Source organism: Nelumbo nucifera, chromosome 2 (assembly GCF_055504915.1).
Source record: "Nelumbo nucifera cultivar China Antique chromosome 2, China Antique-T2T, whole genome shotgun sequence".
Lineage (NCBI taxonomy): Eukaryota > Viridiplantae > Streptophyta > Magnoliopsida > Proteales > Nelumbonaceae > Nelumbo > Nelumbo nucifera.
Window position 1 is genome coordinate 60,077,367 of NC_142650.1, and position 72,089 is coordinate 60,149,455.

The following is a 72,089-nucleotide window of genomic DNA, read 5'->3' on the forward strand; positions in this document are numbered from 1 at the left end:
GTAGGAGAACATGGCGATTGGGTTCTCATGCAGTTTGTTTCTGTCACAGCTGCATGGAATTTCTTATGAGTTATCATTTTGCCTGGTTTTAGGGCAGTTATTAATGTAGTATGTAAAATAGATGGATTTGAATCTTTGCTGCGTGTATGTGCATTGCCAGGATGTATTTTGATTTGTTCCATCCATGACGCACCCTGCATCAAGGTTGTTTTAAGTGCTAATTCAGTTTGGTTCGCTTTCAAGAAGGAAGAGGAAAATCTCTTGAATTTCAAGTTTAGGGTTGTCAATTGGTCAAGTAGATCCAACGGACTAACATTTTTTTTTTCTGTTGATAATTACAGCAGACTAATTGATCCAACCCTATATAACACAGGTTCTGGGTCTGCATTTCGAGTCTCAATTTTAGTATGGAATGTAACTGATTTTACCTGTTCTTATCTGGTATCAATCATGTACATGCTACATACGTACTTGTACAGTTGTACACATCTATTTGTGTTTCTCATGGTGTACCTATGACAATTTCATCAAAATTTGTAATTTTATTGGGGATATATTAGAAGAAAAAGAGAATCAACAGTTAAAGGCTTGCCACTTTGCCTAAAAGAAATGAATTCTATAGTGTAAGATATTTATGCCAGAATCTCTCTCTCTCTCTCTCTAAGCTGGAGTTATTGCAAATAGCCAAATAGAAATGAACAAGGGTAGTGAGTACTACCACGTTTCTTTCTTAATTTCTATCTTTGTTTATTCTATTGGTGGGTGTTGAAGACCTGTTGTTGTTTGGCGTTTAAAATTTGTAAAATATACTTTATTTTGGAAGAAAATGAAGGACAAAAGAGTTACAAGGTATATTCAAGTCTTTTGTATATATTTAAGTGAATTTATAAAAACCCAGGGTACGTTCAAGTCCTTTTCATCTCACAAATTTGCATTTACCAACCTCAAATGCTGCATATGCAAAAATCAACCTAAATGCATAAATCAGTTCTCTCAGATGTGATCATGTTCAAAGTATCATTACTTCAGATATGCAAAAATCTTGTATCCAGAGTTTTTAACATGAGCACGGAAGTACTAATTTTATATTTTTGTTTCATAAATTGGCAATAGATGTTATTGTTACTTTAAACCCATTTAAAAGTTGTAACTCTCATTGCTTAGCATTTGCTCTTTGTTTTTTGCTCCATGGGGTTACACAACAAAGAGTAGCCCATCCCTTAACAGTCTTGTAGGCAGGATTTGATCCCAATCTCTGCTAAAAAAACTGAATCAACCACTGTATATCATTCAAATTGGAAAACCTGCATTTCCACATGTTTGGCCCTTGACCCCATCAACAACCGCAACATGAAGAGTATGGGTGCTATTCAAATTGGAAAACCTGAATCAACCCCATTTCCACATGTTGTTTCTCCAATTCAAGAATGTTTTATTAGTATTCATGCAGCGGTTTTTCAAAGGTGTTGGGATATAGAAGGAAGTGATATTGTGAAGTTGGTCCAGTATTGTTTCTCCAATTCAGAGGTGATTTCTTATATAAATTGAACACTCATATGCCTGATTCCTAAATCTGACCATGTAGAGTTTCCCTCAGATTTTCGCCCCAGTGGGCTAAGTAATTTGTCGTACAAACTTATTGCCAAAATCACGGTAAATAGACTGAAACCTCTTTTACAGAAAAATATTGGCCCATACCAAAATGCAAAGGCAAATTACTGATAATATTGTAATTACAAAAGAAGCGGTTCATACAATGAGGAAGCAAAGAGGTAAGACTTCTTACTTTATTAACCTTTCCAAGGCCTATGATCGTGTTCGAGTGGTCGTTTTTATTGAAAATACTCTCTTCTTTAGGATTTCCTAATAAGTTTTGCGACATTATATTCCAATGCATTTCATTAACGGAATTGGCGGTTTTGGTAAATGGTGTTGCTGGCACTTATTTTCAACAATCTAGAGGGATTCGTCAAGGATGTTCATTATCTCCGCACCTCTATATTTTATGCACTGAAGTCCTATCTCATATGCTTACCGTGAAGATGCAAGAAGGAGATTTATGAGGAATTAATTCATTTTGGGAGAACAAAGCCACAAGGGTACGATTAAATCATTTATTTTTTGCGGATGATATGCTACTGTTCAAGGAAATTGATTGTCTCAAACAGCAATTAGACATTTTCATAAATCAGCAATCTACTTCATCAGTTCTAATAATGAACGTCGAATTAGAAGTCTTATTTAAAACGCTTTGAATATAGGACAAACATAAATAATAATAATGATGATGATGATGATGTACCTAGGGTGCCCCTTCTAAAAAAAGGGAAGAATATTGGTGGATATGGTGTTATGTTTTAGAACGGATGAAAGGTAGATTGGCAGGATGGAAGATCCCTTTATTATCTCAGGTGGGAATGACTGTTTTAATCAAATCCACTTTAGAGGCTATCCCATTATACCAGATGCAATCTCAGCCCATACCTAAAGAAATTTGTGTAGAAATGGACTCTTCGTCAAGCTAATGGAATTCCGCCTACATGTTTTTTTCAAAGAAGAAAAAAAAAAAACAAGAGCTGAGAGGACGAAAGCAGCAGCCAACATCCTAAGAAGTAGTAAACCACATATCGTATTGATACATATTTGGGTATTGATACATATTTGGATGCACCAATACAAATACGATACACCCAATACTAGATGTGAAGGAATATATATCGTATTGATATTCTGCTCCTTTCCCATAACTATTAGATGTGAAGGGGCTAATCCATGGTTTACCCTAACTCCAATCATCTTTGTTTATGCATAGACTGATATAGATCTAGCCCAATCATGGCCTGGTTGCAACCACACCTTGGGCTATCAATGGATTGAGTCTGGGCTGGGATCAACTAGAACGGGAACCGACCTGACATTAAATATTGAAGACCCGAAATCGAATCAGACCCAATAGGGTCTGTAATTTTATACAATCGAATTGATTGGTTCTTATGACAATCAGGTCTAACCCGATTTCAAACTGATTCAGTCTAAATCGATTCAGGACTGGATGGAACTGATTCCAAACTGATAATTATCGGGACACTATATCAAAACTCAAAACCAACTCATCGGTTCCAATTTTTAGACCAGAACCGGCCCAATCAATTCGGGTCTATCAAGTCCATCGGATTGGACCCGACCCATTGACAGTCGTACCCACACCACTACCCCTTGATGAATAAAGCAAAATTTAATTGTCACAACTTCATCTGTAATGCGTCGTTCCCAAAAGACAAGGTCCAGACTCCAGACCCGAGGCCAATTTAGCAACTGCAGATCCATTTCTCTAGATATATGTTAAACCTGGTTTTGAATTTTGAGAATTTGGAAATCCTGCATATTTCCAAAAGTCTTTGAAATTTAAATATCAGATGTAAGCCAATGACCAGGCTATGTGAAGGGAATTTTTTTTTAAGTATGTGTGCAGACTACAAAAGAGGGTCGGGTCTGGATCTTGTCTTTGGATTATAGGAATTACTTTTAAACCTGTTTTTCGGTGCTATCATGGAATTAGCTTTTATAAATTTTATGATTTTAAGAAACACTTCTAAATATGAACTTATGAAACTTATTGGAATTATTTCTTTTTCTTTTCATGTTTAAGACTCATCCTTAGAATTTAAAAAAAAAATCAAGAAATTAAAATGATCCTTTTGCTCAGAATTCATCCTTGAAATAATGATTCTTTATAGTAAAATTGAAACCAAACATAACTTTAATGTCAGGCAAACCAGTTGATTTGGTCATTTCCATACTTTCTTATTATTAAGGTTGTGTCCTCTCTCTCTCTCTCTTGCACGTATTTGTTGTTAATCCTTAAAAATATTAAAAATTAGATGGATGAAAGAAAGGGAAAAACATGAACGATACGAAATGCACATCGGCTTGTATATGTGCTCTTCGCGAATTTTGTTCTTCAGTTGTTTGTGTATTTTTTTTTAAACAGTTGCCATGGTCGCGGGGATAGCTCAGTTGGGAGAGCGTTAGACTAAAGATCTGAAGGTCGCGTGTTTGATCCACGCTCACCGCAATGTTTAAATATCGTCTCAAGCGTTGAAGTTTTTAATCCACCACTAGTATTACAAATGTGGTAACCAATTTGGTGTTATTTATCATGGATTTTGATTGGTCAAAACTCTTCCGATACCATATCTTACTTGCATCATAGATTTTTCATTAAATTTTATATACTACTTTTTATAATTTTTTTACAATAATTAATTTTAACTAAGGTTGTTCATCAAACTAATGAAACCAACCAACTCAACCAACTAAAAAACCAAGTTGGTTGGTTTTCTAGTATTTCCAGTCAACTTTGGTTCAACAATTTCCCAACCTGACCAAGTTGGACCAATTTCGCTTTAGCCACTTGTAAATCGACCAAAATCGAACAATCCGACCATAGATTTATATTAATATTTTATATTTTTAATATTACTTTTTAATAATACCGTTGTAATTTTTAAAATTTAAATTTAATTTTTTAAGTTTAAATTTGTTGAACCAACTGACAAAACTAAAAATTGACCAAAACTGATACAACACTAGTTAGTCGATTTCAGGTGACCAACCCCCCAACCTAACCAAGTCGATTTGATTGGCCAAACAACCTACAGCCAAATCCGAACTAACCCGTAAACACTTCTAATTTTAGCTAAATTAATAATCTAATCTCTAATAAATAACAGTAGTTTAATCCCCAACGATTATTGAAATTTTATAGCAAAAATACACAATTATTTAAAATATAATAAATAGTGTAATCTCTAATAAATATTAATTAATAAATTATAACAAAAATACAAGATATACAATAAATTACTTAAAAGTTCAAATAATAGTAGTTTAATCTCCAATAATTATTGAAATTTTTATATTAAATAACAAAAACAAAAATAGATTTGTACATAATTATTGAAAATATATTTATCACAAAAAAATAAATAATTATTCAAAATACAATAAATATTAATTTAGTATATATAAATATATAATAAATATAGATTAAGATTTTAAAATTTTTATTAATAATTAATAAATATTAACTTTTTTAAAAGTTATTTTCTAGAATTGTTAATTGATATAAATAAAATTAGTTATTTACAATATTATTTAGTTATTTCAATAATATTATTATTTAAAATTTTTAATATTAATTATTTATTGAATTTAATAATCCATAAAATTATAATTTATACTATTATTAGATAATTTCATTACTAGTTTTTAAAATATTAAATTTTATTAATTTGAATATTATGTTATAATTATTTGTCTAGTTTTAATAAAATTTTCAAATTTATTACATAATTAATTTCATTATTTTAACTATTTAAAATCTAGTTCCGTTAAATTTTTCATTAGTTAAAATATTTAGTTATTTAAAGATTTAAATAATATATAAAATATTTAAAATTTTTCATTGTTTGAATTTTATTTATTTTAAAGTTATTACATAATATTAACTATTTTTTTATATAATTGTTTAGCTATTTTTAATATTTTGTAATTTAAGATATTTAGTTATTTTGCAATGTTAAACTTTTATTATCTTAATAACATTTAAATTGAATAATCCAGAAAACCATAATTTATATTGTTAGTAAATAATGTCATGATGAATTTTTGCAAAAATATAAAATTATTAATAATATGAATAATATTAAATCTATTATAATTATTTGTTGTGTTTTTAATAAATATTTTTAAAGTTATTATATAATTTTTTTGGAATATTTAAATAATTTTTAAAATTTTAATTCAAACTTTCATTAGATAGATATAGATAAAAAGCGGGGGAGAGGATAAATGGGAATTAGAGATAATTTAGGAGAGAAACTCTCTACTAAATTAGAGATAATTTAAGAGATAAATAGGAATTAGAGATAATTTAGGAGAAAGCGAGTGGTAGTAGGGAAGGTAGTTTAGGAGAAATTTTTGGAAAGGATATTATTTAGGTTATTGGAAATGTTTGTGTGTGTGTGCGTGTGTGTGGGGAGAGAGAAAGAGAGAGAGAGAGAGAGATTTTTGGTAATTTTGTATAGGGAAGGAGAGCATCTCAATGGTTGTTTAAAAAGTGACATGGAATAAAAAAATAAAAAATCAATAAAAAGAGAAAATTTCTAGATTGTTAGTGAATTGGTGCTAATTTTTTCCTAAAAAAAACTCAATGCTAACTTCAAGATTTTTTGTGGACTGGCTCATGCATAAGGGCAATGTTATAGTCTGTAAAACAAGCAATAGATGAGAAAGGAGAGGGAGACAGGAAGTCGAATGAGTTGAGGAGGTTAGAAGAACTGAGCTGCTTCTGAAGGCATTGACAAGAAAAGTAAAGAGTCCTAGGGTGTGTTCTCAGGAGAGAACTATCTGATGCTTAAGTCAGTAAGTGAGCAAGAAGTCCTCAAACCAAGCAAGGGAGGCTAGGTCAATGAGGGAAGCAAAAGGACAAGGTGATAACTACACTATGCATACCTTTTCACGGGGGTATCTTACTTAGGTTGCGTTTGTTTGTGGTGTAAAACATCATCGATGTAAATGTCCATTGATGACGTTTCACATCGACCATTTGAAATATGTGAACCGTTGAGCATTAAAAAAGCATGCTTATCAATGTAGTATATTAGTATTACATCAATTTTATCAATGTAGTTTTTACATCAATAATCGATGTAAAACCCATCATAACTCATAAGTGACATTTTACATTGATTTACAATATAAAACTCCACTCCATCCAAACGCCGACAAATTTGAGCGGAAGTGGAGTTTTACATCGATCTTGATTTACACTGCAAACAAACAATGACAAAACTAAACCAGTGGTGATGTTTTACATCGATGAGGTTTTACACTGCAAATAAATGCAACCTTATAGAGGAGGTGTCATGCTCATCGATGAGTTCAAGTCCTACTAAGAAATAGCTATCAAGCCCAACTCGAGCTTCTCGATGATTGTCCTTATCGAGGTCTAGGCGTGTTAGAGGCATCTAGGTGAGACTGGTTCGTTGAGTCGGTTGACCGGGATGGTCTAGGTCATGGGCAAATTACTTGAGTGTTTCATTTAGTGGCACATTAAGGCTTTAGATTGGGGCATGCAGATGGGTCTCATCACTTTCCCTCCATTTTCAAGACCGAAGTTATAATCTCACTACTTATATAGTGAGAGGTTGACTTAGTCGAATAAGGTAATCCAGCTATTTGTTGAAGTGGGGGTAAAGTCCAAGCCATGTTATAGTTGATTCAAGGAGATGCAGAGATCTTTTCTGTTGATGTCATGTGAGTTGTACATGTTCTCCAAGGGGTTGCATCGCTTATGCTTGTGTGACCAGCATAAATGTGTCATTGATGTATTGTTTCATCTTCCAAGGCATCAGTTAGAGTGGCCCCTTAGCTTTGAGATGAGTCATAGGTGTTAAACTGGGGTGAGATTTGGGTCATTGATGTACAACCAATGTGAACTGTTAAAGCTTATATATATAAGAGGGGGGAGCCCCAAGCAATTTAGACTTCTCCATTTGCTTCTAGGATCTTTAGGAAGAGTAGAGTGGAACTAGGTTGTTCTTAAGTTTGGCTCAATGCTTAATGCCTTCCTCAATTTAGGTAGATAGTTAGTAAATCGTCTTTGATTTTTTCTTTTCATTATGTCATCTTCTTCTAGTTTTAATTACTCTAGTTTGCAATCCAAACACTCTAGATCAACATCGGAGTTGACAAGTGCCTACTTTTGGGTCAATCTAAAAGGCTATTGAGGTTAAAGCTAAGGAGACTGACACTCGTGGTTCTTGTGTTGGGGACAAACCTATTCCTTAGGTTGAAGTCAAGGAGGTCAAGGTCCTGAATCGGCTGGTAGTTAAGAATCCTTAGGCTAAGGTGGAGGAATCCATGTAAACACTGTCGATGTAGAGAATGAAGAGAGGGCATTCCTCAGGTTGAGACCTCAGGGGCTTTTGTTCGGGTTAGTCAAGGGAGTCACCAACTAAGGACTTGCCCAAGGAGGGTGCCAAACTCACCGAGAGTGTATTGAGATAAGAGGACATTGTGAGGATCCAACGTCTGTACCAGATACCCAAGGAGTTTGAGATAAGGGTGTCATTTGAGGAGTGAGCTTGCCAAGCTCCCATAGGATGGTTGTGCATGGATGAGGTTCCCAGTAAATGAGTAGGAGGCTTAAATTTTGATGCTTCACTAAGTGACCATCTCTTAGCTTGTACCAAACTTAGTGAGTTTCTTGATCATGGCTATATGCACGGCTTGGATCCATCATCTTGGGTTGAACGCATGAGCATTTCGGGCTTTATTCATTCTAAAGAACCATCTCTTAGTCGAAGGGGTGGTACAACTTCTCAACCTAGAATAAGGGCACCAAGTTTGTTAGGACTCCCCCCTTCATTCATGGTTAGAAGGACAAGTTCTTCTATGTGTGAACACATGAGCATTCTGGGCTTTATTCATTCTAAAGAACCATCTCTTAGTCGAAGGGGTGGTTCAACTTCTCAACCTAGAATAAGGGCACCAAGTTTGTTAGGACTCCCCCCTTCATTCATGGTTAGAAGGACAAGTTATTCTATATGTGCAACTAGGAAGCATGGCATAAGGAAGAAGAAGAAGACCACGTCGGATTCCAATAGATCCTCAGTGACCTATGATCTTGTCATAGTTTCGTTGAGGCAAGAGGGGACCCGTGACCACATTGAAATCTAGATGACGATCAGCCCAAGGTAAATGTAGGCAGGGAGAGCCCACAGGTATAGGACAGGCAGGTCTTCATTCCAAAGTGGTCAGTCATAGTCAGCGACTTTGTGCAAAACAGGTGGGTAGCTGATGCACTATCATGAGGAGTGTATCTACCACCAAATTGAGAGGAGCCCTCACTCATGATACCAAGGCTCTTTAGTGCCACACCTACTTCAAGGCCATGGAGGTCGGTATCCTTTTCCATTATGTTTGGTTTGTTTGGCTTATTCTTCTTTTTCTAGTACTAATAGCTTGTCTCCACACAGGGTGTCTTTGTTGTGAACACCATTTGCAACTATTTGAGTTAAGCGTTGTTGCAATACACAACAATGGTGATCAGGAAAGAGGGGGCCTACAAGGTAGATATTGCTCAAATGAAATGTGAGTTGGCCAAGGTCAAGAGATTGAAGCATGAGGTAGCTTCTATTGAGGAAAGGGCCAAGGAAGCCAAGGAGAGACTATAGAGTTGGAGGCACGGATCGGTGAGGAAGAGGTCTGCACCATGGCAAATTTCAAGGCATCAAGGAACTGCCAAGACACCCTAAATGAGTATGGGGTCATCACCTTCTTGAATGGATTTACATTGTGCCAAGCCAAGGTTGTCAGAGTCTATGTTGACCTAGACTTGAGCTTCTTGGATCTAAAGTCTACTTTGGAAGAGTTTATTGTAACCACAATCGAGGTGACAGAGGTGTACGAGCTAAGAGATAGGGATGTACCCCCTAGTTCGATAACTTCTTTCTAGTATTCCTTTTTAACCATATATACATGCTTTGGGCTGGCATGCCCTTAGACTTTGTTTTTTTTTTTTTTGAATGGTAGATGTGTTTCTCAGGCTATCAATGCCCCATTGTTAATAGAATTGAAATGTTATCTTTAGCTTTGAGCAATTGTGACTTGTTCTTTTGTTGTAGCAAAACTCTCTAGTTATGGTAGATCGGTAGTCGATGTGGCTTGACCAAGGCCTTTACACATGTTAGGGTAGGTCAATAGTTGTGGTGGCCTAACCAAGGAAATTATGTGAGGTTCAACCGTTTAATTCCTCAAATAATTTGTCTAACATGTTTTGTAGGCAAGCCATGTTTCTAGTAGTAGCTAAGTAATGTTAGTGCAACAACTTGGTCAGCATGGCTAGGGGCAATGGCCTTACAATTCTGCTAAATTGGCCTATGTGAGGCTATGATTAGTAAATCAACAAAGTCAAATTCAGTTTCCTCAATGATCAATCGATGTTCCCTATCAAACCTAACTTGGTTAGGTCTTTAGGAACTCAAAGGCCTCATGGTCTTACCTAGAAAGGAAGATCATTATGGAAACCAAATTTCATTATACTATAAAATTCAATGTACAATGTAACTCTTGAATTGAAAGTTTCAAGGGTGCGACTCGGCTTTCCCTTCCAGTGCTCCCAAGTGGCATGTGCCCATTCCAACTTCCTTTGCTTTGAGATGCTCATTGCAAGGTCAATGAGCCAATTTCCATGTTGGATTGCCCCGCATCAAGTGAAGAGTCATTTCTCAACATGTAGTGTTTGCGCATGCATTTTTTAAGTTGTGACTTTTGAGGCCAACCCCCAAGACGATGACTATGGTTTCGGTTATTGGTTGGTTGTTTGGCTCGAGTTATTACTCTTTACCCCTATATTCCTTGGGTTGCTCATGGGAGATGTAACCATCAATGTAGCCTCTCTAGACTAGGTGTTCAATCTTGTTCTTGATCTCACAATAATCCTCGATGTCGTGTCTGCAACCTCGATGAAACTTACAGTATTTGTCCTAACCTCCCCTATTTGATTTGAGATTAAGGGACCATCTAAGAAAAGGTTTATTGTGGACTTTGAATAGAATCTATGTCTGTAAGGCATTAAGGGGTGTAGTGGTCATAACTAGGAGCCTTTGGAACTTTGCTAAGGTTATTAGATTGGGATAATCTTCTTCTATGTTTACCCCTTTGTTTATATATGCAATCATCTTTGTCTTTATTTCTTTTCCTTAGATTTGATATCTCATCCCCCATTACCCAATGGTGTGCTTGCATCTGATCAATGTTAGTGTACTTCTCAAATCGAATGAGGAGGTCAGTCATTTCCTTTGGTGGTTTCTTTGCTAAGGAGAAACTAAATTCTTTATTTCGAATGCCAGTATTGAGTGCAACAACTGCAAGGGAAGGGTCAAGGTCCCTCACCTCTAGGGCCTCAACACTGAACCTTTTGATATATACACAACATAGCTTATCTCACTTTTTTTGAACCACCATCAACAATTCTAACATCCTCCTATACTTCCTACTATTAATGAAATGGTTCATGAATAGATTGGTGAATTGGTCCCATGATCTGATCAACTCAAGTGATAATTCGGGAAAACACTATTGAGTTGTGTTCGTGAACATCACTTAGAATGCCCTATAAGTGATTAGCTCATTATAACCATAGAGGAGCATAATAGCCTTGAAGTTTTCCAAATGGTCTATGGGGTCTCTCTTGCCATCATAGGCCTTTATGGTCAATAAAAGTTCGCAAAGAGCGTCTCTTCTCGGATGTAAGCAATGAATGGAGAATGGAGGGTTCTTAAACAATTATTTTTAAGCCATGTCTTTCTTCCTTCCTTGATCATTGAGAGCTGAACTCACTTATCTTTAAGCTCTTTATTAAGATTTAGCTTCTTACCTAGTTTTAAGGATTAGTTGTGCCCATCCACAATCGATTTGGTTATGGTTCTAGGGATTGTCAAAGGGGGGTTTCATGTTGGATGGTCCCCCCTTTTTGGTGGATCTCAAGCAACGCTCTGTTGTTGTTATGGCCACGAGAGTGCTGCTTGTTCTAGTCTTTTAGGCGATAGACTCAGTTATCCTTTTACTAAGGATGATCATTCTAGGGCTACCAAGGAAATTAAGCTAGTTGGTCGAAGGTTATGGGTCCCAACTTTGTTGCTAAGCACTCCATGTAGGGGTGAGCATTATTCAGTTAAAAATGTAAAGCCAGACCAAAAATTTTGGTTTTACTTTGTTTGGTTTGTTATTTTAATTTTTGCATTTGGGTTTTATTAATTTGATTTATAAAATTTAAATTTAAATTTCAATTTTCAAGATTAGAAATCCAGTTGATTGTAAAAACCAAATTAACCAAAATTCATTATATAATATGTGCGTATGTGTGTGTAATACAATATATTATTTTACCATATATATAATATTAATATATATATATATACATTAATATATACATATATCATAATATACATATATTTATATTAATATATTATAATATATAATAAAATTTGGTTTTAACTGAAAACCAAATAAAAAAAATTGTTTTAGTTTATTCGGTTCAATCTTTATCCAAATAAATCAAATGTTCACCCCTAGTTCCATGGTCATGGGTCAACAAGATGAGGAGGTCTTTGACACGACATTGGATGTTATAGAATTGTTCTTGTATGATGGGCTCGTTCTCCTATGCTAGTTGTGGAGGGTTTGCTGGTGGTTAGCTCTTAGTAGTTGTGAAGACTTAATGAAAGTGAGGGTTCGTGAATCCCTATTGGTGTTGGTGCGACTCTTTGAAGGCATGGTCATCAGGCTTTTTTGTTTGTTCCCATAGACAACACCAATATGTTAAAGTCCAAAACTAGCAACAAATGAGAGAACAAAGGGAGTTCATGAGTCAAATGAATTGAGGAGGTTGGTCGAACTAAGTTGCTTCTAGAGGTACCTACAAGAAAGGTAGAGAGTTTTGAGATGTGGCCTCAAGGGAGAAATCTCCAATGCTTAAATCAATAAGTGGGAAAGAAGTCATCAAATCAAACAGGGAAAGCTAAGTTAGTAAGGAAAGCAAGAGGATGAAGTGAGGGCTAAACTATGCATACATTTTCCTGGAGTGTCTTACATATAGAGGAGGTGTCATGCTCGCTAAGAAGTTCTAATCTTGCTAAAGAGATGGATACTAGGCCTGACCTAAGCTTCTTAATGATTTCCTTTTCGGGATCCAAGTGTGTTAGGGGCATTTAGGTAAGGCCAGTTGGTTTGTTTGGCTAGATAGGTCAGTCTAGGTCATGGGTGAGTTACTTGAATGTTCCATTCATGGACACATGATGGCTCGAGATTGGGCTACACAAATGGATCTCATCAAACAAGGTTATGGTTCTTTATGATACCATGCTTAAAATTCATAGATGCTTGGTTTCATAAGTACAATCAACTTAAGTCATATTCATACATGTCAGATTTGGGTTGAATCAGATTCCCAAGACCTCAACTCTAAGCCAATCAACTTAAGTCGTATTCATACTTTTGAATTTTGACCCAATTTGACTTAGAAGGGTAAAATGTCTCCTTTATTTTGACCCTAATAGCAAATGCCTCCCTTCTGTTGGTTTTTCGATAACAAAGATGTTGGAATTATCAAAATACCCTTATTATTGTTCAAACATTATCGTATACAAATTTAAATTCCAACTTTTTACTCTTTACTAACTTTTTAAAAAAATCTTAGCCCAATCATATACAAACTAATCCTTGCTTTGGGAATAAATATTAGGGTAAATTACAAAGACCCCCTGTACTACAAGGTCTGTGACAAAGACCCCCCTGTACTTTGTTTTGCGACAAAGACCCCCTATACTATGACCATGAGACAAATACCCCCCTTGACCGTTAATTCAGATAACAGAATGCGTTAAATTACCAAAATACCCCATTAAACTTTTTCTATTTTCTTTTTTTGCCCTTTTCTCGTAAAACCTATTTAACCTATGGTTTTTCCTTTCTTATATTCTTTTCCCCTCCCTCACAGTCCTCTCTCATTCTTTCTCTCTCCCAACTCTCCGAAATGAAAGGACAGAGGAATTGATCTCTACTATCTTGCTTGATCTCCACTTTCTTCAACTCTCATTCATAAACAGTTTTGCTTCGCCAATTAGAGAATTGATCTCCACTATCTTCAACTCTGCTCTTTTGCGTTCAAAACGTAACGAGCCAGACAATATCCAATAAAACATTCATTGTTATTTCTCTCTGCATTTTCAGGGTTAGGAAACCAACTATGAACTTGTGTTAATATGGCATCCGCTCTTTCTACCCAGGTTTGCATTACCAGCCGGTTGGCTTCCTCTCCTCTTGTTTGAGCTGCACTCAATAGTTGTTGTGTATGATCTCTCCTCGAAATTAAGATTTTTGTGAGTTCATTAAGGTTGTTGATGTTCCTTCTGTAATGAAAAATATAACCAATATGCTTCACGACAGACTTTTTTTTTGAATCATACCGAAAACCCATTATAAATAGATCAAAGATAACAGGGTAATTCACGATATAAACAAATTCAGAAGTATAGTGTAGAAGAAAGAGAGGTATTGGAATTCTGTAATATGTAGTGCAATTTGTGTCCTTTTTGCAATCATGAAGAGGGAGCACAAGGCAACCTTTTAGCAATTTCCTCAAATAGCTGATTAATATTATCTTCTATCTTTGTAGATGTCTCAATAAAGAACATCCCATTCTTCTCCCGCATGGTTCATACCATCTTCAATGGATAGTTCTCGTTTTTTCTTGGAGATTAGCTTTGTTCCCTACCAAAGCCAAGACAATATTGGGGCTCCCATGTTTTTGTAGCTCCTTAACCCAATACTAAGCTTTGTTGAATGACTGTGGATTTGTTATGTCATACACAACTACTGCAACTGCAGCTCCTTGGTAGTAAAGGGGGGGTCAATGCTGCATATCTCTCTTGCCTTGTAGTGTCCCATATTTCAAACTTGACTATTGTAGAATCTTGCAATGCTATTGTCTGTGATAAAAATGAAGCTCTAACAATCACTTTGGATGACGGATCAAACTGTCCATGAACAAAACGAAGAACAATACAGCTTTTGCGAACACCATAGTCCCCTAAAAGCACCAGCTTCACTTGTAAATTTTTTGAGTTAGTTGCTTCAACATTCTTAGAACTGAAACCATCCAACCATCCAAAAGACATGCTTTCTGGAAGGGAGGAGGAGCAACCCATGGCGCAGTGAGACCTGCCTGGTTCTTCTAGGGCTCCCGACAGACATTAGTACACACTTTACCACTTCCGTAAAGGGAGTTACCAAGATTTCCAACAAACTCATTTTGGGTTTTGGATTTGGAATAGCAGAAACAATATAATTTCAAAAAAAAAGCAAGAATACAAAGAGTTGATTTTTTTTTGCCTTTTCATGAACCAAATAACAACAAAATTTTATCTCAAACTAAAGCACCAGAGCATGTCTACGTATTGGAAATGATGGTGATAGGGTACTTATCTTAATGAATTCACTCTCTAGTTGCAGAACGATGCATTTATCGTTAGGAAGTAATGCTCTACCACCTGCAGATCCTCTGATCCGACCAAACTGTTGATGTTCTGCGCTACTGCTCGTTTGCCATCTTAAATTCAACAATGGGTGTGATGAAGCTTTGAAGTTTGAAGGATGGATGTGTTAACCCATTAACGGCCACCAACTCTGATACAGTTGTACCATACGTTGCTCCGATGCTACTTAAGCTCTCCCCTACGTGCACTAAATACGACAAATAAACTATCGTAATGCCATTACTAGTGTTATTGAAGCATGTGCACGGCAATAGAATTACAAGGCTTTGACCACTCCATAGTCGTCCTTGGCCATCAACCCCATTAACGCTCTTGATCTACTCTGCACTGGCCAGTCCATGATAACCAATCGTTTTAGACTCGATTGTGTCTGCAGCTCGAACCGTATAAGATCGGGGGAGAGAGAGGAGAGAGAGGGAGAGAGAGAAATGTGAAGGAACGGAAGGATAGTATCGAAAGGTCAGAGAAGATGAATAGTGTTTTTCTTGTCTAGTTGTTACAAGGGTAGTATGGGGATTAAAAAATATTGTAACGGCTTTTTTGGAAAAAAGGCTAACGGAAGGGGGTCTTTGTCTCACGGTCATAGTACAGGGGGATCTTTGTCGCAAAACAAAGTACAAGGGGGTTTTTGTCATAGACCCCATAGTATAGAGGGGGTCTTTGTAATTTACCCTAAATATTAATCAAGAACAATGATGATCAACCAAAAGAGGGGAAACTTATCTAACATTGATCTATTTGGTTTGTTTCAATTCACTAAAGCTATATTTGGTTTGAAGGAAAAAGTAGGGAAAGGAAGGGAAAAGCAAGAAAACCTTTTACAAACTTTGTATAAGTTTCCCTACCTTTTCCTTCATGATGTTTTAAAAGTAAAATAATAAAGTAATGAGGATGATAATTGATCTCATTAACAACAAGAATCAAAATTTTGCAACATATTGGTCCATATGGGTTAATACATATTGTTTTGATTGAGTACCAATATGTCGGTTTTAGTTTTTTTTTTAATATTAATACAATATTAAAGCCTTCCTTTGATTTTTGAAGAAAAAACTTAAAATATAAAGTGGAAGGTTCATGGTGTCAATATACCCCTTCTGTCATATTAGGATATATCGAACTTTGAACCTTGATTAATAGTGGGTTGTGGGGAAGGATTGGATGTGTAATTGGACCAATTGGACTAGGAAGCTAAATTTAAAATGGGATAAGTCTAACATCACCCAATTTTTTGCAATTGCTACAAGCCTGGATCTCCTGTAAACAAAAACTTTGCACACATGATATCCAATTACACATTCGGGATATTTCTTATACATAAGTGTTAAATTCAATGGGAGAATTTTCCAAAGTGTGGCTTATACATAATTTTTGTTTGCGAGCACGAATAAATATGCGTATCGGAAAAAAAAAAAAGGAATCGAGTAGCATCTATGCTATATATATATATATATATATATTAAGTAAAGTAATCCTTGTTAGTTGTTAGCATATTTCTCCTTTTTCCTTTCCTCCTTAAAACTCTCTTATTTCTTCATTCCCCCATCCTTTCCTTCATAAAAAGTCAACATTGTAAGTTTTTTTTTATTAAGTTTTATGCCTTTTCAATGATTTGAAGACTATACATAAGCCACATTCCAAAGCAAGGCCATATCCAAAACTTCCACGTTTTACCCCACTTCCTAATCACTTAAAAACTTTCCTAAAATCTCCCTCTCCTCTTAAAAAACCCTTATGTTTTATCATTCTCCATCTACCTTCCCATACGAAAAAAAAAACCCTCTAATTCATACAATCTCTCTTCTCTAAGTTTCTAAAATCTTTAATCCCTACGATCTCCAACTTCTAATTCCTACAATCTCTCTTCTCTATGTTTTTAATCGCAATTAGTCAACAATACAATTGCATTTTACTAAAAGTGACAAAGAAAACACAAGTATGGGACATTTTTAAAGACATTCTGAATTGTTTCTTTTCCTCTACCATTAAAATGGAGCATCTGAGGGACGAAGAACCCTCTCTACCTCCTAATGAACTACAAAGCTCCATGAACAACATGTCACAAGAAATCTCATGAATGATAAGCAATTTGCTTTTTGTGTACTCATGCTTTATTTGGAATCTAATCATTTATTGGTTTAATGGTTTTTGCAGGCTCTTCTTCTCTTTCTAATGGTGATAGTGGCATTTGGATGCATGGGCCATTTCACTTCTTTTAGGAAAAATAGAATAGAGCCTTTTTCTTTCTCTTGATTTTCTTCATTTCTATGGTTTTGACATTTTAGAGATGTCTCGACGTTTATACATTTGCTTTCTCTTGATTACTTATTTGTTTTTATGCATGTCACTCCTCTTTAAGATGGATAGCTGTCTCTTAAACTTCTAAAGGAGTGTAAATCATGGTTACAAGCAAATTTTTACTTGGTTCAATTTTGTATTTGCACATGGTTCAAATTTGCACTAAAAACAAACAAAATTTAGTTAGGATGTGTTTGGTTGTAGTGCAAATCTGAAGCAAATACAAAATTTGCACCCAAATCAGTATTATATTATAACTCCTACCTGTTACAAAACTTGTATTTTTTTGTCTCATTTGCACTTACTATCAATGTAAATTTTGTATCCCAAAAACCGATGCAAAATTTTTGCCACCTTCCTCTTACTTCAATCTTTTGTCATATAAAGTTGAGACTAGGGGTGCAACTTGGGTGGACCCAACTCGAGACTAGACTTACCATGCAATTTTACATGGGTTGGACTTGTATTTTCAATCCTTGAGCTAAGCCTAGTTTCAAAATTTTGAGATTTTTAAATTTTCAGGTTGGACTTGGGCCTAGCCCTTAGGTAGCCTGAACCTGGCCTGACCTTATCCCAACCTGAGACTACCTGATTGCAGACATGTGTATATGCACATATAGATAGACATATATTCACATGCATACATGCATATAAGTATAATTTTTTTTTATTAAATCATACATGCATACATACACACATATATGTATATCAAGCCCAACTCAAACCTGAGTCCAACCCACGTGCATCAAATTTTAGTACGAGATGGTCTTAAGCTGGATAATCCATGCTTGACCTCATACTTGGGATTTAACCCAAATTCTTAGGGTAGGTCCTAGGTTGAGCTAAAACCTGGCCCACCCCACCTCACTACACCCCTAGTTGGAACCAAACCTTTTTACTTCCTACAACACTCCCAAACAGACATGTTCATGGTCCAGATTGGGCTAGGCTTTACTCCTATATTAACGGAGCACATTCAAGCTTGAGCTTGAGCTTAGCTTGACCATCAACCCTAGATATTGAGCTTGATCCAGACCCCCAGATAAAGCCCAAAAGTAATGAAAGATCTCACTATGGATTGAGAAAAGAGAAAAGGAACAAAGAAAAGAAACAATATTTTATATATATATATATATATATATATATATATTATGTGAAATATTATCATGCTAGGCTCAAGCTTGGGTCAGACTTTTTTGAGAAAGCTTGAGCCCGACCTGAAAAAAAAAAAAAAAAAAACGGTAGGCCTAGTGTTTTGGGCCCAAGACTAAGCTTGAAAGCCTAAATTCATATCCAAGCTTGACTAAAGAATAGGTTAAGTGGGTAGGGCTATCAAGCTACCCAGCCCATGAATAGGTATACTCCTAAACATATAACCCTCCTCCTACCTCCATTCTCTTGCATGTAAGGTAAAACCACATAATTTTGCTTCCTATTTTATTTTTCACGAACAAACAAGACAAGGTTAAATCTGAAGAAAATGTAAACTTGAAATTATACTCAACCTATTTGCACTCCCACTCCATTTACATCAGTCCCTAGATTTTTTTCTTCTCCCTTGTTCTTGTTTTAATGGTTTAGATAAAGTTTTTTTTTCCATAAATGGCAATGCACCTTTTCATGTTCACAAAATGCAAAAGGGATTATTTTATTTATGGTTGATTTTTCGAACCATGGTGTGTGAACATTAATTATGTGAGTTATGAGTAGGTGTACTTTCACTACTTATTTTTTAATCGCATGTACCATTATGGACTGAACCACACCATATAATTATTATATCATGCTTACATCAATGAATCGTATTTCTTAGATGAGAAAGTTATAAAAAAGTTGTGTTCAAAAAAGTCTGGTTTATATGGGCAATAGTTGGCTCTTACTCAATCCAAGGACATTCATCCCACCACATGCATTTTCAGTGTTAACTTTAGGGTTTAGGGTTTAAAATATAGATAGGTGCAAGTAGAGTAGGCTGGGTTGGGTTTATACTCAACCCAAGCCCAACTTTAAGATTTAGGCCTAAGGCTTGAGCCTAAAGTCAGGCCTGATCTTTCCATCTTGAGCCCAATCTACACTGAAATTTGATGTAATCAGGTTGGGCTTGGGCTTGGGCTTGGGCTTGTCAATTAATCACTCTAAAATTGACATACATGTGTACACATATATATGTATTTATGCAAATATATATGTCTGTATGTATGCATGTATGCATGCATTCATGTATGTATGTATGTGTATAGTCGGGCTGAGCTTAGGCCTAGGCATAGCTTGAGGATCGAAAATCCAAGCCCAACAACCGATGTAAAATTGCAAGCTAATTGGTTTGGGTTTGGGTTGGGCTGTCCATGTTGCACCTCTAAATATAGAGTTTAAATATGCAAATCAATAGGTGATTAGATGAAAGTTTGACCATGATTGGAGCCAAGTAAAGCCTGGTTTGCACACAAAAGTATTGTACTAGCTACATAACCAATTATGGGTGAATACACCAATGTTTTGTATATATGGGACCCACACCCACATGTGTACGGAACACTTTAGTGTTGTTCACTTGTAATTAGTTACATAGCCTACTTCACACACAATGTTTACAGTGGATCCCGTGTCTTGTTGGGAGTTTTATTGGGACTTCGAATCTGCTACCCACACTACCTACAAGACACTACATTAGTACATTGGGAACATTTCTTCATGAATGACAATATACAAGTACAAGAGATGTTCTTGATGTGTGGTTATAATGTCTTGTAGGTATGAGTAGCATTTTTCTAGGTCGTAGATCCTAGTGTGCTTATTGGCTTGTCGGGAGAAGATGGAAGAGTTGGAGCCCAGATCTCTTGCAAGCCCAGATGTGTGCATAGTTTTTGCTTGTAGGGAATCCAATTGCCAAATTGAACTCCTTATGTTGGATGTTGTGTTGTTAGCGACTATGTTCTTTTCAAGAAGCATTTATGGGCAGACTCAAACTAGAGTTCATACAACTAATTTGATAAAATATAGGAAAAATATCTTAAACTACCCCTAAGTTTTCAGAAATGGACTAATTCTATCCCTATTGTTTACAAAATTCCTTGAAATATCCCCAATTTTTTTGACAATTGACTAAATCCTCCCCTACCATTAACATTTTGTCATAATATGTTCACATGTGACACCACATGACTTGCTTTTTTTTAAATACCATTATTACCTTTTTGTAGTAAAAGATGCTCTTTTGGCTTGGCCTCTTGGAAATGTAGGTAGTAAAAACCAAAAAAAAAGAAAACGTAGAGGCAAAACCAAGTTGATGTTGGTTAGTGGCTCGGCTTGGCTTCCTGGAGAACAACAATAGCTTCTTTGACAATCTCACCAGCATTAATCCCGCTAGTTTATTCAACTTCAGTGTGTTAATCACAATCTTAATGGTTTCATCCCTGATACCCTAGTGAAATTCCCACTAAAGTCATTCTTCGTCAATCTAAATCTATGTGGTGGACCGTTGAGCCCTTACAACACATTATTCATCTATTAGGCTCCATTGCCAACAACAAACACCCCTATAGTAGGAACTGGTCTAAGAAGCACATACAGGGGCGATTATTGAGATTTCTATTATTGGGGTAGACATAATTCTCCTCCTTTTCCTTCTGTTTCTTTTACTCTATTTGCAAAAATGGCAATGAAAAGAAAACATTGTGAAGCCTCTTAAGATGACACCTTGATCAATGAAGTCATGAGCATTTCTATTCATGTGTTTGGGAACGATGTGAAAATACCCTTAATATGGAAGTAAATTTGAAATCTTGTTAGAATTTACTTCCATCTTCGGGTGAAAAACTACTTCGATTTTAACGAAGTAAATATTCACACCCATTTCCATCGATGGAAATAGGTGAAGACTTTACCTTCATCTTCAACCTACGGTGACAGCAAAGGAGGCAACGAACTCCCTCCCTCCAACTCCAAGCTATTCTCTCCCGCCACCGACCTCTTTCCCTCTGGTAATCTCTTCTCTCTCATCCTCTCACTCTCATATCGTCTTCTCCTCCTTCCTGCTCTCGTATCTACCAGTCACCGCCGCTGCAACTCTTGGCAGCGATGCTTCGGTGATCTTTCTCTCTCTCTTCTCATCCTTTCTCTCCATCAATCACTCAATTCACCGCTCATCGTCCCTCACATTCTCAAACTAACCTCGACGGCGGCATCAGGTAAAGCCAATCTACTAACATTTATTTCATCCCCATCATCTTCCTCTATATGATAGTGATTCTCCTTAGGTTTCCTCTTCATTTTCTCCAGCATATACGACACTGTTGGTCAGTTTCTTCATCCCATGTTTTCCACTCAAGCTACAACAGTGGTGATTTCCAGTGAGGTATCACCATTTTCTCAAATCCCATTTATACTCCGACATCTACCTCCAAGAACAAATGTTCCGAATGTAGGAATACTTCCCTATTGCAACATCCCACATCAGGCTGATATATAATTCAGAGACAACGGTGGGGTTTTGTAGGGCCATTCTCTGTGGAATTTTTGGCTAACGACAAATGTGGTAACAGGTTCATCGTACCTCTTTCTTTTGTCTTTTATATATTGTCATCCGTTTTGTTTAACATTGTTTGCTTCCCAAATCTTCATGTCTAAGTATCTTTGTGTGCTTGTCGTGAGCGGTTTGAATATCAAAGATAGGCTCTGTTTTGCTAATTTCTGGTTTGATTAAACACGTGGTTTTACTTTCTGGTTCAGTTGCATCGAATAGGATGATTTGGGATTGAGGGAGTTGTATAGTTTAGTCATTCGGGGCTGAGATAAGAGGTTTCAAATCTGTTGTGTTATTTGATGCAACTGGGATGGGAGAAGACAGTCGAATGCTTGTTTACATCGTTATAAGTTTCCGAATGCTGGCAAAAGTGCATGATTTACATAGTTGCTGCCAAACAAGATGGAAGGAAATCAAACATACAAAAGTAAGATTTGTATTTTTTGAAACCGGTAGAATGTTAATTTACCCCTACAAATTTGCAGTTACATCATTTTCAAACACAACTATGTTAGCAAATGATGCAAGTAAGTGTCAATACAAATATGTTTCATCTAAATTGTAAAGTTGGATTAGTTTTGTACTGACAAATTTACCTTCTAACAAAACAAATTTTTAGTTGCAATGGATGCAAACACGAATTCCAATAAAATATGTCTTTTTTTTTTATCAAAAGCCCACTTGAATGAAAATTCACTTCTTTTTTATTGATATACTTTTATATCTCATTATCGATGTAAATATGCAATGGAAAACATGTTTTCTGTTGTTGTCAAACACAATCAAAACTGGACCAGAGTGCAAATTTACCCTGAATCAGGATTTACACTCCATATGCATCTTTTCCAAACACAGTTTCAACTTGTAGGTGTGTAACCAATAATTTGCATCTATGATTCCATGCCATATGGAAGCTTATTTGTACTTCTACACGAGATAGGATTCAGCAAGCTGTGTAACCAATAATAATACTCCACACCAGCCATAAAATACATGGGCCCAAAATCATTCAACCTCTCCGTGTGGGCCCCATGTATTTTGTCTTGGCGTGGGGCATTTCATTAGGTCCACAACTTGCTTTATAGATAAGGCTTTCAGCTAATTTGAAATCTTTTCTACATGGTATAATTTCAACTATGATTTTCTCCTTTCTTGCACTCAATAGTAGAAGCCTTGATTTGTTACAATCATGGGAATTAATTTTTTCTTAACTTTTTAAAATTTGACTGTGTGGCCCTGTTCACTTTTTGGTAAGTTACTTAGCCGAGTAAATGCAATTACCTGGATAAATTTTTCCTGAGAAACACTTATTTGAGTAAGTGCGTTTACCCGTGTCCTTTTATTTCCCAGGTAAATAAGGCAATGATCATTTTAACCGTAAAAATCTATTATTAAAATGAGCATTTTTGTCCCATTAAAGTGTTGGCAACTTTCCCCCTATGTAGGAAAGTATTTATCCACCTACGAGATGGGTATCACTTTCCTAGATAAGTTATACCTAAGAAAACTTTCCCTAATCCCCACATAAAGCTGAAAAAGAACATGGAATCTTTGGTCAATGGGAACTAAAATCCCATTGACTAACTTTCCCCCCTATCAAAATCCAAAAAGAATGCCCCCAATATATCAACAAAATGCAGAAGATTGGGAATGATGGTAATTAGTATTCTAGGAGAGGAATTTCTATGTTCTGCATAACTACATTTAGATTTTAGAAAAAAATTTATAACTTGTGCAGGGTGGGTAGATATGAGATGTATAGAACGGTTCGTTTGTTCTTGTCCACTGAGTCACCGACTAACGTCCTCTTAGTTATGCCTCTATGTTTTCTTATTTTTTTTGTTCTTTATCACATACATTTCCTATTTTTATTTATTGTTTATTTAAGGAAAAATTTGACATTTCATTATTTCCTTCGAAATTGAACAATGATATCAATTGTATCATTTGTTTGGAAACTTGGGTACTGTAACAAATTTTGTAAATAATAGGGGTAGAGTTAATCCATTTCTTAAAACTTGGGGATAGTTTAAGATATTTTCCCTAGAATATATAGTTAGATGATCCATTTTACTTTTTATAGGCCCTTTTTAGTGATTCTAAAAAAATTCTTCTTTCACTCTTTGATCCCCGATCTAGTAGGGGTGCAACTTGGGTAGATCCAATCCGAGTCTAAGTTGACTCAATCCAAAATTTACGTGGATTTTTGGTCTCAGATTGGGTTCAGGCCTAAGACTTCAGGTTTTTTTATTTTTTTTATTAGGCTCGGGACTAGCCTTTAAGTAGCTTAAACCTGACCTGGGCCCAATCTACAATCTAACCTTATCTTAAGCCGGGTTCAGCCTAATTATACACATAGTACATACATACAATTTTGTATGTATTCAGTATATCTATAATTTTAGAATTGGTTTATTGAACAAACCAAAAATAGCTCGGGCCTGAGCTAATCCAAATGCATTAAATTATAATACGGTCTGGACTCGAATTAAAAAAATTGACCATAAAGCCCGCCCAACCCGCTGCACCCCTACGGCGGTCCCCAGTGGTAATCCGTTTCTAATTACCAGTTTACCACAACGAACCTTCTCTCTTTTGATCTCTTCCCTCATTCTCTGTGACTCTGTCTGTCGAAAAACAAAAAGTAAAACGAGAAAATATAAAAAAAAGAGACTGAAGGGGAGAGAAACCGGGTCGCATGTTTCACCGCCACTCGATTCACTCGCTTGACCTTCGATTCGGAAGATGCCCGTAGACCCAACCAGCTTCATCTACTTTCACCGTCGTTCTCTCTGTCTCTGTCTCTCTTAGTCCCTCTACTCCCTTCGAACCAAATGCTCCTTCACTCCTCAATTTACGAAATTCGACTACTCTTCGTCGGCCCCAACACTCCTTCTGAATCAATTACCATCTCCCCTGTATGATTCCATGTAAAGCTGTTTGGCTTAGGGTTTTCAGGGACTCTCTCCCAACCGTCTTTTTCAGTTTCTGCTCTTAATTTTATTTTATTTTATTTTTTTTATTCTTCCATGTCTCTGTAACATAAAGAAGATAAGGGTTAGGGTTTTGGGTTTCTATTTTTGTTTTTTTTTTTTCTTCTTTAAAATATTGGGTTTGTATAAGAGATGTAAATGGAGAGTTCGCGTAGATCCATTGATAGGTCGAGAGAACCAGGGCTGAAGAAACCTAGGTTGGCTGAAGAGGCCGAGCGGGATCGGAGTTCAAACAGTGTCGTCGTCGATCGTGAGCGACCCTTTCCACAAAGAGGAGCCTCTGCCGTTTCCGGCGCCGGAGCAAGGCCGTTGCTCTCGAGGTTTAGAACGAATGATAGAGAGAGAGATGACTCTGTTCGAGGAACTTATCAGCATCAGCAACAGCAACATCAAGAACTTGTTACTCAGTATAAGACCGCTCTTGCAGAGCTGACCTTCAATTCGAAACCAATCATTACTAATCTAACTATCATTGCCGGGGAGAACCTTCATGCTGCAAAGGGCATCGCTGCCACTGTCTATGCAAATATTCTTGAGGTGAACCGGTTTATGCCGTTCTTCCTTACTGTATCGACTGTAACTCTTTGTGTGATGAATTCAGAATTATCTTCTCATTTTGGTGCTGGCGTTGTTTGCGTTGTAATAGCTCATTGAGGAAAAGGGAAAAAATAGACCTACTTTTTAATTTTTTTTCGCAACTTTTCGCAAAGCAGAATGCATGCCTTCATTATTGATCTAGAATAGTGGAATACCAAATCTTAGACTGTAACTGAACTACTGAAGTTCGAAATAATGGATTTTAATTCGTCATATGCTTGGAATCAAGAATCTATTGATCATGGCACTGGAAGGTTTATTACCAGATTGGTCTTTATGTATTTTTATGTAGATATCATGGCAAATACATGATACGAATTCTCAGCAGAATTCTTTACTTGCTTGGTCCCCGTCTCTGGTAACATTTCAAATTGTCTACGATGCAAGGTCAGTAAACAAAGATTGCAGGTTGAATGTGTAAGCAAGAAACAGTATAGTCTGCATGTGGGTTTTCCGTGGTCAAATATCATTTTCCTTTGGTTATCTTCCTAACTTCTGAATGTGTGATTTGGCCTTAAGCTTCAAGATGATTCTCATATTTCTTCACCACTTACCATATTATGCTCTTCCTTGTTGTAAATAAGGTTGCCAATATCATAAATTATCATTGATATGGGCCTGGGAGAAGCTCCTTTGTCCAGTTGACGTGTTGAATCAATTAAGAGGCTGTGGAATACCTACAATTTCTTACTATGGCATGCTACAGGAGATCAGCTGGATGTTAACTTGCATACATAAGCATATCCCTATGAGTAAGTTTGAAGATCACTGCCTTGCAGTGAGCAGACTGCTTTACTGGAGTATATCTCATGTTGGTGTGGAGAACTGTGGATGTGTTCAGAATGATCTCTTACATCCCTTGTAGCTTTACTGGTGTATAGGACATTACTAGATTATCATTTCATTTGGGGGGATAGGTCCTGTATCAGCTTTCTAGCCAAATTTGCCTTCACAATGGCAAGTTCTGTTCTTGAACAGAAGTTTTTGTTTCAAGTTCTTTGCCATCATGCATGTGGATGTCCTTTTAACATTCAGCATCCTGGTGGTCAAATTCGTAAAACTCTATCAAAGATCCAGCAACTGCCGAGATTGCCTTATTTCCATGGGCCTGAATAAATGTGTACATGGTACAGACTGTAACATCAAGGGTTTGTAGGTGGTGTGGTAACATTTCATTCCAGCTCCCGTTGATCTTCTTCTCTTTCTGTTGCTCAGAGACCCTCATTTTATTGGAAGGTTAGATTCTTGAAAACTACTTGTCTCCTTCTTGAGGGGTCATGGTTGTCAGAGTTCCTTTTCATGTTGATATTTATTCCGTGAATCCTAAGAGATTTACTCAAAATTGGCTTGAATTAGCTGCATTTCAGTTGGAGGCATCTGATTCAGAAAACCAGTTCATGTGCACAAAAGTCAAAACAGACATTTATTTCTTCTTGTTTGTCAGATGATTTGTGCTGAAATGTTTTCTCGTTTCCATGTTGATTACATGGAAAGTACTCCTTGATTGCCCTTCTTCCTCATTTCATTTTCATTTTGGTTGGCATCTTTCTGTTCTCATTATTTGGAGGCTAAATAGTGATAAAAAACCTAAGGAATGGAATTCCTACTTGTCATTACATGGATCTTGTTCTTACTGAAAGCCCAAATCTGTAGATGTGGTTAAATGGTCAATGGCCCTCTCCAGGTTTCCTACCATCAGATGATTTATCAGATTTATTCTGTTGTCATTTAGAGGTTGATAGTTGACCTGTATCATGATCCTTTGTTATGTTATTTTTTTTCCTATTTACTATTGAACCATGCTATAGTGTTTTAGGTTGCTGATTTCTATATATCTATTCAATGAACCTTATTCTTCATAAATGTTAATTATCATATTAGTTTTTGAGGAAGCTCGGTTATGTTTTTTTCTTCTGATGTTTGGGAACATAATTTGCAGGTACCTAGTGAGCAGAAGCTGCCATCTCTCTACCTTTTAGATAGTATTGTAAAGAATATTGCGAGGGATTATATTAAACACTTTGCTGCCAGACTACCTGAGGTTAGTTCTTCCATCAACCTGTTTCATCTGCAATGACGTGGAGTAATTCCTAGAAATTGTATTCCGTTCATATTTTTTTCTTTATATATTGGAGAAATTCACTTACTCTTGAGGCTGATCCTATTAACCATAATTTTTATTGGTTCTTTAGATGCGTTCTTTGTATCTGATAGATCTGCAAAACAAATTAGGTTTAAACACTTTATATTTCTGAAGCTATTTAGTTCCTTGGAAGTTTTAATTGGTTGCAGTGTATACTCTTTGCTTGTTTATGTGTTTCTTTAACTTCACTCTATGTCGGTGCTTCTTGACTTTTCTGAGTTAGCTGGTATGCTTCATGTCATTTATTGTTTCTGCTATTTGTCAATATTTTATTATTTTTTCTAGGTATTCTGCAAGGCCTATCGACAGGTGGATCCCTCAATTCATCCTAGTATGAGGCATCTTTTTGGCACTTGGAAAGGGGTATTTCCCCCCACAACCCTTCAAATGATTGAGAAAGAGCTAGGATTCCAACCTTTTAATGGTTCATCATCAGGAGGCACAGCATCTAGGCCTGTGCCTGATTCTCAGTCACAACGCCCATCTCATAGCATTCATGTAAATCCAAAGTACTTAGAGGCAAGGCAGCGCCTTCAACAGTCAAGTAGGGTGAGTGCAGTGATATATTTGACTTCTGATAGTTTGTAGTCATCCTGCATATTGAATATATTGCTCTCATGCTACTGGATATGCATGATGGATCCCTTAAGTTGTCTTGCTTGTTAGTTTCTTTCTTAATGTAAATGCTTTTACTGGGCTTTCTATCCTTCATTGTTCCATGTTCCAAAGATATTATATGGATGTTGCAAGTTCTGCAATAAGCTACTGTGAGCAGTTGATGTCTACTTTGTATAGTTGTTACACTCTACTATGGGGTTATAAATATTTCACTAATTGATTCTTGGATCAGCAAGGGAGTTTGCTTTTCTGGCCATTGTTAATGTATTGTCAGGTCTTCCATGTACTGTTTATTCCCATCTTCTAACCCATCTTCTAATTAATGCTTATGAACTTAAATGTCATTGCAAGTATGTTATAACTTATAAAGTATCTTCTTTGTAGCATGTTATAACTTATAAAGTATCTTCTTTGTAGCATCTTACATGATTTCTATTCCTGAAACCTGAGAACATGGTGGATTTTTTTTTTTGATAGATTTTTTCTGATTAGTCATATATTTTATATTATGTCGCCGTCCTTTTGGCTAAGATCAAGTGTAATATCTATTCTTATCATTTTTTTGGATAGATTGACAACTTGGTACATTTATTAAAAGAAATACCAGCACATGATTCCTAGAGTAGACAACAGGACAGGTAAAAAATAGGCATCAGATTCTTATTGCAGAGGGCAGGATTAGAGAGTGTGAAGACTTTCTCCTACAATGTTTGGCCATTCGTTTCTTAGGAATCTGCCCAGACCTTGGAGAGGTAGAAAGGTGGGCTTCTTGTCCTGGAGTTTATTAACGAAACTGAAAGTGAGAAAGTTGGAAGGGAGCAGGATGCTCTTAATCTTCTCTTTTAAGACATAAGCAATCAGTGCATTGCACTCGGGCAAGTCATGGCTAAATGGGCATTGCATGTTCCTTTCTCGATGGACTCCAACAGCTTGTTTGGAGAGATAGAGGAGTTGCTACGACTGTTGGTGGATTCAAGTCTTCGGAACCCCTCCATTCTCGGTGTCCAGCGGTTTTCACAGAAAGTGGTGATGCAGATGGAGGTTTCATAGCCAGCTGACTCATCAAATCTCTCTTGGAGCAACATCAAGTCCCTTCGATTGCTCATTTGGAGTAAAGCAGTCCGTGATATTTCCAATTTCGTTGAGCTAGTAGTAAGGGGTATTAGGTACTTGGCTTTGAATAGCAGTAGAAGACTTGGAAACTCTTTCTGATTGGCAGAGCTTTGCTTTCCTAGGTCAACATTATGGTCTCAAACGAAAGTTGTTTTGTTCATCAATGGGCAGTAGAGCTAGTTGAGGCGAAGTCGGTGTGTCATGGTGGCTCCAATACCAAAGGTCAACGACCTTCTTTAGTGTCTCATGGTGGAAGAGTGAAATGGAAAAGATGTAAACCAAGATCTAGGAGGTGTTGTGGTTCTTCATTTGCCAAAGGTGTTACGGTGGGTAACACAATGGATGGCAAGCCTTCACTAGCAGGAATGACGGACTCTAATCTCCAAATTGTTCTTGCTTCATCTTCTCCTTTTTCGGTTTCTCAGGCACACTTTTCAAATTTTGAATTTGCGCTCTTTGCTCCTAAACAAGCAGAGATGAAAACACGAACCAGGTTGGTGCATCCGGATGACTGGATCCAAGCCCAACTGTTTCAGTTTGTTGGACCCACTACCCTCTTGTCTTTCGTTACCTCGACCTGAGGCCCATTTGGAAACTGTTGTCCCATCGCTTTACCCAAAACCTATGGTGACACCTTTGCAAGCTCCCAAGGTTTAATTCTTGTGGGCATTGTATGGCAGAGATTCAGAGCTATTAAGGGGCCTTGTAGAAATGAAGAGCCCTCTAGCGGACGTCTATTGCAAGATTTTGAGGTTGGCTCCCCAACCTTGGGAACTGCATAAGTTGATGTGGCTGTTACTGGGTTGAGTATTTGAGACAATGCTTTGTCTCCTCAATAGATTGTTTTCTGAGCTGGTGGACTTTGGATCTAGCTGAGAATTTGAATCATGCAGATTCTAGGCCTTGCACATGCGGCTCCTCCCCACTTTCTAGTAATGTGAATCTTAGAGTGGAGAAGTTGATGTCTTTTGGCAATTTTCTTGGGGCTTCATTCACAGGGGGGCAAGAGGACCCAGTATGTGAGTGGATCAAAGCCAAGGAAACTTCTCTTGCACTCCATCTATGATTTGAAACTCTAGCTCATAGGGTGATTTGGAGTTAGACAACACAAGCTCAAGTTACTCCTTTGCTAACTTGGATTACCTCCCAAGTCAAAGGTCCAAGAAACTTGCGGATTTTTATGATGCGACAGTGGTGAAGCCTATTCCCAAGGGTTCTCATAGCTCCAGAGGGAGGGCCAGAAGAGGCAAGGGAAGGTTTGTGCGTGTTGGTTGACTCTTCCTTATGTTTTCTTGTTGTGTTAGGTTGTGTGATGAGTTTGAGCTTATAAGGGTTTTGTGTGGTTTGTTGCTCTACTTTGTCTGGGTTTGTTGTTTTGGATTGTTTGTTTCCTTGAGGGCTTGGGCCTCTTTCTCGGAGGTTTGGCTTAGGCCCCTTTGGTGGGGTTTTGACTAGTGTGGAGTGTACTTGAGCCAATAGCTTGGATGCTACTATCAATATACACCTTGTATGCTTTTTTCTTTCTTTTTTTCCTTAATAAATAAAACCTTACCATATTCAGAAAAAGGCATCAGACTTCTACTTTGTTCAATACAATTATATCTAGAAAGAACCTACTTAGCAAGATTATACTCTCTTATGAGAAATGCAGTCAACCTGAAAGATCAATCAACTTTAGGAATTTGACTGGACATCCCTTATTTTTTTTATGATAAAAAGAAAAAAATTATTAGAGAAAAATAAAAACTGATTACAACCACCAATAAGGTGCTAGGTTAACACCTTAATGCGACACAAAGGAGACAAGAACTCCATCACACCAAACAAGGGAAAAACATTAATCGCTCTAATCAAGACCTTCTGAGAAATCTCTCCCCAAACCACTGACGACCACACTTCAAAAGATAGACTTGGAAGAACTCCATCACTACGATCATTCTTCCTCAACAAACTCATCCTCCCTCCCTTCAACTTCCTCATCCCAAACATCTCCACTTTTCCCACCTACAGTTTTCTTCATTCTCTCCTCGCACCTCCTCTCAAATTCAGCAAAAGCTCTATGAACAAACGCCTCTCCACCCAGAAACCACATACCTAAATATTTTCCTTCCTCAACATCCTTGTCAGCAAATTTCTCAATGTCCACACCATGGTTTAAAGTATCGATGCGATATGCCCCGTATTGTATCATATCTTTTGAAAAAGATACACCCCAACAGGTGTTTCGGGAACCCCACCTTTTTTAATAAAAAACCTATTTTTAGCTACCCAAAAACCAAGATTTGAAAAAAAAACTAAAAAAAAGTGTTCCGTTTGTTTCTAAGTACCGATACGCAGTAGCGTATCAATACTTTAACCTTGGCCCACACTACCAGTCTTCTCTTCTTTCTTCTCAGGTGGATTCTCACCAATGTTCTGAAAATCGTAGGAAAAGTCAAATTGAATAGGATCATGAATCCTATCATAAATCGTAAGATTATTTCTATTTTTTTTACAAATTTATCAAAAAATTAAAGATATATTAAAAGGCTAAGTGTATATAGGAAAGCGATTTTACACTGTTTTTAATCCATATCTACCATATATCTACCTAAAACAATAGAATTTACAACTTATAATTAGAAGCCTAAGATGATATAATCAAGCTTGACTTGAAAGTCAAATAAATCCACATGCAATGGCTATTTAATTTGCATATGATGCAGAATAAACTCTAACCAAGGTTTTTAAAATCGGATCGGATAGGGAACCGTTGTGGGGACCGGTTTCCAGGTCGAATGGTCCAATAGTGGCTCAAATTGATGGCCCATTCTGACTTATAAAATAAAAAAATAAAAAAATAAAAAAATAAAAAGTGGCCAAAAAACGTTGTCCGGGTCGACGATTCACCTTCCAGGTCAGCGGTTTGCTGGCCAAATCAATGGTTTTTTGGCCAAAAGCAGTTTTAAGGTGAAATGAAACTGGTCAGGTGACCGGTTCCCAGTTTTCTGGTCCGATTGTCGGTCCGTTCCGGTTTTGAAAACTATGACTCTAACTTCTAATCTTGAACAATGTAAATAAACCATTTTCTAGTAGGGGCTTTAAAACAAGTCTCCCTTTACAGAATTAAATATAAACAAACAAATTCCAAAGTAGAAAACTAATTCTTAATTAAGTTCATTTGAGCTGCAGTGAATCGTAAAAATTATGAATCAAATCATAGGATTCAAACAAAAATTGTAAGATTTTTGCAGAAAAGGATTCAGACATAAGATTCGAATCGAACCCTTGGGGTTCATGATTCAAATCATGAATCGTATTGTAAACCGTAAGATTTTAACAACATTGATTCTCACTACTCTTTTCAACATCTCCTCCAACCTCCTTCTCATCTCCCTCAATTCCAACTCTAGTCTCAAGCTTCTCAATTGGATTAATCACTGGCTGATAGTCCATTCTTAGAGTTGAGTCAGTCTTAAAATTTGCTCCAATCGAAACATACTGACAGGAAGATTTGAGTTTAACTTCTCTTCTCTTGTACCACCTTTTTGTATTTGTTAGTAGGACCTGCCCCAATTAGGCCTTCTTTTAAATGGGAACAGACTTTGGTAACATGCACAATATGGGGTTTGCTTGGACGAGATTTATTTTTGCACCTCCATCACCTCAGCAACTTCTATTTTGTTGCTTACATCCAGTATCCTAGCTGGATATCCATTATCATGATGTTTGACTATGATCCTCTTAGACAGTTAGTAGAGAAGGTTAAAGTAATAAATGTAGTCACCTTCCAAAAGAAAATTAAAAGAAAAAATATCAAAAAAATTTCATTTTATTTTATACTTTTGTTTGTAACTATTTTCATGTCCTTGAAGTTCTCTTCTTGCTGGTCCCACATGCACAAGGATCAGAGGGACAAGCAAATGTTGTATTTATTTTAAATGAATGAAATCCTAATGAGAAGTGCCTTCAAGGGATTATAATGACGTAAGATTATCCTGAGCTGCTAAGAATTATTGAATAGAAGCTAGATTTTGTAAGGCTAGCTAACATTAGAGAAGCTAGAATTCTGACATCTAACATGAACATCTTGTTCAAATGGATCAGAAGATTTACCAACTCATAGTGGGTGGGCTAGCTAGATGTGTAGGAAGGTTGGATGTATTCTGGGGTACCCCTCCTGGGTAGCTATTTTTAATGAGTCTTTATTTCCTTGTGCATTGTTAGCCGTTCTTTTTGGAAAGGTATCGTGTCGTTGATGAGCCTAGATTTGCATTCTTATTTCATTTTCAATAATAAAAATCTCTTGATGTTGTTAATAATCAAATTTTTACATCTTTTTGAAAATTACTAGTGATATCTTAATTGTAAATTATGTCTTCAGAGATTTGACTTTAATTAGGTGATTGGTATCCTTAAAAGGGTGACAGGCATCAGACTTTACTAAGCAGAACTGGTTTTGGCATTTGCTTAGTCGTCCTTGTTCCATAGGTTCACTCCTCAATTTGATTCCTTTTGTTCTTTTAATTTATAAATAAAAAATACAAGTTCCTTAATCCACTTAAGTTGACTCCATCAACTGCAGAGCTTATCTTGGTTTCTCAACCTCTTGACTCATTTCCATGTTGCAAGTTGTGGAGCAATTAATCCACATGTGTACAGTTGATTGGGTGATTATGTTCTCTATCAGGTTGCTGGTTCCTTCTATTGGGTGCTTAGGATTGGCATGCATGCCACTACCTTTTTAATGACCCTTACGAATATAACATTGTCAGTGTATATCTACATAATGATATTCATACAATTTTATTTTCTTTTTAATTTATCAATACATCTGATTAATATCTGTAAAGCTATATTGTAACATAGTATATTTATGTGGACTGTCCTACCTTAAAGTGGTATAATTAGAGTTGTTGGTTTTAAATTTTTGTACTTAGTCCTTTCATTCTGTCATAAGTGATTAATTCAGTTGACTAAATCCATCATTAGACCTTTCTTGACTGTTTTCTTGGGTTTATGTGATGAAGGCAAAAGGAACAGCAAATGACAATACTGGTTCTGTAGCCTCTATGAGCATGTGGAGATGTCAGACAGAACAGCTAGAATTAGTAGTGGAGGGCTATGGACAGATTTATCTATTAAAGATGCATTGTTATTATGTGTTTACCAATGCTTTATCCCTTTCAATTGCACCATAATGAATTTAATTTTGCAGAATGTTCCGCGTCCTCAAAAAGAAGCATTAAGCGAGCCAGTTCATGAGAAAAATAGTAGTGCAGGATATGGGGATTATGAATATCGCTCTGATATTTCAAGACATTCAGACTTGGTAGTTGGAAGAGCCACTGAGAGGGTTCCTGAGCGAGAAGGACTTGACAAGCCATGGTATGGAGCTGGCAGCAAGGCTACAGATGCAATTGTTAGCCAAAGGAATGGATTTGAAAGCCGACATGGATTTCAAAGCTATCGGGCACCCAGATCTGCACAGCCTGTTGCTCAGCTGCATCAAACACAGAGCATTGCAAATAGAAGCAGCAGAGGGATTTCTAGGAATTGGAAAAACTCTGAAGAAGAGGAGTATATGTGGGATGATATGAATTCCAGATTGACAGATCATGGGGCCCTTGATAGCTCAAGGGGAGATGGTTGGACTCCTGATGATGCAGAAAAGCAGGTAATCTTGCAAACCAAAATGAATAAACAAATAAAACTTTGGATGCTTGAAACAACCTTCTGGATCCCTCACTGGAATTAATTTGATATGTATTTTTGCTAGAAGTCGTTTGGAGCAAAAGGTAGATTTTCATTGCAATGGGTCCTGCCTCTTTGTTGCCTTATGTTTTTTAGATGGTTAAACAATAGGTGCCATCATTCGAATTGGTTTTTCCCACCATTTTTCTTCTGATTAAATGCAATTATATGATTATAACCATATGATGCATTATCCTGTATGGAGGTGGTTGTTTTCTGGCCTTGCAAGAGGATTTATGTGTCTGTTGTTGTCTGAGGTTGACTTGATAATGAATATTTTCCTAATGGTAGCCCGTAGAATGGTTTGCCTCAAACCCCCTGGCATTGAGTCTGTGTCCTTTAGCAGTCAATGTTGCTGACAACTCTGTAGATGAATGTTCTTCATTTCTTCTTTCTAGTCTATTGTTTCCATTGTAAAGGATTAGAAAACAAGGTTTTGGCCATAAAAGGGTAGAACATATAACTGAAATATTTCGAACTTAAAATTTTCCTCCCCTTTTTCATTTAGACAAAATAGAGCCTAAGTTCCTAATATATATTAGTTTGAGAGTGTACCCATGTCCTTCACTCCTTGTCTGTGAATTTTTGTTGGTGTGGTATTAACCATCTTGGAAATGTAGTGAAAAGAGAGCTTGCCTTTTCTACTTGATTTGGTCCCATGTAACTTGTCACTGCATCTAAGCTCATGTTGGATGTAGGCACCCAATATGAATTAGTCTTTCTTCAAGATGCTCTTTACATGTCATACATTTTTAAGCCTCATACACATGGGGAATGATCCTCTCACTTTATTTTTGTTTTGTACTTTAACTCATAAAGTTGAATTCAATCACTTGGTGAGATCATTTCCCATGTAGGAAGAGGTAAAGATTGACCACAAATACCTATAGAAATTTGGTAGGGGAAATGTTCAAAATGTTCCACTTGACGTAGTTTGCTTGTATTGGCAGGGTTGAAATATCTCTTTTTTTAACAAACAGTGTATCTTGATCATTTTATAATCTATGTTGGATTGTCTTAACTATGCTGGTTGATTTATCTTTAATATCCAGGAGGTTGAAGAACACCTATCACAAACTCGAAGTGAACGTGAAATTGGCTCAAGGATTAAGAGAGAAACTTCAATGGATCCAGCCATAGCACAGAAAGGACAAGATATAACTGGGCATCGAACATCCTCAGGGTGGTCATCACAAAAGCCATTCCCAGTAGATGGTTTGATAAATATGGGTATAGCTTCATTAATTTCAGGCAAGTCAGAAGGGCAGTCTACCTCTATCTGTGGTTTGTCAACAAGCATGAGTTCATCTTTTGTGAAAGCAGGACATGTACTGCCATTATCAACCTCTGTTGTTGGAGCCCCAAGCATTGGATCTTTGACAACATCATCAACCTCCTTTGACACATCCACTGGAGTTTTGGGGCCACATCATCAACCTCCTGGACCTGCTTCTCCATCTGGACAGTTGTCAATACACCAAAGTTCTCATTCACCTTCGTCTTCAGTAGTGCATCAACATCAACCATCACACAGTATGACTGATGAGCCTGGTCCAAAAACTTCCCTACCTCCAGGACCATTGAACCAAATACCTCAAATTTCAAGTGGTCAAGATTCTTTTCCACTCATGTCAGGTACCTTGCCATCAAATCAGTCACAGACCTCTCAATATTTACATACCTCATCTTCCTCAATTTCATTATCCCAATTAAGGCATGTTCCCTTCACTCAGCAGCAGCCTGAGTTAAACCAGTCTCAGCCCTCTGGTCAAACCCAGAAACCACTGCATCGAGGTTCAATTTCTGGAACTCCCCAAGCAACAGAGCATCCTGCTCAAGGCCATTCAAATAGTCCTGCTGCAAATATCACAGGAGAAACGGATACAAGTAGTTTGTTGGCCGCAATTATGAAGAGTGGACTACTCTCAAAGACTTCAGTAAGTGGTAGCCTTCCCAACTTGAATTTTCAGGATTCAGGGGCACTGCCATCTAATTTGAACATTCACCCCCCTTTGCCAAGTGGGCCACCTCCTGTCCAGCTTGCAACATCCTCTGCATCTATGGTTGCATCAGCTTCTGTATCAGGCTTGGATTCTAGTGTTAATGTGTCATCTCTAACAGCAAACCCTCAAAGGGCAGCAGTACTACCCCCACTTCCACCTGGCCCTCCACCTTTATCATCTCTTGTAGGTAGCACAACATCGCAGACATCAAATATAGCTAGTGCTGTCCCAAAGCCACTTTCAAATCTTTTGAGCTCATTGCTTGCAAAGGGATTGATATCTGCATCAACAACTGAGTCACCAACTCTGACCACAACTCAGTTGCCAACTCAGCCTCAGAATCACTGCTTTGGTCCATCAAGCAGTAGCTCCATATTGGTTTCTTCAGGTCCCATTTCATCAACCATTCCTACAACATCTGGGAAAGAGTTGCATAGCTTAAAATCTGAGGTAAATAGCACGATTTCCTCATCCCAAATCACAACAGAGGCAAAGGACCTTATAGGCATTGAGTTTAAGCCTGAAATTATTCGAGAACCACATCAATCAGTAATTAACGCCCTCTTTGATGACACTCTTCATCATTGCAATGTATGTGGCCTTCGGCTTAAACTAAAAGAACGACTTGATAGACACATGGAGTGGCATGCTTCAAAGCAACCTGAATCAATCCATCACAGGGCTTCAAGGAGATGGTACACAAGTTTGAATGACTGGGTTTCTGAGAATGGGGGACTGCCATCTGGATCCATGGGCATTGCTTCCATGCAAGTGCTGGTGAAGGAACTGGAGAAGGGTGAATTGATGATCCCTGCTGATGAAAGCCAGTGCATATGTGCATTATGTGGGGAGCTGTTTGAAGATTTTTACAGTCATGAAAGAGATGAATGGATGTTTAAGGGAGCAGTTTATATGACCATTCCAGTTGGAGAAGGCAACATAGGGACTACTGATAAGAGTGCTGCCCAAGGTCCTATTGTGCATTCGAACTGTATTTCACAAAGTTCAGTTTATGACTTGGGACTGATGGAACATATTAAAACGGTAAGGATCTTGTTCGAAAAAAAATAATATAGGAAATCATGAGAATATGTATGACCTCTATCTTGACAGGTTTTTGTTTGGTTACCATTTTCACTTAGCAGGTGGTTGGATCCAGTGATTTAAAAGGCGCACCTAGGCGCACAGGCGAGGCGCATTTCAGGGTATGCGCCTCGCCTAGGTCCTAGGCGCAGTCCTTTCAGGCGTGCGCCTTGCGCCTCAGCCCAGGAGCGCGCCTTTTGAAAATTTGGCGCTTTTTTGCGTTTTTTTGAACATAACGGCTGGGCCAGGGGCTCCACCCCTGGACCCCCATGCCATGCTCCTCGAGGCAAGCCCAAACAAGTCCACATTAGGTCTTAATTTCTTAGTTTTCACACAAAAAACAAGTCCACATTTGGGCTTTCCTCAAGGGGTGTGGCACAAAGGCGGCTCGTAGAATCAGGAATGTAATATGTTTTACATTACATTAGCTATGTGAAGTATTGCAATTGAGTGACAAAAGAGATTAGAGGTTTTACATGCTTGAAAATGTTTTATATGTTATATTTTATTTTTAAATTCTCATTTGAATATGCTTTACATCTTATGTTTATGTATTTTAATTTTAGATAATAGGTTTTTTAAAACATTATTTTAAAATTTAACTTTATATTTTTTAGTAATATTATGTTTAATATATTTTTTTATTTTTTTGAATTTTCTGACATTTTTTTTATTTGTTAGCATTTTTTTTTGTATTTTTGTGCCTTGCTTCAAAAAGGGGCACGCCTCACCTTGCGCCTTGCGCCTCAGGCGCAAATTGACCCCTGCGCCTTGTGCTTTTAAAACACTGGTTGGACCAACATTTTATTTTTCTACCAGATTTCCCAATCCACAATAATGACCATATTGGATGGTATTAACCATCTTGATCTTAACAAACTTTATAGACATTTGTTATGTTGCTTTCATTAGGTCTTCTAGGTGAGAACCCTATTTCAGAGCCTGAATGTGTCTATCATGGGGTTGGATTGTTTAACAGATGGTATGTGCAAAATTTGCGAGAATTTCTTTTGTTTGTGTAGGGTTGGATAGATTGCTAATATTCAGGTGCCCTGGTGTGTAGGATGAATTTAGTTTCTCTTAACAAGAAGTATTCTTCTTGTTTCTCTTATCATTATCATAATATTCTTGCTGTCCCATTGATATTGGAAACTGACAAGTTCTCTTGATAAGAAATGTGTGAACATTACATTGCTGTTTCAGAGGTTAGTTCTAGACGTTTTATTATGTGGTGGGTTTTTTATTTTGCAGGAGACATGATGCTCTAGGGTGAAGAATGCGTGCCCTTCCTTGTAATATGGGCTCAATCAGTTAAGGCTGACATGGATTATCCAGATTTTACCCTATAACAGCTTACATGTGCATGATTATTGTCATGCTGGTTTGCCCATGTCTGAAATTTTCCTTGGGGCTACTCAAAAAAAAAAAAAAAAGAATTCCTTGGGGCTGAACTGCTCCCACTTATATATATCACTGTCTTTCTTCTCTTCACATTTTTGAAAGAAAATTTTATAATTCCATACATGGTTTTTTACCTTGGCGTTCTTGACTAATATCGCTTGTGTTTCTTTATGTTTCTGTTCTGTATTAAGTTTTGGTGGTTCCAGTGTCTGGCAAGGCGGCCGCTTCATGTGCAATCAGCTCTGCGATTAGAGTAAATGACTGGCGGATGTACTTGTTTTGTTAATATCAACGGAAGTTTTGATGCATGCTTCACTTTTGGTTTTCTTTTGTTAAAATGTGGTCTCTCACAACCTTCACTTTTGGAAGACAATAAATCGAGTCCCTTTACTTTTTCTCATCCTGCTTTCAAGATGTATTCTGAATTGTCTCTCTCTCATGCTTGTCAAGTAATTCTGTCTTTCATAATGTGGACGGTTTTGTTTTTGTTTTTATATGATTTGATTGATGGGTATGGGTACCTGAAATCTTTTGTTCATGTGCGTTGTGAGATCCAGGACAATGTTTAAGAGTTTCTTTAATTGGATGTCGCTGGAAAAAGTAAAAAAAACGAATATTGGATAATTGGAAGCTCTTCATTATGAATCAAGGACGGTGCAGCACAACACAACACCCCTTTGGCTTGCATTGCTAGATATTATTACAGTACGATAAGGTTGACTTATTGACAGTGGTTTAATTCTGAGATTTTGACAAGTCGACGGGTCCCCTATGTCGATGAAGCCATTATTGTGGCGTTTTATTTTTACGATACTGGAAGGTGTGGTACCTGAAAAATTTTAACCGATCATGAATCAACAAATTATGGTTGGGAATTTGAATGCAAAAGCATTGGAGGCAGTTCTTTGCCTGTATGTTGGAATTTGGGAACTTGGAATGGGGGCATTTGGTGCATGGGAAGTTAACGGTCCATCAGTCTATGGTAAGTAAATTTTTCTTCCGGTAAGTTTTTTCTTCACTTATCCAAGTTTTAGGTGGATAAATCATTCTTGATTGGGGAGGGAAAATTTTCAGGATAATGCCCTTGTGAGGAAAAACTTGTTAACTTTGTCCCATAATGAAAATAGTAATAGAGAAAAAAAAAATGATCAATTACCCGTAAAAAATAATTGATGCAAAAGAACATGGGTAAGATAAATTGTCTCGCGTACTCAGCAGATAAAGTTCATGACAAAAAAAAAATAAAAAAAAATCGGAGAAATAGCTTGCAAACAAACAAGGTCTGAATGATGCCGGTTCCATCATCAGTTTTTTCAGGGGTTTTTTTTTCAAGGTTATTAAAGTCGGACCCCCTCTTTCTTTTTTTGTTTTTGTTTTTGTTTTCCGCTTCACTTTTTCCCCCTCGAAAAGGGGGGGAATGGGGTTGGAAGTTGGAACCACTGCTGACTGCGACTGCTGCATTATTTCAGCATTCTCTCTCTAAATGAGATTTGAAATTGCTGAAAACCACGTGCTCAGAACATGGATGAGTGTGGGAGGAAGTATGGTAATCTCATGACAGCTGGTGGTGGTGGTGGTGATGCCTACCATTATACCATTATAATGGTATCACGACAGTTCTTTAAAACTGTGTTTGGTTTGAAGGAAAAAGTAGAGAAAGGAAGGAAAAGGCAGGGAGATCTATATAAACCTTCTATAGGTTTTCCTGCCTTTCCCTACTTTTTTCTTGAAAACAAACATATTCTAAGTTGACTCTGTAGCTCAAGACTAAACGGAGTATGGTAATGTATTTGACCTTCTTTTTATAATTCTCTTACCGTGATTTCTACGAACCATAAAAAAACAAACATTTCCTTTTTCTTCATTTCATCAAAGCCATACAAACCGTGACTCTACGAAAAAGAGGTAAAGGGGCCTGAAATTCTGATCACCACCTATCTAATCCTTTCATATCATATCTCCGCTGCAACAAATCGCCCAGTCATGGAGGTCAAGTCAAGTCTGTTTGAGTCCTGGCCAGTTCTTATAGAGAAGAGAATATGTTGTTTAATGTTTATCTTATCATCCCCAGCCTACGACAGTCAAAGTAGCCTAGTTTGAAACGCATTTATATTTTATAGCCGCCCAACTATTCTCTCCTCCTGTTACAGACACCATTTCTTTCAGTCCTGGTGCTGGCTGCCTGGCTTCCAGCTTCATCATGAGATTGGATCATTCATGCATGCATTAAGAGAGAGAGAGTGTAATGATGGAGTGGAAATCCGACAAACTTTGACCAAACAGTTATCAGCAATAAATACTTGGTGGTGGGTTCACATACTGTTTTACTCTCAATCGTCTGCTTTCATTGACTCTTGTGATGGGCGTGTGTCAGCAATATCTTGCTTGATTGAAAACTCAATGTCGACCGTATTAATGCCAAAAATTAATGGTGTATGGATTTTAATGAATGAGGGGGTTCGTGCACTAACTGAAGATGACTTCGACCACAAAACTCATTTACCCTTCCTCTCTCTCTCCCTCATTTTTCTTCAATGAGATCGATGTACGATTCATTGTGCCTTCAGGCTACAAACCATGCATCTCTTGATTCTTCGCCTTGAGAGTTGAGACCCAAAAGTGTATAAGTAATTTCTCCGGGTTAAGTAACCTAAACACGATTATCCTTCCCTTAGCCTTAGGTGGTTTGTTCCACTTACTCTTCTCTATCTTTACTTTGTTTATCTAAAAATAACCGTTCTCGAGCAAAATTTTAATTTGCCTTCAATGGAGAACCAAATTCACACTGCAATCTATTCATCCGAACCCCAACCCTTATGTAGAAACTAGCCAGAAAGCAAGAAGAACCGTTGCCTCTTTCAAGAACAAAGAGACATTTCAAGGAGTTAATCCCTTGTAGATTAAGTCACCATCATAAAAGGGTACTAGCTAGAATTGATATTACAAACAGTACTGATCGATACTCATCCATACCATGGTGTTGTAGTTTCAATATATATTATATATATAACAAGTGGGGGACAAATACCCGGCTTTTAAGCTATTTTTGTGGAAATTTTGTAGCCCAGGAGCTGAGTAAAGAAGTACTTGAGTACAGAAACTAAACTGTAGGAGAAGGATTGCTTAGACTGAGGCATAAGAGAAGCTATGGAACTTCATGATCATGTTTACAAGAGAAAATCTATGGCCTATGGTGTTGGGTGTAAATATAGTCCAAATGAGCCTCTGAAATCATCCTCCTCTTTAGGCATTCTTCATCTAAGTTCTCGCACTTCTCCAATCCCAGCAGCTGTAACAATTACCCAGAAAGCCAGAACATGTTAATTAGATTAGCAGAAAGAGTATATATATATATATATATATAGCAGAAAGAGCTCCCCTCACCCACAAAATAATAAGAAAAAAATAAAATCTTACGTTCCATGTATCCTCTTCTGCTGTCTTCAATATGGGATCTGGGTTAACAATCTCATGACCCTTTGCAGCCTTGTCACCTATAAACAATTCTAAACTCTTTAAGTTCCATAAAAAAGTAGACAGAGATGGGGCAACTGGATGTTTAGCACAAGAAAAGAAAAGAAAAGATTTTCTTACCTTGTTTTGGTTGCATCATTAGTCGAGCGCTTGTCGTTGAATAGGAGAGGAGAAGGAAAAGGAGGAAGAGGAGAAGACCAGGAGAACGAAAGCTTTGTTTCATGGCTACAGCTTCAGTTTTGAAGAAAAAATGCAGAGAAGAGAGAAAGAGGAAAGGTGGAAACAAAGAGGGAGAGATAGAGAAGAGCTAGGAAGGGTTGGTGATATGGTGGTGGTGCAGGTCTGAGGTATAAATACATCCCTCAGGGAGGCATCAACAGTCAGCCTGTGTAGGTCACATGAAAACCCCAAAGAAGGCAGTTACAGCACCTCTGCTGGTGGGCCCAACCCACCATGCCTGTTCCCACCCCATGCTCATGTCATGTGACTACACTGCACCAGGAGAGAGAGAGAGAGAGAGAGCAAAGCAACGATGTCAACTAGAGGAGAGAGATATCACACGTTTGATCTCTTCCAGTCCCAAACACTCTTTGGACTGTTTCAAGGAGTCAACCTTTGGACTGTAGTTTGCAGCCTGCTCAGTGCTGAGTGCTGACAGCTGTTTCCCATGATCATGCGTTTGATTCATTCATACGTTCCTTTCTCCGCACGTGCAAAAAAAGTCCAAGCTCTCTCAATAACACTTAGAGCCTCATATTCTCTGTCTCAAGTTCTCAATACTCAACACAAGATGAGGATCATTTTTTTTTGTATTTATATGAAATAGTTTTTCTGGGTTAATAACAAAGAATCCAATTAACCCACATGAAAGCAAAAACCAATTTGAAGAAACTATAAAAGATAATCCAGAGTTCAGACAACCAATAATAATACAAAAAAAAAAAACTCAGAAAAGTTCAAATGGGGAAACTAAACAAATATTATATTAGCTTTGTTAGATATAATAATATAGCTCCTTGGATGAAGGGAGGAGTTATCTCAAATGTACGAGAGATTTGATTATGTTTCTCTTTAGGAGGCTTGGATGATATCCTCCATGCAAGATACCACTTGTTGGGTTCTGTGAAGGATGTTTATTCTTTCAACTTTGTAGCATTTCTCCCTCATGAATTGGGTTGGAACATGGGAAGGACATATCTGCTAATCCCAGACTAATCTTATTAAAAATGACAATTCTAAACAAAGAATGAGAAGACTCCAGCTCCAGCTCCAGCTCCAGTATTGTTGTGCACACACAGAGCTTCCACCTGTGTTCTAGGAAGAATCTTTCTTTTCAGATGTATTATATATGAAATGAAATAATGTGATTGATAAGACTAAGGCGGTGTTTGTTGTTTTAAGAACCCCATTCGGCATTTCAGTAACCCACCGCCAACTTATCTCTGAAATTGCTTTTATTATATATTAACAATATCTAGATTTGAACTATTTTTAATTTGGGAGTTGTCAGTCCACTTTCAGCATCTATCTCTGCAATTGCAAAATAATGGTCTAAGTTGAGAAGAGTTGTATGCAGTAATGGGGTTGGCAAAGGGCATATAATTAAGTGGTGTTACTTTATCATATTTGTACTGTTTATTTCAAGAAGATTAATTTAGAAAGCTCTAAAGCATGTGCCTCTAGGTGTTTATAGGATAGGTTTGGTCACAGGAAGACCATTAATTAAATTGCTTAATCAGCTTAAGTTTCGAGCAAAGGAGATAGTAGTGCTATAATAGTATTTTCAAAGCAGGAAGAGGATAGGACAAGTTAACCTTGGAACCAATTAGTGGGGATTCCTCTAATGGGATTTGATGTTTTTGTTGGTGAGTGGGTTTCTTTCTGCCTTGAAGAGGAGGGAGACTTTCTTTTATATTCACCTTTGCTTTTGCTTTAGGTATTGTCATGTGTGCATCACAAGCAGTTTCAGGGAATCTGTCCTAACTCCAACAAAATGGCATCTCGAGGAAAGAGGACCGACCCGTCTTTGCTCTTCATTAGAAAAAGAAAGAAAAGCTAAGTGTTAATTGATGCTTTTGTTTCTTCTTTTATGTTACTACCATTCATTAAATCTTAGCTCATGGGTGATGCTTTCTGTTCCTCTTACTACTACCATTTCCTCTCTCTCTCTCATATGTCTATAGGATATATTGAATCACTCATTCCTTTTTCTTTTTCACAGGTCTGATATCTTTATATTGAATCATTGATCTTTGCCCTTTTTTCTCTCCAAGTTTGATTTCTTGATCAAAAGCTACAAGTGACTCTCATGAGAAGCTCTGATAAGGGTCCTCCTTGTCTACCAAAAAGAAGATAATGGTCCTCTTTACTCACCTTGGGCATATAACCAAGTCAACAAGGTTAATCTTTAGTCAGCACACTAATTGTCTCTTAATGTGGTCTAACTCCTCTCTGTTAACCACAACACAACTACTAAGTGCATTGATTTCTCTTTTTCTTTATGTATATAAGCCACTCACTCTATGGTGATCTACCAAGCTTTTTCTATTCAGTATAACAAAACGCCAAATGCATAGTGGAGGGAAAAGTATGGAAGAGTGGATAGACTTGAACGCATGCTTAGTTATTCACTCCCTCTTTGAAACTTATCAACCTTGATTCTTTCTATCCTCCCAAGTTTGAACGTTGAAAAGTGATCCCACTTAAGAGAAAAGAAGAAAAAGAAACACCCACGAGATGTTATTTCCCAAGTCTCCATCTGCAGTTTCATTATAGAAATGGGGCAGAAAATTTCTCACTCTTTGTAAGATTTCAGTTTTATCCAATGTTTTCCAAACATGGTTGACGCGGATGGTTGGAGGCAACCGGTTCTGTTTTATCCGAAAACCGATCCCTGGCCAAATATCATTGAATTGGTTAACAATCCGTTGACTTAAGTGATCAAATCCTGTTCAATTGTTTTAGTCATTTTTTATTTTAATTATTTTTATTTTTTATTAGATTGGGTACCGAAAACCGATCCTTGGCTAAATATCATTGAATTGGTTAACAATCCGTTGACTCAGGTGATCAAACCCTGTTCAACTGTTTTAGCCATTTTTTATTTTTTATTTAGAATGGGTCATCTATTTAAACCGGACGATCAAAACTGTTGGCCGGAAACGATGCCGGGAACAGTTCCGGTTCCGGATCAATTTTTAAAACCTTGATTGTATCTTTTGATATCATGCACAGCTATTAATGCGACTTGTTTGAAGGAGTTTTCATTTTTAAACCATGTTGAGTTTTGGAAGGATGGTGTGGCCAATCCAGAGTCGAGACCTTCTATTTGGTTATGTCTGGGACTGAGAACTGATCATGTGGACCATTCTTCCATCTGCATCAGTCCTATATACGCACCATGACCGTAACATTGTGCAGTGGAATATATTCATGTGAGTTGCAGGTTTCAGCCATTGTATCTATAAGAGAGAAAAAGAGACACTTCCTTCACGAGATTCATTGGGAAGATTTCACAGGTGAAGAGGGATGAAAGTGACAAAAAGCTTTGGAGAACTTCTGATTCTAGCTAGATCTGAATTGTTCACATGTAAACAAAGTGTCAAATAATTCAACGCTGCTCTGGTGTCCATGCCAGGGTCTCTAGTACAGTACTTTGAAAGCAATTCTATTTCCAAGTTAATTAGCATTAGTCATCATTAATTCAACAAGGTACTTAGGGTCCGTTTTTATTTGTGGCTGTGGGAATAGGGGTCTGGAATCAGAATCAGAATTTCAATCGTTTGATTGGTGGAATCGGAATCCCATTTATTTCCATTCTTGGTAGAATGGTACTCCCCCATTTGAAGGAATGATCATTCCCTCTTCTTCCTTTAGGAGTGAGAATTCATTTCAACTGATTTCAATTCCCTTATGAGCCAAACAAGGTAAAAAGAAGGAATAGACCATTCCGGTTCTGATGGATTTTAATTCTCATTCCGATTTCAATTCAAACTGCAAACCAAATAGACCCTTAATTGTTTTTTGGGTCATCATCCATAAACCCAAATTAAAGGATGGGGTGTTCATTTTTGGGTTGGTGATGGTGATCTTATCAAGTTATCAAAACTCAGAAACCCTAGGTATTTAGAAAATGATCCAATAGTGGAACTTTGACTTATTGAACATTATTTTGTTTCTCTGTGTTTCTTTTTAGTCTTGAAGAGGATACTGGTACTGGGTAGGTAAAGGTCAATTGAAGAGAACCAGAACCTGATAAGAAAAGACAAGGTGAATGGGGAATAGAGAATAGTTTGCACTTAACACATGGAGGTCGCCAAAGGTCTCGTCCTCCACTTTACTACGCGGGGATTTGTTTGTTTCAGATGATATAAATGCGGAGAATTCATTGAGGACTCCGCACGTGCACCATAGTTCTACTTTTAAATCATTCCATCCAAATGCATTTATGGCCATGGTTCGATATCTGGGAGGTGTTTGGTTCCGTTAAGTATGGAGATGTTTTCAATGCATGGCTAGGATTGTTGTGAGAATGGTGTGAGAACAAATTTTGTCATATATTCATTTTGGATTTTTTTTGCTCCCAACGAATTTAACCCTCATTTTCATTTTAACTATTTAGTTCTATGGGCGTTTATAAATGGGATGCTTCTTAGACAAATGTTTTATTGAAATATATCACTTTAAACATATACTACTTTTTGTTGTTTTCTGCAAGGTTTTAAACCTCCACCTGAAAATGGAACCACTGTGGCCATAGGTTTCCGGGTTAGCGGTTTGACTCTCTGGGTCGAATGGTTCAGGTGCTTTGATTAGATTGGAATATTAGGGCACACATCATTACTCTTAGACTTTTATGAGAAAAGAGAGACTGAGACATACATATGTGGTTGATGGCTAAGAAAGGAAGAAGAAATAAAGAAAGAAAAGAAGACAGAAAGAAAGGGAAAAAAAAGGAAATTAAAGGAATGAGAGAAAGGAAAGAAAGGAAAGAATGGATGAAGGAAGAGGAGGATAGGGTGCAAATGGATTGGATTATGGTCTGATCCAAAGTTTGGTCTCATTTTGTTGGATTTGGATATCTCCTTTTTGGATCTTCGGATCGGATAATGGGATCCGATCAGAACTCGGATTGAATTCGGATCACCCTTATTTGATCTGATATATATGTTATTTATTTATATATATATATAAATATATAAAAACATATATATGTTATTTATTTATATTGCATTTTTGCAAATTTGTTATATTATTTATTTATTTATAAAAACATGTATATATATGATGAAAATAGTTGAAAAGATACTTGTATTTTTTGTTTTTTCTTTATTTAAATTGTTATATTTTATTTTTCTTTTAATAATTTATTAATTTTTTAAAAAACTAAATTGGACAGGATCAGATCCGAATATTTGACTTCCTCATCGGATTTGAATTCAAATCCATATTTGTGATTTGTGAGATCCAATCGGATCGGATCTGCTCTTCATATTATCAGATCGGATCCAGATATACCATGGTTCGAATTCAATCCAATCCGTTTGTATCCCTAGAGGAGGAGGAGAATTCGACATTCCCCAGTGATGATGATGGCAACAACAACGGTAGTGGCAACATAAAGGCAACAGCAATTTGTATCTAGGATTTGATTTCTCTCCGCTCTAATTTTGCATTTCTGATTTTCTGTCATTTCTCTTCAATCTCTCTCTCTAGGATTTCGGTGATCTCATATTTGAGATCATTCTTGTCTTAGTCCCTCTCCATCTCTCAATCTCCTCTGCCTTATTAAACCACCTACCATTGTCCCGGTTGATAGTTCGATCATCCAGGTCAGCAGTTCTTTGACCAAAATCAACGGTTTTTGGCCCAAGAATAGGTTAAGGGTGAAATGAAATTGGTTGCCTGAATGGTTCCCAGACCAAATGATCCGACTGTTCGAGTCAACGATGGTTTGAAAACACTGGTTTTTTGTTGTTTAATTGGGCATTTCATGCACGTAACACCCCATAAGGCTATTTTCCACATCAGCTTCCAATGCACGAGGTCAGCATTGCATTTCAAAAAAATAAACGCTGGGACATTTGGAGAAACGAGAATCTGAAGTTCCCCTAACGGCTCATGTACGCAAACCCAAACATTTCTCTTTTTTAATATTTGTTTAATAAACGTTGAAACCAAACAATGGTTTCATGCACACCAATACCTAAATGGCACTAATGTGGCGACATTTTTTTCAATAAACACCCACATAATAAAACATGTTCTAAGGTTGTATTTGATAACATTGTTACTTCTATTTGCAATGTTTTATATTGGTTAATACAAATTTTATATTGGTACCACCCACCACTGCTTAATTGTTGGTCGCCCCCGCCCCCGTTTTCCATTTTTGCGTGACTATAGAGGAGGAATCACCTGTTGCTGTAATCGATCGTTGGTGGCTCCCCTTCATACATTTTCGTTTTCCATTTTGCTCAACTGAGAGGAGGGCAATTGCCGTTGTAATTGATATTTGGCAGCTTCCTTGTTCACTGATTTTCGTTTTTGTTTTTGTATTTTGCGCCATCTGATCAGGTATTTGAACCGCTTGATGCATGGGTATTAGATATTTGGATTGCTAGATGGGCATCTATATTTAATGGAGGTGCAGCAATATGGGGCAGTTATTTATTTATTTTAAAGTAGATCAATATTAATTTACCTTTCAAAAAACAATGGTAAGAAACACCTTACCCAACAAGAAGTGGTGTATAGTGTTGTTGCGCCTGTTTAGATCATATTTGGTTCAATTCTCATTTTTTTTTTCTTCTTATTCAAGATGAAATTTTAAAATGGACAAGAATGGATAAAAATAGGTAGAATGAAAAAATATTGCTATGAGCCAAACACTTTTAAATTAATTATCTGCAACACTATACCAAACAAGATATTGGTAAATAGGAGTAAAGGCGCCACAAAATGACAAGCATTTTGAGAATTTTCAGTTTGGTTGGAGATGTTTTGAATTAAAACAGTCATAAAAACACTTCATATGAAAATTCATATGCTGAGGGGGCCTTATTTCAAGAAATATCAATCAGACAATTCACGCTTTAGTAAAGAAAGGCTATAAAATGGTATACAATTATATTATTTGTTGAAGATGTATTTATAGTTGAAACATATTACTGTTTCTTGTTCTAAGGGGTGAAGTCTAATCATTAATTACAATTGAAATAACTCTCACATGTGATGTAATAAAACATATCTCTCACTAGTTTGTAATTTGCATTGATAAACTCAAAACGTTTCAAGTAGAAACAAGAATAGAATACCAAATACAACCTTATTAAAGAGTCGGATACACAAGAAACGGCAGAGTTGGTCAGGTTCTTTTTCTTAATGATAACTTTCCATGTATAAGGGTTTTCCAATGCTTTCTATTTTTTTCCCCCTTGTAAATGGGATGGAAAGTAAAAGTTTTAGCCTGAAAAGGGGCGGTTTTTTGCTCTAAAACTTTGTATAATTGGATGTGAAAAGGATTGAAAAACTTAATATGCTTATTTAATTGTTTCCCGGAAAGATAATTAATGGATTCATTCAGTGAGAAAGCAACATGATACCCTTTCAGAAGATGGGCCAAAATAAACAAAAGGAATGGAGGGAAGCTGACCTAATCATGATTGTAAGGGAGCACTGTTGCTTTTTTTTGGCCACTCTGTGGATATCACCATTCACCATCAAATCAAAATATTTCAGAATGGAAAATTTTTGACCCCAATGAAGCCTAAGGATTTCAACTCTTGACTACCAACTTCAATCTTGGGTTCCTTTGAATTTTCTATTTATGGTAAAGTTAGGAGAGTTTGAATCTCCTCCATTTCACCTCCAGTCATGTTTGCGTAAATATAATTAATTATAAAACATGTTTGAAATCAATATCATTTTCTGAGAGAGTTTTTTTTTTCTATCTAGGACCATTGTTGTTGCTATTATGACACGGGCATTTCTCAATGCCATGTTAGTATATTATTGCTAGCAATATTAAAAGAATGAGAGAACATCAAAACAAGGCGTTTTATCAAATCATACCTTTTCTGATTTCTAAGCCGTGATTAGAGAAAATGTTTTTGAAAAAATGCATAACCAATCATCAGTCATTGTCTGAAAAATGGCTTTCAAGTGTGGCACTGAGGTGGCATTGCTTTCTCAAGAAAATGGCACCACTTTCAATCACTGGCATATTCACATGCATGAGAAAACACATGCAATAGGACACTTGCCCATACCGATGAATGGAAATGTTTGGGTGATGGTGGAACTAGCCAAGGATACCACATGGTTATCTCTGCGGTCGCCCCCCCTCTTAGGCCGCGTCGACGCCACATGTAACGGAAGAGCACAACAACTAAAGGAGTATCCTACACAAGCAAGGAAGCGAACTCTGTCGGAAAAGAGGAAACCTCTCGAAAACCTCGGCGGACGCCCTCATCTCGACAACCCCAGAAGCCCTATCCCTCTAGGACATGGATGCCCAACTATAATTAGGTATTTCCTACTCGAGGTAAGGGACTTTTGGAAGAACACTCTTTGAACACCTCATTGCATTATCTCTTCGGTTCGAACTAGTGCTATTTCAACCTGCTAGTCCCAGCCATATCTTTCTCTACCCTACTGACTTGAGCATCAGAGTACCTACCCAGGGAACAATTCCTCGGGCCTCTGACCTTTTTCTGGTTACAGATCTTGATGCACAATTCCGTCCTACCTCAACTTCGTCCAATTGACAAGACTATCTGATTGTATCTTCAATTCAGAACAGCTCGAATCGAATAGCATCAAGAAGTGTAGGAAAAAGTGCAAGATATCAAGCCTCAAGTTACCTAGAAAGCTTATGTAGTAATGGTTCACTAGGGGAATCCATAATAGCTTCTGCACTCCATAGCAGTATTAGCCTATTAGGGTGTTCTTTTAAGGTCTATTTGGGGTGTTGTTGTTGGTTAAACAGCCCCTAACGCACCATCAAGTGCAACTAATTAACCAACCTAATATTTGGCATTTCTGGCACATAGTGGTCGCTCTCATATTTATATCAGGCTCAGATTTACCATTGTACCAAATAATGACCCTTGAATCTAGTAATACTGTAGAATAGGCTAGATAACTAAATTAAGCATGTTAGTGTAAGGGAACCTAAGTACATGTAAAGATGGATAATTGGGCACTTGTACATGTAAAGACCATCAACATCATATACAAGTTGAAAGGGCTGAAACGATAGTGTAAACAGAAAGGGCATGGGTAGAAATAATCCAAGTGCTGATATTTAATAATGAATATGACATCAAATAAAACGGATTGCTGAAAAAGATTCATATAGCCAACCCCATATAATTGAAATAAGACTTGGATGATAGTATGATATCCGATATTTTTTGGTTTTTCGAAATAATAATTAAAGGCTTCTTCAAACCTTCAACCAATCATAATCCCATGTAAATTTTGATGAAAACCCACATGATAGATTACAACTTTTATGATGCTACTGTTGATCGATTATAAATTTTTCTAGTATTATGTCTTTCCAGCATCATAATGGAACCTTATTATGATATGGTACTTTGATTTAACTTTCAAATCAAAGCATAGGCGTTATATAATATGCATTATACGTAGTTGCAGATAAAGATAAAGAAGAAGACTCTCCTTGACAAAGAACAAGATCAATGAACCCACGAACACAAAGGACTATTTGGGATAATGTGGCAATTCCTTCCTTTACAAAGCACACATTTATCTTTTTTATGGGATGGAATTTTCTGACATTATGTTAATATCTTAGTTAATAGAGTCAATGAAGTGGGTCCCTTAAATCACAAAAGGATAAGACATAACACTGTATATGTGGTGTTTGGTATAGCTTCTGTTTATTTGATAAATGGTGTCATATTATTGTCAAATTAGCATTTATTCTATTATATCGATTTATTCTATTATATCGATTAATATACATAGGTATTGATAAAAGTTGATCTTGATTTATGTGTGTGCCAATCGTCAGGGGAAGCTTCATTTTAATGCTTCCCCCAACGATTGAGCATTTATCCACTATTCCACTATTTAATAAATGAAAGCCATATCGAATACATACATAATCCTGTGCATTTGTATGAAATATCTAAGTTTGTCCTTCTAACCTAATGGATCTAGAACACGCAGTCCTCCTTAGGGCTGTCAATAGTATCCCATTCTTCCGGTTCGAGTTTCAAATATAATACTTTCATCATTTCTAATTTATTAATGAAATTAATCTCTGACTCCAATTTGACTCTTAGATAGGATCAGATTCAAACTTAGGTAGTTCTGAACTTCTGATCTGGTGTGATAAATAATAAATATGTCACCAATGATGGAAATGAGTAACAAAAAGAAAATAAAGGATTTTATATCTAACCCATGACCAACTATTTGGGTTAAGTGGTGGCAATTCAGCACCCCAGGTCCCCAGTGATAGGTCTGAAAACATTTATAGCCCATGGGCTAAATGGATCTATAAACTTGATCATCAGGTTAACAACGGGGTTGAAACTTGAAAACATTTATACATAGTAATATTTTACTTTAATTGATTAAAAGTAGATTGATTTATATTTGGATTCAATCCATATGAATGGATTTACAAGATAAGAAAGGGGTTGGATTTGGTTTGAGCTATATTAAAATGGACTAGCCGGGGGAATCTATACATGGATCCACTTAAATCCAACTCTAGGTTTATAATTAGTAAGGTCAAAAGGTTTAGAGGCTAATCTCGACTCAGATTTTGTTGGATGTAACAACTCCTTTATAGTCTTTATGATTTTTCTAAATTTAGTTTTTTTTTTTAATTTTTAAAAACAAAAATATCAAATATCATCATCACCATCATCCATGCCTTATCCCAACTATATGGAAATGGCTACATGAATCATGTTTCACCCGTTCATTCTATTTGAAGCCATATCCACTGTTAAATTAGTACTTAAATCATTTCTTACTAATTTTATCTATGTCCCTTTTGGTTTACCCCTACCTCTTTTAGCCCCTTCCACTTATAATAAACCACTTCTTCTAATTGAAGTTGTTGATGGTCTTTTATACATGTGACCAAACCATTTTAGTCTATTCTTTTTCATTTCTTACTACTAGGTTTCTATGAATAGGTCCATTACTTATATCTTTTTTAGTTTTTCTACTCATCTATCTTAACATTCACATTTTTGTCGTCACACTCATTTTTTGAACATGTTTCTTAACTATATAACACTCTTGCTTCATACAACATAACTCTGACCTTACAAATGTTTTATAGAATTTTCCTTTTTAATCTAAGTGATATTCTCTTATCGCACAGTAGTCTAGTTACACCCCTCCATTCACTTAAACTTGCGTACAACCATTTTAGTGCCCTTTTTTGTTAGGGAATTAAATATATTCTAATGAAACATTTTGACTGTGCATCACACGGGTCACTTTTGATATATAATATCTAAGTCATTTTTTATTAATTTTATTGATATATCTTGATTATTATTAATTTATTAATTATATATAATACCTGATTCCAATTTGAGTCTTGAATATCAATAGAATCATATTCAATTATTGGTAGTTCATTCTGAATTTGACCTGCTTACAGCCCTAGTTCTCCTTATTCTTGTTGGCAAAGAGTTCCCCTCAAGGGCCTGTTATTATATTGAAGTCAAACTAAAATTACAAAAACATGTGGTAGAAAGGAAAATAAAAAATAAATAAGATAACATACATACATACATATATATATATATATATATAAATCTTAGTAAATTTTATTTGAATGTATTAGTATTTTTACTAAATTTTTATAGGTTCAAGTTCCATTAGGTAACTTTCAATTAATTTTGTTCATATAATATAATATGAAAGTCAGTTTTAGTTCATTTTATCAATACTATATAATATTTTGTTCATTCTTTGTTTAATTTATTTATAACATTTAATATCTGATTGAAATCCTAATTAGATTGAATCTACATAAATCTAATGGATAAAGTCCAATTCGAAATCAAATATAAAATTATCAAATTTGGTTATACCTATATCCGATCGATCAGTTTTCAACCCTAGTATATCATAATGTTGGTTTAAATAAATGTTGTATATTTACTTAAATAGGCATAGTTCAAGTTTCAAAAAAAGTTATTTCCCATTCATTTTATTTATGATATATAAAATCAAATTTATCTTATTTTATTTTATTAATAGCTTATAATGTTCTGTTTTTTTCCTAGTTTAATTTCAAAATCCAAATTCACACTAAATCTGACGGATAAATTGTTTTTGAAGCCAAATCTGACGGATAAAATTAAATTCAAATTTAAACTCATTAATGAATATATTTTTTTGATGGGTCTAGGTTTCCCAGTTTGATCTTATCTGTTTACAGAACAGCCCTACTTTTGGCTTTCCTTCCTACATTTCCACTTTAAAAAATCCAGACACATTCCAAAACAATGCATCCCATCAATTCTTTGTTATATATTCTTGATACCTTTGGAAAGGAAGTTAGTGATTAAAAAGATGCAAAATGGGTCCAAATCCCAAATGCTAGACAGCCATGAAACATGTGTGGATAAGAGCTTCCACAAATTCTAAGTACATCTTAATTCTAAAGAACATATTTAATTGTCATGGACTAGAATAATGTCAATGTTTCTCCTGTCATTTTCAGGAATGTGAAACATTGGACTTGCAAGTGAGTGAGTGACCTCAGCCTCCACTATTTTTATATGAACAATCAATGGGGGGGACAAGGTGAAGTTCTACAGATAAAAATCTGCCCTTAAGGTTGTATTTGGTTTGATAAAGAAAAAGAGAGAGAAAGATTTTAAGGAAGTTCACATTTTTTTAGACTCAGTTTGTTTTTAAGTGTGAATTTTATTTGCATTGGTGTAAATGCATGCGAGTGCAAATAGATTGAGTGTAAATTCTGATTTACTTTTGCTTTGGATTTAACTTTGTCGTCCACGTTACGAAAGAGAATGAAGATGGGAGGGGATTATTTTTTGGGTTTCTATCAGATAAGGGCAACTTTTTGCCCTTAATATCAATAAAAAATAATATTTTTATATTATAACTAAATAGGGTAGCTTTTCTGGAAAAATATCAAGAAAGGGCACTGTTGCTCGTCTTCCTCCTCGGCCTCTGTATTCATGTGAATGGATCATAAGATTCCGGCCAAGTAATAACCGAAAATGATCTTCATGTCCCAAAAAGCAAACCGGCGAGTGCATTCGAGTCTTTGGATTGTTTGGCGATCTCCGACAAGGTGTAGAAGGGATTCACTGTTGTGTTGGTGGCATCGCGGTAAGATGTGTCAAGGAAGGCAAAGACAAACTCGGGCAAATTGGGCAGTAGAAGCATGAACACTTGACCTGTAAATGAATTCATTTTGCTGCGTTGCAGTCTCCACTGGAGGAGCTGGAGCCATTATAGTTATAGAAATAAGTTTCACAAAGGGAGAATTCTGGTTTGAGGTTGGCTGGGATCCTGAGGTTGTTGACATCACCTTGATTAAAGAAGCAAGAAGACATTCCACTGTTCCACCTATGATTTTATCTAACATTGTTTCTCCTGAGGATCCAGTCATAGTTGCCACTGGCGACCTTAACCTACCACAGTAGTTTAGATGGACGTGGTGATAGAGAAACCATGTTTCATTTACAGAGGCAGAGGAGGAAGACGAACAACAGTCCCCTTTCTTGATTTTTTTATAAAAAAGCTATCATATTTTAGTTATTATATAAAAATATTATTTTTTTATTGATATTAAGGGCGAAAAATTGCCCTTTATCTGATAGAAACCCTTATTTTTTTTTGCAAGTGTGATAGGAAGCAAAATGATGTGATTCTCACTTCATATGATAGAAAATTGAGATAGGAAGAAAGTGGTGCAGGTTTTGTATCAATTTTTGGGATGCAAAGTTTGCATTGCTAATAAATGCAAATGAAACGAAAAGTACAAACTTTATATATGATAGGAGCAAAAATCATAGCTACAAACAAAGATACGCAAAACTAAACTGGGTGTATTACCAAAAAAGAAAAACTAAACTGGGTGCAACATTTGTATCCACTTCAGTTTGCAGTGCAAATCTGTGATTCCCTGAACTTGGATCCTAGATATTTCACAATTGATCTTGATTGGGCTTTTACGAGGGTGATATTACTCCATTGGGTTGGCCAAATTTAGCATTTTACATTGCTTCGGGCTGGGGCCTTTAGACCAGGCCCATTTAAATTTTGACAAAAGCCCATCCCAAGCCTGCCCAAGTTGCATCCCTACCAACAACTTTTTGTCCTTCAATGTGAAGGCATGAAGCTAAAAACATAAAAAGCCTTCCTACCAACCCCTCTCTAACTGGAGCTATTTCTCTATTGCATTTCAATAATGACATTTTAATCCTTGGCTTCACGTTTATCTACCAAATACATAGGGTTGAGGTTTTAACACATAGAGTTGAAGCAACCCAACCACACAGTTTGCTTATTTGATCTTATCTATATCAGAAGACATTGAGAAATAATAAGCATTTTAAGATACTAAAGGACCTTTATGAGAATCTCTCTATTTTTCTGAGGATGTTCAATATAGTTAAGAGTTCAGACTTGATGAGGGGAAATAGAAGTCTTTTTTTTTTCTTTTTTTAGAATTTACCAAATGCCCATGCCACAGAATTGGGATTCCATTAGTTGAGCAGTCTCATAATCTGAAAAACTAAGTAACTATAAAAATTTTCGGAGTTCGGGGTGGAAAGATCCATGGGTTATCTTTTAAGCCTTTGATATATATCTTTATAGAGATTCAACATTATCTCAGGTCATCAATAAAGATAAAGACTCACGTTTGATTTGATTTGATGTGCTCCAAGGTTTTTTTTTTCTTCTTTTTCTTTTTGAAGCATATTCCTTTTACCACCTTAACCCATAGCAAATCCAGACTATATAACAGCATGTTTTATCTAAGAAAGTTGGGTGGTTTATTGGTTTGCTGTCATCCTTGGAACTTGCTTTACGAGGAAAGAAAGAGTAGAGGTTCTTATCACAAAGATCCGGACCTCCCGCTTTTAGTTTTTCTGAAATAAAGCTTTTACTAGCTTTGTCAGTGTAACTTTTCTCCAAAAAATTTGTTAACAATTGGGCTGGGCCTGGTGCTGATCCACTAGCCCAGCCTGGCTTATGAGCTCCATGAGAGTGGATTAGCTGAATTTAATAACCGTTTTATTCGCTGTGGCACCAATCATTTTGCTCCATATCAGTCTTAAACATAGACCAAGTTTCAGTCATTATTCCTATATTAAAGATTCAAAGTTTTAAATTTATTTTTACATGGTTTCAAAAGATTCTCAAAAATACACCCTATTGTAGACAATTAAACAAAATATAACTCTTTTTTTTTTTACTTGAACCTCTGTTTTTAAGACCACTAAGTTTATCTCCGGTGAAGGGATGACCGCTTTAAATTTTACTAGTAATTAAGCATATGCGTTGCACGTGAAAAAATTTTCTTCATATTAATTACTTGAATTTTAGATATATCATAGTTAAGATAGAAATTGAAAATTAAAAAAAAAAATAACAATATGATTAAAAATAAATTTAAAATATTTATTATTGAATTATGACATCATGTGTTTTTTGAAAAGTTTAATCATTGACCCACTATCTAGATAAGAAATAGCATTGCTTTTGGATTAGTTTTTGATGCGGGCGGATTTGGCCCTCCAATGACATTATGATACCTAGCACCTCCTGACAACTAAGTGCAGCCTCTTGACAACTAGGCAGCTCGCCATCATGCAGCACTTCATAGGCATCTCGCCACTAGGCAACTCGCCATCATGCAACACTTCACAGGCAGCTCGCCACTAGGCAGCTCGCCATCATGTAGCCTGGCACCTCAGAACAACTAGGTGACACCCGGGACCACTTTGGCAACAACTTGCCATTGCTAGGTGTCCCACCAGGCGTAGCCTGGCACGAGCTGGCAGCCTGGCCCTGGTGCAACCTGGCCCTGGCGCAACTTGGCCTTGGCACGAGCTGGTGGCCTGACACAAGCGCCAACCTGACAACCCCGAGGAGCTCACCACCGTACCCTGCGTTTTACAAACAGGATTGTGACTTGTAACGGCTATATTAGCTCACCCACTCCCTGAGTCAGGCGGAAATGGGCAACCTTACCAATTGGTGGCTTTACCCACACCTAACACGAAAACAAGTCCGATCACAACGGGAATCCAAGAACTGCTCCACCTAACCCACGAGGACTCTAGTATATAAGGACCTCACCCCCTAGGGGCAAAATGATGCGAAAAAAGGATGGGTAACCTCTGCTCTCTAGCTCTCTCATTCTCTAATATCATTATCAAGTCTCCACTAAGTGCTAACTTAGGCATCGGAGTGACCTCACCGGGTTAGCCACCCCGGGTCCTCTAACATTTGGTTCCTTGCAGGCCTCTAAAAGAGCAACAAAGCTCATCAAGGTAACTCACCTCCAAGCAACTCATCAAGGTAGCTCACCACAAGGCATCTCATCAAGGTAGCTCACCACCAGGCAGCTCATCAAGGTAGCTCATCAAGGTAGTTCACCACCAGGCAACTCGCCACCAGGTAGTTCACCACCAGGCAGCTCGCCACCAGGCAGTTCACCACTAGGTAGCTCGCCACCAGGTAGCTCACCACCAGGAAGTTTGCCACTACGTAGCTTGCCACCAGGCAGCTCGCCACCAAGGAGCTCCACTTCAGCTTCTGAGTCACAGGCCACTTGGGAGCAAACGAGATGATGAGGTACTCAGCCAAAAAATTGACATATCACGAAAAAATGATACGTGACTGGAAACGGTTACATCAATTGGCACTGTCTGTGGGAAAATGCTACAAAAAGCCAAGTTCTCATCCTACAAAAGCTAAGTTCTTATCTTACAAAAAGCTAAGTCCTCTTCTCCAGAAAGCTAAGTCATCCCCCTTTTTAGAAACTGAAGCTCTCGCTCTATAGTTTGCAATTTTTATGAACTCAAAGACTATGCAGGGAGCTAACAGACTAAGTAGTTCTAAGGTGCCCACCTAGCGGCCTGGCGCAGCCTGGCAGCTTGGTCCTAGCGCGGCCTGGCAGCTTGGTCCTGGCGCGGGCGCCGACCCTGGCGGCCTGGCCCAGGCACGAACTGACGGACTGATCAAAGACTTCCTCACCCCCAGAAGACCAAAGGCCAAGCTAACAATTGACCTCGACACCTGCATAAGACCCATTCGCCTCTTCAGCATGGGCAAAGTTCAGGAGTGGACTATGAGTCACTCCCAAAGCCTAAGGGTTGTACTAAGGGCTACATTGCTGCTTAAGACCCAGTCGCCTCTACAGCATGGGCAAAGTTCAGGAGTGGACTACAAGCCGCTCCTCGAAGCCTAAGGGCCATACTACTGCTTAAGACCCATTCGCCTCTTCGGCATGGGCAAAGTTCAAGAGTGGACTACAAGTCGCTCCCCAAAGCCTAAAGGCCACACTGCTGCTTAAGACCCAGTCACCTCTTCGGCATGGGCAAAGTTCAAGAGTGGACTACAAGTCGCTCCCCAAATCCTAAGGGCCACACTGCTGCTTAAGACCCAGTCGCCTCTAAGCATGGGCAACACTACTGCTTAAGACCCATTCGCCTCTTCGGCATGGGTAAAGTTCAGGAGTGGACTACAAGTCGCTCCCCGAAGCCTAAGGGCCACAATACTGCATAAGACCCATTCGCCTCTTCGGCATGGGCAAACTTCAGGAGTGGACTACAAGTCGCTCCCAAAGCCTAAGGGTCATACTACTGCTTAAAACTTAGTTGGTTCTTCGGCATGGGCAAAATCAAGGAGTGGACTGCGAGTCGCTCCCAGAGCCTAAGGAATTGAATCAGCGCTTACAAGCTCATTGACTTACGGGCCAAAAGGAGAAATCTACTCCCTTCGCCAAGTTACTTTCAGCTCGGGAGTGGGGGGCAAATGTTGAGGGTGGATTTGGCCCTCCAATGACATTATAACACTTGGAACCTCTTGACAACTAAGTGCAGCCTCTTGACAACTAAGCAACTCACCACAGGCAGATCACCATCATGTAGCACTTCACAGGCAGCTTGCCATCATGTAGCACTTCACAGGCAGCTTGCCACCATGCAACACACAGGCAGCTCGCCATCATGTAGCACGGCACCTCAAAACAACTAGGTGACACCCGGGACCACTTTGGCAACAACTTGCCTTTGCCAGGTGTCCCACTAGGTGTAGCCTGGCACGAGCTGGCAGTCTGGCCCTGGTGCGAGCTGGCAGCCTAGCCTTGGCGCGACCTGGCCCTGGCACGAGCTGGCGGCCTAGCCCAGGCGCAGGCGCGACCTGGCGGCCTGACACAGGTGCCAACCTGACAACCCCTAGGAGCTCACCATCGTACCCCGCATTTTATGGGATTGTGACTTGTAACGGCTATATTAGCTCACCCATTCCCCGAGTCAGGTGGAAATGGGCAACCTTACCAGTTGGTGGCTTTATCCCCACCTAACACGAAAGCAAGTCCCATCACAACAGGAATCCAGGAACTGCTCCACCTAACCCACGAGGACTCCAATATATAAAGACCTCACCCCCCCAGGGGCAAAAGGATGCGAAAAAAGGATGGGTAACCTCTGCTCTTTAGCTCTCTCATTCTCTAATATCATTCTCAGCTCTCCACTAAGTGCTAACTTAGGCATCGGAGTGACCTCGCCAGGTTAGCCACCCCGGGTCCTCTGACATTTGGTCCCTTCCAGGCCTCTAAAAGAGCAACAAAGCTTGTCAAGGTAGCTCACCTCCAAGCAGCTCATCAAGGTAGCTCACCACAAGGCAGCTCATCAAGGTAGCTCACCACCAGGCAGCTCATCAAGGTAGCTAACCACCAGGCAACTCATCAAGGTAGCTCACCACCAGGCAACTCATCAAGGTAGCTCACCACCAGGCAGTTCATCAAGGTAGCTCACTACCAGGCAGCTCATCAAGGTAGCTCACCTCCGAGCAGCTCATCAAGGTAGTTCACCACCAGGCAGCTCGCCACCAGGTAGCTCACCACCAAGCAGCTCGCCACCAGGTAGCTCACCACTAGGAAGCTCGCCACTAGGCAGTTCGCCACTAGGTAGCTCGCTACCAGGCAGCTCGCCACCAGGCAGTTTGCCACTAGGTAGCTCGCCACCAAGCAGCTCGCCACCAGGTAGCTCACCACCAAGCAGCTCGCCACCAAGCAGTTTGCCACTAGGTAGCTCGCCACCAGGGAGCTCCACTTCAGCCTCTGAGTCACAGGCCACTTGGGAGCAGACGAGATGACAAGGTACTCAGCCAAAAAATTGACACATCACGAAAAAATGATATTGACCGGAAACGGTTACATTAGTTTTAAATTAGGGAAAATTATAATTGGAGCTGGTTGTACATTTAAAATTTGGATACAAGTTGGTCCATAAACCAACAAAACTCTAACAAATGGCTCTACATTTTAAGTTATAAAACCCTCGCTATGTCATCGGAGGGTTATGTGGCTATTGCCAACATGGGACTCTTAATCCATATTACACACATTAAAAAGCTTATACTGAAATTGTCCTCTAATGTTGGGTGATTGGAAAATAAAAAAAGGGTTTTTAGTTTCTCTCTCTCTCAGTCTCCCTCACACTCTTTCACTCACAGTCATCTTTATCTGCTCAACGATTATGTCATTTGAAAATAAATAAAAATGGTTTTTGGTTTCTGTATTTACGTTCTCTATATCAATTTATCTCATTCTTTCTCTCTACCTATCGTTCTCCCTCAATCTCTCTCATTCTCTTTCTCGTTCGATTTCTCCTTCTCCCTTAATTTCTATTGTTCTTCCTCAGTTTCTCTCCCTCTCCCTCTCTCATTTTTTTTATTTTCTTATTTTCTTACACACTTATATGGTATTAATCAGATCGTATAAAAGAGCATGAGACCAACTTGATATGGTTCAAAAATTATTCCACCAAATTGATAAAATTCATAAGAAACTCTTGGCTATGAAATTTACACCAATTGGAGAACGACAGAGATTGGGGGAGAAGGAGATTTTGACTGAGAGGGAGAGTGAGGGGGAAGAATGAGAAAGATTAAGGGAGAACAATTGAGAGAGAGGTTATGATTTGGCTACAGACTGAAGCAGAGAGAGTGGGAGATCGAGAGATGACTATGAGAATGAGAGAAGGGAGGGAGATCGAGAGATGGAGTGGGAGAGAAACTGAAAACCTATTTTTGAAATAGGTTTTTTGTTGTGTCCAACATGGAATAAGAATCCCATGTTGGCAACAACTACATAAGCCTCTGATGACATGGCGGGGGTTTTTATAATTTGAAATGTAGAGCCGGTTTTCAGAGTTTGGTTGGTTTCTGGACCAACCTGCAACCTAATTTTAAATGTACAACCGACTTTGACTATAATTTTCCCTTTAAATTATATATTTCATTTACATTATATAAAATATTTTTTACTTAACACACTTAATTTTTGTTTGTCTATGGTATCAATTTACTCAAACCACTAACCCACCATCTAAAAATAAAAATTGTTTGATTTCTAGGTTGACATTAAATTTTGCATTACATTTCCATCATTGATAAAATTATTTTTTATGTATAAAACTTATTTTTGTTCAATATAATGAACGTACAATATTAGAGATGTTCCCAATATTTTATTTTTTATAAATATATAACATTAGATATGTACCCAAAAATTTCTCTTATCTTTTTTTTTTATTTTTGTGATTCTTTGTATTTTTTATCATTAAAAATTTTATTATTTGACTTTGACATAATTTAATTTCTAGGTAGATTTTTGAAATTGTCTTTCCATTTTCATCATTAATAAAAATACTTCTTACATTTCATAGTTATTTATTTTATTTTTTTATTATTTAATTATGAGATTATTTATTAATCCATTTGACCCGAAATGGTCAAATTGCTTGCCCACCAACGGGAGGGGGCAAAATGGTTTTGTTTTCAAATTACTTTTCAAAATATTTATTTTTATACTATTAAAATTAATATTATGGAATTAATTACAAGAATTTAATGATAAGAAAAATATATATTAAATATAGGATTTAATGAGAGAGAATAGGAAAATATTTTTATTTCCAATTGGTTTTATATTTTTCATTCCATTTTCATCATTAATAAAAACATTTCTTATTTAACATACTTATTATTGTTTAATATGTATGTTAAAAATGTTTCCCAATTTTTTTAATTTCTATTTTTTTCATTTTATCTATTTTTTAATTTTATTATTTAATCGTGGCAACATGGATTAACCCATTTGACCAAAAATGATTTATTTTCTTACCACCACTTAGATGAAAACACTATTTTTGCTTGGTAGATTTTAAAGGTATAAGCTTTTATGTTATTGGAATTATTAATTTATTAAGTATGAATTTAATTATAGAACTTAATGATGAGAAGAAATAAAAATGACTTAAATATATGATTCAATGAACCTGAGTGCAAGTTAATAACTTAAATGTTGGATTTAATGAGAGAGGATTGAATGCATTGAATATCTTTAAATTACTTCTTTTCAACTCATTTAATATCAAGAACCAATTACCCTATTTGTCCTTATTTTTTTATCATTAAATTTAAATATAGAGGGGTAAATATTGTCCTTAAAAAATTCCAGAAATATTCTTAAGGCCATTTGTACTTTTTAAAGTAGTATAGATTAACCATTGTCAGTCGGATTCACTATGATATGGAAAAGATATGATATCTAAAAAACGTCTGACCAATCAACTAGAACCATAAAAGTGGCATCCGATCAGTGTTATTTATCAAAATTCAAGGGTGGGTTTTGATTGATCAAAACTCTTTTTATATCATGTCTTTTCTACATCATAGATTTTCCCTTGTCAAAAACTTAGAAGGAAGAAATAACAGTACACAGCCGAATAGGAAAAATAGTTGAAGTTACAAAAAAAACCCATCATCCAATTTGAAGAATAGGACGTCTTAAATAGTTTTCACGAAGAAGTTGTTTGAGCTAGACCTGATCGCGGGTCAGGTTTTGGGCTCGGACTTCAGGCCAAGAGAAGACCATTCAAATATTTACAAAAGTAAACCCGAGCCTGGCCTATGAACACATCTAGTAGGTGTTTGGTATCGGTGCTAGGAACATCGCACCGTTTTTTGAGAAAAATGGTGTTGGACATGTGGAGTTGTAAATACCATTTTCTGATAAAACAGTGCTTATTTTTTGTTTGTAACCAATGCTGCCACATAGACTGTTTTTCTCAGCACTTGTTTGAGAAAATGCCTTTTTTGGTGTTTTCCCATTTTTTTCTACTATTTCTAGCATCAATAATGTGCTGATGTGGCATTGAAAACACCTGTAGCAACAACAACAATGGTATCAAATAGAAAAACTGGGAAAACAATATGATTATGCATCACTGCTTTTCTAAGAAAACACCTCTTAGAAAACGACATCGATCCAAACACCACCTTAATAAATCACAAGCAATGTTTTAAAACCCATTCTAGTCACCAATTTCTAGGTCGACGGCTTGACCATCCAGTTCAAATGGATAGCCCGTTCTAACAAAAATTAAATAAAAATAAAAAAATGGTCAAAAACCATTGATCAACTCAAATGGATCGACGGTTTGACCACCCAGTTCCAACCATCCAGGTCAACGATAGAACAGTTCAAAAACATTGATCACAAGTAAATATGTCAATATTTTCGAACATTGGCATGTGGACCAATAGGTATGGAAGACTAGTGTATTTATTCGTGATTAACTACATAACAAAATGATACATAGCCAAAAGATGGGTTCGACTTGGATGCAACATGCCAATTTTACTTTTCACTCTAATCACACCGATCCAAGCTTCAACATTGGTTTGATGCACAATGTGGTTTTAGAAATGATTTTTTAGAAGGGTTATACAATAGGGGTAGACCATCCCCATTCCCCAGGAGACCTTACCAATCCGCTAGTTGGCACCTTTTAGAAATGGGATTTGACTATATGGTATTGGAGAGACGCGATATCAGAAAAACTTGTAACCAAAGGATCAATATCATATAAGTGGTAATCAATCAGGTGGTATTTATCAATATTCACTAGAGGGTGTGTTTGATCAAAACCTTTTCAGTATTATACACGTTTTTTGGGTATCATAGTTGAAGTCTAATAGAAGAAAGATGATATCATGTTAAACCAGCTAACACCCCAATGAGCCAGCCCTCAATTGGTTGATATCATGTTTTTAAACATAATAAAATTTTGATTTTTTCAGAGATAGACATATTAAAATATGGGATTCTAGCAAATAAGGGCAATTTTTTGACTTTAATATTAATAAAAAATAATATTTTTATATAATAATTAAAATAGGGTAGTTTTTTTAGAAAAATATCAAGAAAGGGCACTGTTGTTCGTCTTCCTCCTCTGTCTTTGTATTCATGTGAATGAATCATAAGATTCCAACCAAGTTATAACCAGAAATGCTCTTCACATCCCAAAAAGCAAACCAGCAGCTGCATTCGAGTCTTTGGCTTGTTTGGCGATCTTTGGCAAGGTGTAGACGCGTCGAGGAAGGCAAAGACGAACTCGGGCGAGTTGGGCAGTAAAAGCATGACCACTTAACCTGTAAATGAATTTCTTTTGCTTCGTTGCAGTCTCCACCGGAGCAGTTGGAGCCATTATAGTTACAGAAATAAGCTTCATAGAGAGAGTTCTGGTTTGAGGTTGGTTAGGATCTGAGGTTGTTGACATCACTTTGACTAAAGAAGCAAGAAGATATTCCATTGTACCACCTATGATTGTACCTAACATGGTTTCTCCTGAGGATCCGGTCATAGTTGTCGCCAACGACCTTAGTCTACCATGAATACAGAGGTAAAGGAGGAAGACGGACAACAATGCCCTTTTTTATATTTTCCCAAAAAAAGCTATCATATTTTAGTTATTATATAAAAATATTATTTTTTATTGATATTAAGAGAAAAAATTGCCCTTATCTGCTAGAAACACTTAAAATATCCCTTGACTAGAAAAGTATAAAACATAGCAAAAAAAAATGAAAGCAATTAGTGGATTTTTTTTAATAAAACCCTTCTTATATTGTTGTTGTTGTTTAGAGTTTTTTATTGTTCAATTAGGATAATCTGAGTCCCACCGTAAAGGTGGGATGAATCTTGGTCGTGGATCGATGAGATTTATAAGGGGGTTACTAGTAGGAGATTAATAGTATTTCTATCATTTTTTTGATATTTAAAAAAAAATATCTGATTTTATGTTAAAAAGATTACTTTTACCCTCATCCCACTTATTCTTGAAATCCGAACATGGCTAATTAAGTCGACCAAACTTTCCTCCCTTCATTTCACGAAAAACGAACGCGCCCTTGATGTGTACTTAGGTTAGGCAGTTCAGAATTTCAGATTTTGATCATACTGGGCAAGAGATCTTATTAGAATCACTTAAAATATCATTCTGCTATTACTTATACTTTGTATCGATTACTGAAGCTTCTCACATAAGCTAGTGCAGATCACATGAAACGATAGTTTTAAGTCGTCCATGTTCAGCTCTTATTGTCTCCAAACGGAGCCCTCTCATTTTGGAAAGACTACAAGTACAAATACAAAACAATATAAAATGTAAAATTTTATACTCCACAAATTTGTATTTGTATTCCTTCCAAACTGAGCCTTAACCAATAAGAGCTGAGGCATGTATTCTCCAAGCACAACAATTTGTTTCTCTGTCTGCAACATGTGCAAATAGGAAGCTCTCTTTAATTGGAATTTCTCAGTTACAAGCTGGATTCACCGGTCTTCCAGCAGAAGGCTAAGATGGCAGGCAAAACCATCCGACTTGGGACCCAATGGATTTGTCATTTGTCATGTGGACAATTCCATCACTCCCTAATTGCCATATTTCTATATTGTTCTCTTTTATCATAATTAATGTACCTAAATTTTCATTTGGTTTGTAGTTTAATTCTGAACGGATATGAATTTTGCATCCGTTTGTAATTAAGATTTGTACTCTTATTTGATACAATGCAAATACATACAAAATAAAAAAAAAAATATATGGTTTTGCATTCTATATATTTGTGTTTGTACTAAAAGACTGCAATTATATATAAATATGTACAGCACAAAGACTACTCTCCTTCCAAACTGAGTCTTATTTGTAAGAGAAAATTCCTGATCAGTACCCTGAACTTTAGGGGTTGTGTCAAGTCAGTCCTTGAACTTTAAAATGTGCCTATGTAGTACCTCGAACTTACAGAATGTGTCTAATAGGTTCTTGTCATTAACAATCTGTTAGTTAATTTTGGAAATATCAAAACTACCCATTAAGTTTCATCTAATTTTCTTTATCTGCCACTTCCACATAAACCAATTTAAACAAAATTCTTTTCATTTACATCTTGATTCCAGTAAATTATGTTGTCGTTCCACCTTGATTTCAAGCAATCTTGTTTTCTGGCTTGTGAAATGATAAATTACTGGTTACCAATGATGAATGTAGTTAATGAAGTCAAATCCAAACAATAAATTCTGAAATTAACAAAGGAGAAACTAAGTTATACCATTGTGATGCAACATTAACAATCAACAAAACCTTTCCCCAATAAATGCTAAAATTGATATCATTCCCCTTGCATCCTAGCTGAGATAGGAAGGTTGCAGCAACCACCCAAGATATCATTTCCCTAATAATGGCAGTTTCAGTCGTCGCTGAAACTTGGTTAGTTCCTGGCACCGCCATTGGTTCGTTCAAATCTGTTCTTTGCACCACCATCAGTTCCCAACATCATCGTAGCAATGGAGCAGCTCTTCAGTCATAAGGTAGAAGGCAATGGACAATGTCTTCTTTCAATGGTAGTTTTGATATTTTAAAAGTTTTAAGTGGCACATGTCATCACGTGATACAGAGAACTGATGGACTGTTAATGACAGAGACCTATTAGACACATTTTGAAAGTTCGGGGTACCGCATAGACATATTTTAAAGTTCAGAGATTGATTTGACACAACCCCTAAATTTCAGGGTACCGATCAGGAATTTCCCCAAGAAATTATACCGTTTATGGATAATAATATTAATTAACCAGATTTTTTGTTTCAATTTTGAAAACAAATAGCACATACATAATCAAGAATGTGTTTTTATATTTATTTTGAGAAACAATCTATTTTACGTGTTTTTTATATTTATTTTGAGAAACAATCTATTTTTATGTGTTTTTTTTATATTTATTTTTTATTTGATGCACGATGAACTCAATAGGACCTTGGTTTTTCAACAGTTTGATTTGATTTGTCCAATTTATCTCTCTACGTGTCTCTAAATTTGGAGAAGCTGCCCGCAAAGGAGATCTACACGACTCCTTCAGTGGTTTGAATATAATATACAAACTTGCTAACAAGACAAGGGCCTCTTATTAGTTAGGTTCTGTTAGTTTGCAGTTATAATATACAATCTGCCATGCTCAGATTTGCATGGATTTCTTTATAACATTTTCTCTTGTTGTTTGAGTGCAAAACTTGCACTGGTTCAAATGGATGGGAGTGCAAACGAGCTAAATGCAAAATCTGGTTTATTTGTGTTTGAGGTTCTATTTTGTTTTCTTTGTTTGGGAGAAGTAGAATGATGTTTTTCCACTAAAATATATATATATATATATTGATAAAAAGAACGTTGTTTATGTGGTAGAAGTAAAGTGGGAAGTAAAACAATGTGGTCTCCATTTTATATAATAGAAGTAAGAAGGTGGTGCAAATTTTGCATCATTTTAGGATGCAATATTAACTTTACATCATTTTAGGATGTAAGTTTAGTGATGCAAAATTTTGTGGGTAAAAATCATATATAGTAATAAATAAACGTATGCAAATCTGAGATGGATGCACATTTTTCATATCTGGTTTAGATTTACACTACGAACAAATGGAGCCAATAGTTTAGACCAAAACCGACTTGGACAACGAACGATCTGACCATTCGAACTGAACGGATGGCCCATTCTAACAAAAAAATAATAAATAAATAAAAACTGATCAAATCGGTGAACGGTTCAAACAGGTTGAACACCCAGGTCAGAGGTTTGCTGACCAAATCAACGATTTTGAAGAAAATAACGGTTCTGAGTAAAATGGAACCTGGCCGTTCAGGTCCCACCGTCCTCTCCGGTCCAATTTTGGAAACCATAATTTAGACCCCTAGCTGATGCAAAATTTACACCACTTTCCACTAACTCCATACTATCTCATGTAAAAGTAGCAATGAATATGAAGCACCTCCCGAACAAACTAAATAAAGTAAAACCTGAAAGAAAAGTAAACTAAAATTTGCACTCAGCCCAATTGTGCAAATAAATAGAGACTTAGAATCAGACTTTTCCCTACCCTTTCTAACTATAGCCAGGCCACGCTTGGCAAAAGAAATGTATTGCTGAGTGAATAATCTTGATTGCAGTAGCCAACTAATGGCTAGTTGGAGTAGCTTTGTTTGACTAAAACAATTTTAGGTATTGTTAGTTTGTTGTGTTATCTTTTTGCTTTTTGGGAACTTCATGGAATCCAAACAAAGCCTTATGGGATTCAAGAATTGAAATTATAAACATGTTGATAATCAATTTATTTTATACTATGAAGTTATGCATAGAAAATTGAAACTATATTGGGCTTGGTTTAGTGCTCTGGCCCATAATTTAAAATTGAAAAAAAAAATTCTCAACCCAACCCAAAAGGTTTAATTTGTCTGTCATGGGCTTCTTCCTTCAAAAGCATGGCTAGGCCTAGTTAGGCCTCCCACTTAGAGGCTAGATAAATTTTAATTCAAAATAAAAATATATATATTAGGAAATAACTCATGCTTTTTAATAACAAATCAAATATCATTTAATCTTCTTATTCAAATAAATGGAATTTTTATCTGCTGACCCAAGCAACCATGGTTGCAGCAGTTTTACCCCGTTACTTAAGCCTTAAGCGAAAGATCGGCTTCCATCAGGGCAAACCTCTACCCACACCCTTCTGAGACCCTTACAACCTTGTATTGAGAATATCTCTCCTAAAGATGCAAATGCAAATGGAGAGATATTCTCAATGTAAGGCAGTAAAATCTACTCGAACAGGTTTTGCCCTACTGAAGAAATGGGATTCAGTCAGTGCAAAGCCCGTTCAAACAACCATCATAGCCTTGCAGTGGAAATATCTCTTCATGAAATAAAGCAATAAAACATAGAAGTACGAAGATGTTCCCAATACAAAGTTGTAAAGGCTGTTCGAACAGTGTTTGAAAGGGCCCTGCACTAACTGAAGCTGATCTCCCTACTGAAGCCTAGGGCTGTTCATAAGAAGGCCCAACCCGACCAACCCAGACCGACCCAACCCGACTCGGCCGGGTTATCTTCAGCATGGGTCGGTTTTGGGTTGTAAAACATCATAAACCGATGGTTCGGGTCAGTTTCGGTTTTCTTGTGTGAAAACCAAAATCGACCCAAACCGAACCGACTAATTGTCCCTTTATGAAGTTTAAATTAATTAAGCCCCATAACTAATTGTCCCTCTTCAAATCTATTACATTGGCTAGATTAATGATTGTAATTAACTGTCCTGAAGTCTCCCTATAGAATTCACCCAAATCCCAATTAAGACAATTAAACTTCAAAATGAATATATAATCAAAGGGATAGGTTGGTGGTTTTGGAGATAAAAATTAATTACTGAAAAGATATATAACATATGTACCTCTATAATAGGCATTATTATTATATATGGGTTTTGCTCTTTTTCTCCTCTCCAAAGTCCAAACTGTGGACTAGAGGTATATCCTGTTTATAAAAAATAAGGCTTTTCCCGCATTCACTACCTCACATACTGTGGTGCCACAGTCC

The 72,089-nt window shown here is 36.9% G+C and overlaps 3 protein-coding genes, 1 non-coding gene and 1 pseudogene across 6 annotated transcripts in view; 3 read left to right on the plus strand and 2 right to left on the minus strand.

Moving 5' to 3' along the window:
• Nucleotides 1-583, plus strand: part of LOC104612497 (heat stress transcription factor A-3) — a 21,682-nt gene extending 21,099 nt beyond the window's left edge. For both annotated transcript variants that reach the window (XR_737821.3, XM_010279926.3), the window contains exon 3: nt 1-583. This exon is cut by the window's left edge and continues 36 nt beyond it. The gene's annotated coding sequence lies outside the window, so the exon portion shown is untranslated.
• A 3,419-nt stretch (nt 584-4,002) lies between these two features.
• Nucleotides 4,003-4,075, plus strand: TRNAF-AAA (transfer RNA phenylalanine (anticodon AAA)). Its single transcript has one exon. It is a non-coding gene; the product is annotated as a tRNA-Phe (tRNA).
• A 10,093-nt stretch (nt 4,076-14,168) lies between these two features.
• Nucleotides 14,169-14,777, minus strand: LOC104612496 (ras-related protein RABF1 pseudogene; annotated as a pseudogene).
• A 7,838-nt stretch (nt 14,778-22,615) lies between these two features.
• On the plus strand, nt 22,616-40,029 carry LOC104612494 (polyadenylation and cleavage factor homolog 4-like). Of its 2 annotated transcripts, none has more exons than XM_019200296.2 (6): nt 22,616-25,475; nt 27,475-27,576; nt 27,964-28,227; nt 34,607-35,065; nt 36,195-38,189; nt 39,480-40,029. In XM_019200296.2, exons 1-6 carry the CDS (start codon nt 25,077-25,079, stop codon nt 39,486-39,488), a joined length of 3,228 nt encoding a protein of 1,075 aa, XP_019055841.1. In that variant the 5' UTR covers nt 22,616-25,076; the 3' UTR covers nt 39,489-40,029. The 2 variants fall into 2 exon arrangements, with proteins under 2 accessions (XP_019055841.1, XP_019055842.1); XM_019200297.2 differs by having other exon boundaries at nt 24,637-25,475; nt 34,419-35,065.
• A 2,553-nt stretch (nt 40,030-42,582) lies between these two features.
• On the minus strand, nt 42,583-43,446 carry LOC104612493 (putative phytosulfokines 6). The gene is made up of 3 exons (XM_019200295.2): nt 43,224-43,446; nt 43,047-43,123; nt 42,583-42,918 (listed from the first exon to the last, which is right to left on the minus strand). Exons 1-3 carry the CDS (start codon nt 43,324-43,326, stop codon nt 42,811-42,813), a joined length of 288 nt encoding a protein of 95 aa, XP_019055840.1. The 5' UTR covers nt 43,327-43,446; the 3' UTR covers nt 42,583-42,810.
• Between the last annotated feature and the right edge of the window lie 28,643 nt (nt 43,447-72,089).

Excerpts from the sequence above, each read along its gene's own strand:
- LOC104612494 (XM_019200296.2), top strand. The coding sequence starts at position 25,077 with ATGGAGAGTTCGCGTAGATCCATTGATAGGTCGAGAGAACCAGGGCTG. Across the intron at positions 25,476-27,474 it reads TCTATGCAAATATTCTTGAG|GTACCTAGTGAGCAGAAGCT; the intron begins GTGAACCGGTTT and ends CATAATTTGCAG. Across the intron at positions 28,228-34,606 it reads GCCTTCAACAGTCAAGTAGG|AATGTTCCGCGTCCTCAAAA; the intron begins GTGAGTGCAGTG and ends TTAATTTTGCAG.
- LOC104612493 (XM_019200295.2), bottom strand. The coding sequence starts at position 43,326 with ATGAAACAAAGCTTTCGTTCTCCTGGTCTTCTCCTCTTCCTCCTTTTC. Across the intron at positions 43,124-43,223 it reads AATGATGCAACCAAAACAAG|GTGACAAGGCTGCAAAGGGT; the intron begins GTAAGAAAATCT and ends AATTGTTTATAG. Across the intron at positions 42,919-43,046 it reads CAGAAGAGGATACATGGAAC|CTGCTGGGATTGGAGAAGTG; the intron begins GTAAGATTTTAT and ends TAATTGTTACAG.